Consider the following 72,089-nt stretch of genomic DNA (forward strand, 5'->3'; position numbering starts at 1 on the left):
AAGTATTTGTCTTACTTTAAATAATATTTATCTTCCTGACTTATGCAACTATAACCCCTCTGTATATTACCTTCATAATAACAATATAAAAAATAAAAAATATAGCTTGACATAGACAAGCAATTCTATATTTTAGATTCTGCGAAGTCTTTAGAACCAATCTCAGTTCCAATGCATATTTTATGTGTTTCTTTGATTAAACAAGGAACACCTTAGTTTGCCTTATGCTTTCCTTTTAAAAAATGAGTGTGATTATGTATTTTTTTCACTGGTAGGTCTGGTTTTTATTTTAAATAACACTTTGAAAATGCATTATGCACAACTAAAAACAAAATCAGAGGACTCTAACAAATGAGTCAAATGAGTGTTGGGTTTTAAAGACTTTGTTTTGGCACTCAGTTTGATTGCTTTTTTTTTTTTGTATTTTTAAAAACCTTCTGGTTTTAGATTCCTAAACAGCTGTATCCCTATGAAGTTCCCAAGTTCTCACCTACCAGATCTGTTCCTATCTATTTTGTTTTGTGTAGAAAAGTTCTGGAGTACGTAAATGCTCAGGTACAGATCTGTCTGTCTTTCTTTCTGTGCAGGTACATAAATGGGTATAATTAGCTCCAGTTCTGGGTATAAGTACTGTCATAGAAAATATCAGCCTTTCTATCTTTTCTAAAATATTTTAAAAATATATACATAGTATATTTTCCCTGCTAGTAATGCAGTCTTAACCCTGAAATTCATTTACTGATTTAATTTATTATTATTATATATTTTTTTGTTGGTCGTGGGGCTTGAGCTCTGGACTTGGGCACTATCCCTTAGCTCTTTAACTGAAAGCGAGTGCTCTACCGCTTGAGCCACAGCACCACTCCACTTTTCTAGTGGTTATCTTGGAGATAAGAGTCTCACGGACTTTCCTGCCTGGGCTGGCTTTGAACCATGGTCCTCAGATCTCAGCCTCCTGAGTAGCTAGGATTATAGGTGTGAGCCACTGGCACCCAGTTTGGAATTCATTTTTAATTCATATGTTAAACAAACATTGACTGATCATCTGTTATGCAACAAATACTATGTTTGGCATGGCATGAACAGACATGAAAAATTATGCTCATGTAGTTCAAGCTACTGTAGAACTCGATGGCTGATGAATTTTAGAGGTGATAGAGAGAAGATTTATTTCTATGTTTATGACTTTAGGAACCATTAGTGGTGGCATATGATAAGGCCAGAAGATAGGAGAAAAAGATCTGTGCACAAAGTTATGAATATACTGGAAATGAAGTTCTACAAAATCACTAGAGAGACATCGAGGAAGCAATTTCCAAAGAGATACAGGAGCTGGAAAAAGATGGGGTACCTCAGTAAAAGGAGATGCTTATGGTACCTGGAAGTACTAAGCGCAGTTGAGAGCAGTTGGACATTAGGTAACTTATGATTTACTAGTATGAAATGTTGGGAACCTATATGACTATTTTAACTCAAAATAATAAACAAATAAAAACTCTGACTGATATTTAAATTAATTCTCCCATTGTTCATTATGTCCATATACCCTTATTCTGTTTTATTTTGTTATCTTCTACAATAATGAGGTCAGCTATTATGCATTTTCTTAATAATAACAAAGCACTTATTACTGAATTAGCTTTATGGTCCTCCTCACAGTTAGTCAACATTTGCTTTTAAGAGCTACTTGTCTTTAGTGCTTATGACTGTCCCTTACATTTCCATTGTTTGGTATACATTTTTGACCCCTAATGAATATGAGCACTGTTCACATAGTTCATTACAACATATTCACTGTATTCAAGGCTTAAAGGCAACCAACAACAATCCATGTATAAATAAAGAAACTGTGCTACTCACACACACAGTAGAAAATTATTTGGCTTTGAAAAAGTTGTTCTATGTTGCAACTACATGGATGAACCTAGAGGACATTGTGCTACATTACTGAATCAAGAAAGACAAATACTTCTTCATGTTTTCTCTCACATATGAAACCTAAATTAGCTGAAGTCATAGGAGTAGTGAATAGAATAGCTTAGCATAGAGCAGATGAGTGAAGAAGGACACAATAGCTGATACTTGTTAAAGAGTATGATGTTTTAAGTGATGAATAAATTTTGCCCATCTATTGTACAGCACTGGTTACTTAATAATACTGCACCATTACTTGAAAACTGATAAATAGGTTTTAAGAATTCTTACCCTACATTCACACAGAAGAAAATGCAACGGTGTGATGTAGTGAGTATGTCCATCAGATTGATTATGGTGGTCATTTCACAATGTGCGCACAATGGACAGCTCAAGGCTTCCAGTTGTGCATCTTAAATATGTCCAATTTTTATTTGTCCTACTGTATCTCAATAAAGCTGCATATAATGTGATCTTATGATTACGTAAAGAGCCAGGTCAATGTCCAATGCTATTGATAACACTGTGCCAACCAACACACATATGTGCAGAGGCAGAGTCCAGAGATTTGATTTCTGGGACCTAGGGTTTTCATTTTCACACAGAGGCAGTAAAGAAAATGCTGTGACCTTCAGAGCTTGACACCAAAAGAACAGACTGTGAGAAACTAGGCTGTGGGCTGGAGGTGAGGAACAACTTGTGCATTCAGCCGAAGGTAAAGGAATCACACGGAATCTTTCTTACATTGTGCTTTCTTTGTTGCAGTTTTTCCTGGCTATCTGTACTTAAAAAAGTACTTGTGCTGGCCCCTTTCTGTGATAAGTGCCTTTTGTCTCTGTCTCTTACTGTTACTTGAATATTTTCCCAGGGGCCCGATTGGGTTTCCAGTGACCCATTTTCTCATCCTAGGGAAAGGGATTCCTTTAGCTCAAGCTGCAGGACACTCAAGCATTTGACCTCTCCAGGCAACCGTCTGCCTAAGTGCCACATGTGATTTGCTTCTTATGTGTGTCCACAAATGGAAGCTACAAGAGCCGAAGTAGCATTGATGTCCACCACGCTGGCTTTCATAAAAACGACTTATGGTGCTTCCTGCCTTATATGAAAATGATCCCTACAAAAGAAAAGGATCTGATGATCTTCCCTGTTTGTGATAGTATACACATGTAGCTCCATAGACTTGTATTGTTTTCTCTTGGGATTACAGGGGGGTTATCTTAATGATGGACAACTGAGTGTAGCAATCTAAGAGCTTGAGATGGAATCAAGCCAAATACTTCCTGTTGATGAATGCCCAAACTCACCACAATGCTTTGGGTGGATTTGGTTATTCTTTTCTATTCTTGATACCTTGCCACTGTTTGAGGGCAGAGAAGACTGGCTTACTCTTGTCCTCTTTTTTTTTTTTTTAAATTCTTCTTTAATCTTTAAGTAGTTGTACAAAGGAGTTGCCATTTAACAAAGCAGTTTATGAATATATCTTGATCAACGTCACTCTTTCAACATTCTCACCCATTCCCTCCCCTATCCACCCTTTCCCTCACTCATTAATTTTGTAGGATATGTATTGGTTTCTTGTCTGCATTTTCTCCCTCTTCTCTTCATTTATCTACTCCTTTCTCCTTGACCCCACCCCACTGTTTTTGAGGACTTGATTCCTGATGTTTTATTTTGCTGATCTTCGATTTTGGCTTTCAAAGGAATTATACTATTTGAGTTCTCCCTGGAATCTACTGTAGGTCAGTTAATATAATAATTAGTGTACACTTGCATACCACCCAATATATTTTCTTATGAGTTGCTAAGCTAAATCTAGATTCCATAGATGAGGGAAAACATGGATCCTTTGTCTCTCTAGGCCTGATTTACTTTACATGTAGTATTATTTTTTTCTAAGTCTTTCCATTTCTTTATAAATGATGTCGTATTATTCTTTATTGTACTATGAATAAAAGCAAAATTCAGCATAATAAGTAGAACATGTGCTATGTGTAAGCTACTGTGCTAAGTGCTAGAAGTAAACAGGTGGCTGTTTTACAGGAGCTTAAAGTTTCATGGAGGATATAGCTGTTTACATAAATAATGAGAGTTAGGCTTTTGAGCCTTTGCTTTGCTTTTGAAAATTGGATTTATTCTTTTTATTGGATCTCTACTCAGATTTAACCAGTGGAGAGGTCTGGCTCATTTCACATGTCATTGCAAGAAGGCTTCACCTGCCTACTCTTTCTAAGGATACAACCATCTGTGCATACACAATCTTCACTCTCTTTTCCTGCTAAAGCTATATTTGTCATCATCTAGCACATACATTGTACTAATTTTTCTTACCTATTATCAATCTTCTCTTATGCCTCAGAGTCAAGACTTAGCCATTTTGTTTTCACCAGGACTTCAGTAAATATTTGCTGAATACAACCATTCCTTCAAAAAAATACCTTCTATGTGGGCATGTAGTCATTCAAAGATGAATACAATTTTTTATTTAATAAATAAAGATGATTCTGCTTTCTCATAGCATTTTTTTGCAGGAAAGTTTGATGTTAATTGATTAGTACCTAAATACATAATGAAAAAAACTATTTGTAGTTTTGGTTCCCACAAGTAGCCAACAACCACCAGCAAATCACTGTTGTGCTATGAATTCTAAATTGTCTAAATCTTTTGTTTTTTATTTTTGGTATGGGGGTTTGACCTCATGGCTTTATAATTGTTAGGCAAGCAGTCTACCACTTGAGCTACATCTTGTGCTATAAATTGTCTAAATCCATTTCTTAATCCACACAGCAGATTTATTATTGGTGGATTTGTAATTCAATAAAATCAAACATGTTTTGGCAATGTTTAAGAATAATATAACACTGTCTTACTCTCTTTTAGTATCTGGAAATTAATTTGACAAAGAACATTAATACCTATATAAAAAATGGCATTTTCCTATCTGCCTAGAATACTTATCCAGAGGGATACTATCTAGATTAAAATGCTTAGAATGTTTATAACTGCAGATATATTCAAAATTAATTTGTTTTTCAGAAAGTCTTCATTTTAATAAATGAAGTTTGGGAACATTTATTGCTGCAACAAGGATATCGGATTTTCAACATTGCTTATGAATGAATATTCTATGTCCACTGAGTTTTATTAGCTTTTTAAGTAAAATACTACTTACGCTGAACATTGAGTTTCAAAACCCATATGTTTTCTTCCAGAACAGATTTCAGTGTTTTACTTCATTAAAATTGAGTTTTAGGCAGCTGTAGAAGTTTTGTGGGATTTTTTTTCAAAGTATGTCCATCAGCAATGGCTCACATTCCTTCTATATTTCTTTCATTTATGATTAAACTCACTGCTCTAACAATGCTTTTTTGTTCAATAAGCAGTTTTCCTAGAGATAGTTGGTAAGATAAAGTTGTCATGTCTATTGACAGTAATAACTAAGCTATCACTGCCCTTTCCCAAATTTTAGGATTGCAGAATTAACATAGCACACATTTTTTTTTTAGATCTAAATACATACCAGCTGCAGTCTTTTAAAGTCTCATATCATTTTGTTAGCACAATTGCTGCCTACGTGAGCAAAAACATGGGAACTCTAGCCTAATGCCGTTGACAAGATTTTTTATTTTCATGATTACTTCTCTGCCTTTTTTTTTTTATTTTGCCTGCAGGCAAAGGTTGGCATACATGTCAAGAGAATGTTCTCCAGCTGGGGCCTGCAGTACAGAGAATTGTATATACCAGAGGGCTCATGGGACTCTAGGCAGATTATTATGGTAATATTGGAGGCTGCTGTCCTCTCCCTCCCACAGCTGGGCCGCTTCTCTCATTGTAAGTATTGAAGCAATATGTTTTGCAAATTATACGTTGGGAACAACAGGGACCCAGTAAAGTGAGGAAAAAGAGAAACATTGCAAAATGTTGCCTTTAATATTATATTTTTTTCTTGTTCATCAAGCAAAATAAATTAAAGCTTTAATTTTTTTAAATTAAATGAGGATCATATATTGAAAAACAAGAGCTAGAAGAGTACAAACTTAATATTGATTTTATTGAGTGAGAGTTTTAAGCAAATACCGTTACAGAGAAATTAGACAGTAGCCTGATTCAAGAGAATCATGGTATGATTACATAATGGCCTTTATTATGGATTTCAAAAATCCTTTTGAGCCCAATGAAGCTGGGTTAGCAAAAACTGCACAAAAAATATCATTTTAATTAGTGCTAATGTGATCTCGTCATGGTCCAGCTGTTTCATGCAGGATGAAAATGCGTGTTACTTTATTAGTAATGCATCTTCGAGAAAAATGTCACTCCTGATTTCAAACATGCGTTATTATAGTCCATTTTAGTACAATAGTAGTCACCCCATGACTGACTTAGCCAAATGAGGTATTAGTGAAATTCTGGCCAAAAGACTTAAAAGCCTTCTTAATGGAGGAAGAAATATTTTCCTTCTGTCTTGTCTTCCCTTCTGGAAACATTAATAACAAACACGAGTATATTCATACTGTAGATTTCGAAGATGCAATGTAGAAGTGAGTTTCAAATGTCAATATTTCACCAATTAGCATTTTTTCCATTTGAGTTCATGAAGTTTCCCCATACACACAAAAATTTAAAGTTGTAGTCTAATTTTAACAAATGCTGTGCTGTTTCAGTGTTCAATAATGAATTTAAATTTATTCATCAGCAAACATCTCCATGTCTCTCTTGATGAAGAATCCACAACTCATTCTTTTGGGTTCAGATTTCATTATTTCAGCCTGCCTTAACTTCTTCATTCAGATATAAAATCCAGAATCTTCAGTAAAAACGCTACATTCTGAGTTAAAAACTTAGGAGTATTGCTCAAATCCTGAAATTCTTATTTGGTTTAGCAAGATCAAGGCTTCCTACATGAGATAATAATATTAAGTACAGTACATTTATTTGTAATACATCTTCTATTCCTCTGCCACAAACCTATAAAACAGCTCACCATGAGTGATCCTATGCCAGACTAATATATTTATCTACTCTATTTATTTGACATCATGCCAATATATTTTAGCTTGCTATTGATAGGGGTGTTCACATACAATTTACTCCCCTCAGCTAGATATTCATTTAGGAGGAATTTAGTAAATAAAAGGCTGGTAGGAAGTGATATTCAGCATAAATGCCAGCCTCTATGATATTCTACTGAATTATATCTGTCATTTGGAAGTCGTAGTAGAGAGGAGGAAAAGCTAGCAATTCCATATTGTTTTTCAGCCTTGTTTCTCATTATTCCAATCCTTGTCTCAGTGTTTAGTCAAAAAGAACAGAAGTATTCAATTTGATGGATGCGATCAGCAAACTTATTTGTCTTTTTCAAGACTCCACTATGTGATGTAAGACAGCTCTGTTTTATTGTACTACTAACTTTTTTTGTCACATAAATTCAAACAAGCTTAAAAATCTTAGAGGCTAAACAAAAGACAACTCTTGAATTTATAAACTAGGTACTTTTTTTGAATTTTGTTTTATCTTTAAATAGTTTAAGTAGGAGATGCCATTCAACAAAGACATTTATGAATAAGTGGATCTTGATCAATGTTGCCCTGTCAACATTCTCACCTACACTTCCCAACCTCCCCTCCCCGCACTTTTCTTAATTTCTAGGTTATATATTTATTTATTTTTCCATTTAACCAAGCTGTTTATGTATATAGAGCATCCTGATCTGTGTCATCCTGTCAAGAGCTTCACCTCCCTTCAACCCATACCTTCCCTTATTTTCCCAATTCTGTGGCATATACAATGCATCATTTCATGTGTGTTTCCCCTTTCCCCTTGACCTCACCCTCAAGTACCCATTTCCTGGAACTTCTTTGTTGACTTACTCCTTTATTTTGACTTAGTCATTCTAAAGAATTATAGTATTTGAGCTCTCCATTGAGTCTGTTATACTTTCTTGATGCAGGAAAACCTTCATTAGAAAATAATTTTCTATTAAATCTTTTCATTTGAAGAGGGGCTAAGGAAACTACCTGATTTTTCTGCCCATAATGTTACACTAGAATTATTTGTGGTAAGTATTATGGAATTGTCTTGTGATTTTTATCAGAACGAGGATGTAGGTATCAAAAATCTTTGCAAAGTGAGGCCTGCTCTCTTGTTTTCTTTGATCATTCTGATTCTCACAACGGAAAACTAGAATATACCCTACTAATTGTGAATTGTTAAAATAATATTCTCACTTCTACTTTGAATTTTTAATTGCATTAAAGCATTGTATGTGTGTGTGTGTATATGTGTGTGTGTGTCTGTGTGTTTGTGTATTAAAAATATAGGCATATATTTGCTGGCTAGTATATCTACTCTTTATTTACTAGAAACTAAATGAAAGAAAGCAAATACCGGTAATGGCTTCAGAATATTTTCTTTCATTCTTCCCCTAAGTAGTGGATATATCAGTAAAGATGAATCTAGATCCAAATTTGGATTTCTATTATGAAAAAAGACAGAAATAATCATGATTTTTCTTTTTTGTGTATGTGCTGGCACTGGGATTTGAACTCTGAGTTTTGAATCTTCTTTGGTGCCAGTCCTGGGGCTAGAACCCAATTGTGGGCATTGTCTCCGAGCATTTTTACTCAAGGCTACTGCTCTACCATTTGAGCCACAATTCTACTTCCTGCTTTTTTTGTGATTAATTGAAGATAAGAGTCTCACAGACTTTCCTACCCAGGCTGGCTTTGAATCAAGATCCTTGAGATCCTCAGGTCTAAGCCTCTTGTGTAGCTAGGATCAGATATTAGCCTCCTGTTCCAGGCTCTCCTTGGCTCTTTTCCTCAAGGGTGGTACTACTTGAGCCACACACTCACTTCTGGATTTTTGCTGGTAAATTGGAGATGAATCTTTCAGGTTTATCTGCTTGGGTGTCTTCAAACCAAGATCCTCAGATCTTAGTTTCCTTAGTAGCTAGAATTACAGAAATCTCATAATTCTAACATACTATGCAGAGCTTTGGTGATAATAAAGAGATTCATAATGGCTCTCAGTGCAAGTAAAAAGGGCTGGGAGCTCTTTGGCCTACTTAACAAACACCTGGTGGTTTTCAGGAATAACTTGACACTTCAAAGGACACTCATGAAACCCAGTGTGTTCAACTTTATCTTTATTGAACACCTGCTATGTGCAAGATGTGAGCTAGGTATTGTACTGATTTGGGTGAAATTGAAGACATAGTTTCTGTCCCAGGAAGAGCTTACAAATTTGATAGGGAGGCAAATATTCATTAAAGGATAAAATGTAGGTAAAATAGTGACAAGTTCAGAGTGAGTGCCACAGACAGGTGTTGAGTGTCAGACAGCAGAGTCATCACCAAGGACAGAGTTATCCAGCTCTTTCAAGAGCTACGTAGGAAGGCTGACTTCTGGAGGTAGGGGTGTGAATAAAGCCAGCTAAGTAGACAAATTGAGGTAAGAAGCATTTTCTATACACGCAGTAATTCTAGGGAGCAGCTTAGCAATTCATTTTAGTGGACACATCTCTGACAGCTTCTTTTCTACTGAAATATTGAACTATATACAGATGGACCAAAGGCTAATTTTCCTGGTGTGTGAAGTTAGCATCTCATTGTAGAGATTCACTTGTAGAGAGTGACAGGCAGCAGGAAAGGGAGGGACAGAGAGATAGAGAGAGAGATAGACATGATACACAGAGAGAAACAGAGAGATGGAGAGGGCTAAGAGGACAAGCACAATGCCTAGCATCCATTTCGCGGAGGCAGACTTATTCCAAGTGTAGGCTTGTGGTCCCCACCCAGCATTGCCTCGATGAGTAGAGCTTAGATAATCTTCATTTTTCATAAAACCCCTAGTGATATTTGTGTTCAGTAAAATTTGATATCTATCAGTAAGAAATTTTCCCAGTGCAAACAAATTTTCTCATTTAATTTATTAGACCACAGGCAACCAAATATAGAAATCACAGATTCACATCTACAAAATTCAGTCTAACAAAGGGCATCATTAGATGGCAGGTGTCCCGCTTGCCTCTTATTATCCATTTTAGTTTCTATAATGTTATTTTATTATATAGGTGAATAAACAAACTCACAGAGGTTTCTGACTATATGGAGATCACCTTGGAATTAAGGGACATAGTTAAGATTTAACCACTTTACCTCAAGAATATCCCATGCTGTTTGTTTGCTGTTCTCCAGTTATCTTCATGTGATTTCTACTAATAAGCTATATGACTTTTAGGAATTACATTTCTTTTTTTTACAAGTATCTAAGGTGTAGTTAATAGAGAGGAAAAGTCTGTCAGTATGAACACTAGAATCCCTTCCTTTAAATTGCTTCTACTGTACTTAGCATCTATATATGAAAGCTGAGAGGTTATGGGATGACAGGTGCACATAGAGAAAGAAAACTTTATATTAAAGGTATTGAAAGTGAACCCACTTATGAAGCTTGGAGAATCAGAGGACCAACGTGAAGGTTACAAAAAGGTATGTGTGAGTAATGATGTCAATACTCCCCATCCAGACTCTACCAATAAAAGTATTGGTTTGCAGTAGAGCATTATGGACAGTGACAAGGCTCTGGAGTTTGATTTCTTAAGTCTCAATCTGCCTTCTGTCATTAAGGGATAGGTGACATCAGATGAATTGCTTATATTTCCCAAATCTTAGTTTCCACATATGTAATAAAATAATGAGTCATTCTTACAGGATTATTGTGAAGACTAAATGAGATAGTTCATGATGAACTTTTAGGAAAACACCTGACATATATTAGTTAGTATGTTTCATACATGTTTGTATGTTAAACTAATGTCAAGGTCAGTGACTGGAAATAGAAGGCACTAAAAGTGTTGGTTGGATATATTCTTGTTTTTTTCACAGTCAAGGAAGGTTCTTTGATAGCTGACATTTTTTCCTCTATTTGTAGAAAGACTGGCTTGATATTAATCATTTTTACTAAGGAGAGATTCTTTTTGCTGCACATGGATAAATGCTAATGTTTGCGTAGAAACTGTGGTTCATTTGGAGAGGTGAGACTAGGTTAGGTGAAGGAACCAAAGAAAGAAGTCAGAGAATTCTTTCAGTCATAGTTTTAATGACTGAACATGGCTTGCTCAGTCTTACTGGTGTCATTCGCCTTCCTCTTCCCTATCAGTCTCTCTTGGTGTTTGCTTTTTTTGCTCTAAGACACCACAATTTTCTTGTCTTCCACTTTCTGCTTGTGTTTGCTCAGGATCTCTGGTTCAGTTGTCTAGCCCACACCTGCTGAATTCTGTTGGAAATGGTGAGGGTGGTAGGGTGTCCTTAACTTAGAATCTTTCAAAACCATAGTTTCAATAATTCACTCAACTAAAGTAATTCAATCAGCAGTAACTTGGAACTGAAATTCTTGTTTGCATAGCTGTTTTTTTTTCCCCTTTGAAAACTAGAAACTTGACATTCTAATTCTGTGTATGGGTGTTTATAAGAACCCGCTCAGGGTGCATTTTCAAGCCACAAATCTTTTGATGACATGATTCCCAACAATTCTTACATTCCCTCCTCTTCCTTATCCTTACCTCACCATCTGCTGAACAGCTAGCAATATAAGCATACATAGAAATAATCTGATGTGTATATATGTATGTGTTTTAAAAAATGAAAATGATGAGTTCAATCAAAATAAATCTGTGAATGAATTTAGCTTTGTATAAGTGGATTTTTCTGTATCAGATTTTTTTTGGAAGAATAATTAATAACAGACTATCTTAATGCTTATATTTGTATTTCAAAATTAATAACTTCCAGTGAGTACCACCTCTCATTTGTTAAAAAAACAAAATTAGTAACTCATGTTCAGCATAATTGGCATATTTTTATCTAGAGTAGGAGGAAAAATGAATTTAATGCTTTCACATTCTTGACAATTCTGAGCATAGCATAGGATTCCTAACTGCTCTAGAATTTCTATTTTTGTGCTGTACGAGAAGGTTTTTTGAGAGACATTTATTTGTTGATCTTTTAAAATCAATTTTATGGCTGGTGCTGGTGGCTTACACCTGTAATGCTAGCTACAAAGGAGGCTGAGATCCGAGATAGCAGTTCAAAGCCAGCCTTTGTAGGAAAGTCTGTGAGACTCTTATGTCCAATTAACCACCAGAAAAACAGAAATGGTGCTGTGGCTCAAGTGGTAGAGCTGAAGAACCCAGGAACAGTGTCAAGGCCCAGAGTTCAAGCCCCACAACCGACAAAATATCAATTTTATTTCTCTATGTATTATTTGATGCATTACTTCTATTATTATTGTTTATCTTTACATCACTATTGAAGACAGTATAGTGTTTTAATTTGGTAGATTTTCCTTTTTCCTTTTTTGTCTAGCATAAGAAGCATCAAAATTGAAATGTTTATGGTAGAAACATTTTAGGAGGTATTTTTCTTTTGCTTTCTAACCACTTCTAAGAGGAGACATGATAATAGAGTAATATGAGAAAGTTAAGATAATATTTGTCTCTATTGGTATTTTCATGCTGCTTTCTAGTTGATTTATCTCATTATTTAATGCCAAAATGTGAGACCTGATAAAATAATAATGCAAAATGCTGTATGCTTGCTTGGTTTTTATTGTACCAATTTGTACTGAAAACACATAAAATATTAAAAAAATAATAATGCAAAAATTAATTAGGTCTGATGAACACTAGGATGTTCATCTTGACAATCCCTGAATAATTGTATTATAGTTCTGAGGAAAGCATACCATTGATATGGAAGGAATGAAGACTTAGTTGAAGAAAAGCTAAAATATCAACTGTCAGCCCTACCCCCCCAAGTGTTTTCATTTTCTTTAAGAATCCCACAGAGGTTTTATGAGTTGTCAAAGTGGTTATTAGTAGGAGCGGTTAATCAACAGATATTTATTGCAGATAATTTGCCAAGTGCTTTTCACCTATAGTATACACTATAAGTCCCACCCTATCTCTGAATTTGAATCGGAACCTCATCATGAATCCATTAATCATTAACTCCATCTTTAATCATCAGGAAAGCTAAACCAGATTCCCAGTTCTAAGTGTCTCCTTCTACTGGGCAGTAGAGACTATATTGAGTTTGATGAGTATTATCCAGTTTTCACATCAGTTCTCTGTGGAGTAGCATTACTATGCTCATTTAGAGATGATCAAATCAAAGTTTAGTAAAATCAACCTTTCCAGGCACTTCACAGTTTGAGTTATCATGATTTTAATGGTCAGATATCGGATCCTAAGACCTACAATAAGACTCCTTGCTACCTGTGTCTTTTATTTTAAATAACCAATAAAACCATGTTTAATTTTTCTAATTAGCTATTATATAAGTTCTAAGATACAGCAACAAGAATTATTAAAGGCATGAGAGACACTGTGCCTATCTTTTCATATGGGTTAGAAAGTACTAGACATGGGATCCATGCACATTTATTTTTGCCTATTAATGCTGAAGAAGAATTTCTTTCAGGGTCTACATAGAAAGACATATTACTGAGCTTCGACTGTGGTATGTTTTCTCACCTCCATTGAATAAGGCAAAAGAAACAGACAAGCTGTGAAGGGAGAATGCAGATTAGTAATTACCACCATTTATCCTGCTTCTGCAGGGTACAAGCTAGGGACAATGGAAGGATAAATGAAGAACACAAGACAAAAATCTTGTCATTGCAGTATTTAGGATCCAGCTGAGTAGTCTAAATCTACACATGGGCTCACTGTATGTGTCTTTCACCACAAGAGAAACCCTGCTTTGATTTGGGCACTTTATACTTACTATCTCTGCAGTGCAAACCTAATCCTATGTTTGTAACCACCTCAAATTCAGAGAATTTTCATAACTAGGCAATACTTTTGCTTCTAGCCAGTATGGGTAACAGGCATCAGATTTACCCTCTAACCTGGATCCAAATAAATCAGATAAAAATATTTAAACAACAAAAGGTCAGTGAACCTGGAGAGACAGAAAACAAATGTGCTAAGCTCAGTAGCTTCCTGCTAACCATATGGGCAGGAATTCTTGGTCATAGCTCAGAAAAGAGGAAGCCAGGCTACAACTGACAAACTCCTGAAAAGAGGAAATAGACCCCTTAAGTCTGAGGAGATGAAGCTAGTTGGAGTTCACAGGATAGAGTTGATTTTTTTTCTTGGTCATGGGGCTTGAACTCTGGGCTTGGCTGTTGTCCCTGCACTCTTCAGCTGAAGGCAAGCGCTCTATCGCTTGAGCCATAACATCACTTCCAGTTTTTTAGTGGTTTATTGGAGATACGAGTCTCACGGACTTTCCTCCCCGGGGAAGGATTATAGGCATAAGCCACTGGCGTCCGGCCAGAGTTGAAATTTTGAGAAAGAATCTCAGAGCTCTGAAGAGTCCTCTTTGAGTACCTAGTTGAGTACTGGTAATTTTGGAGGAAGCCATCTACAATTGAGGAAAAGACAACAACAAAGAATGCCTTGGTTACACAGGCCTAAAAATAATGCCTGTTCCTACTAGCATGATGGGAAAACACAATAATTTATAGTGGTGGGAAATAACTATCCCCAAGTTAAACAAACCTCTGATCTTAGCTGAAAAATATATTAAATATGCTTTTGTAGATTAGACTATTTTCAGGTGTCTTAACTGTATCCCAGAATGAAGCTCAAGAATATGTAATATTCTAAATGAAGTTCATAGTATCTGGCATCCAATCAAAGGATATGAAGCATGCAAAGCAGCAGAAAAATAAGACCATTAACCAGGAGAAAGATCAACCAGCCTAGAGTTCACATGAAGATCAGAAAAGGTACAAGGATGATAAAATAATTTTATAATATTATTTTGTGTATTCAAAAAGTTAAATAAAGATGTAGATTGTGTCTTAAAAAAACTCAAACTTTTGGAGATGAAAACTACATGTGTGAGATGAAAATAACTGTTATTGTATTAATAGCAGATTGCATACTGAAAAGAAGACTGGCAGGGTCATAATAGGAGAAATTTTAGAAAAAGAAACTCACAAGACAATAAGTTGAGAATGAGCTTTACAACTTGGGGGCAGTGGGGGAGGGAAAGTAGGAGAAAACAAGGGGGGGGAGGAACAAGTTCTACAGGAAATGTACTCACTGCCTTATGTATGTTACTGTAACCTCTGTGTATATCACCTTGACAATAAAATTGAATTAACAAAAGAAACCCAAAGCAAAAATGAATTAAAAAATGAAATCAAGTGGCCCAGTATATAAGTAACTAGAAGTCTCAAATAGAAAAGAGTGGATCAGAATAAATAATAATTAAAGAAATAATGGCCAAACTTTTCCAAATATTTTTAATAAAGTATAGATGCAAGTTCAATAGGCTCAGAAAATGTGAAGCATAGAAAACATGAAGAAAATTTCACCAAAATGCATTATAATCAAACTTCTTAAAACACAGAAGAGAGTATTAAAGAAAAAAATCTTTACCAAGACTAATACCGTAGCTCATACTTGTAACTGACTTGGAAAACAGAGAAAGGGGAATCATGGTTCAAGGCTAGCCCAAGCAAGAAGTTAGCAAAACATCATCTCAATGAACAAGCCAGGTATGTTGAGAAACAGATAAAATCCCAGCTATGTTAAAGGCCAGAGATGGGAGGATCCTGATTTGGTGCTAGCCTGGGCAAATAGATGAGACTCCCTACCCTGTATATAGAACGAATATAAAAAATATTAGTAGTGTTTCCTTGAGAAAGAATGCAAATAAGGAAAACAGTGGAGCCACATTCAAAAAATTTGGAATGTTTAGGAAAAGCACTCCTTTTTCAGAGATATTAATGAAAGAAATCATCATTAAGAGACTTCTACTACAAGAAATGTTAGCAAAGATCCTTCTTATTGAAGAAAAATAACACTGAATGAATTTTTATAATAGAAAGAAAAGATTGGAAATTACCTTGTGCTTTGCACCTGTAGTATAAAAATAATGCTCATACAGATTGTATGAAGTACAGATAAATCTCACAATGAAATGATTAGCCAACCATTGGCCACCTCACTACATTTAACAGATCAATTAGGAAACAAATTAGGAATCAGAAAAGGCAATGAAGAAATAAACTAAACTAAACTAAAATCTCAATTTTGAAAAGATGGGTAAACCTGTAGCCAAAACTGATTATGCAAAAAGAAATTAATAATATAAATAATAAGTGATAAGAAAAACAAATGGTAGATCATAAGTGAATATTCAGAATAATTTTATTCCAATAAAACCCTACAACTTGGAAAAATAGTTATTCTTTTTAAAATTATGATATTCTACTTTATTTATAACTCCTTGTAAAAGCGTAAAAGCATAAACTCAAATGTATTCAGAAGTACAAGTTGAAAATAGTTATTCTTTAAATACATAAACTATCAAATATTACTTATAAATACACAGTTAACTAGAGTAATCCTATAACTATTCAAGAAATTGAATTTACAGTTACAAAATATCCTATAAAGTAAACTTAAAACTCAGCTAGGTTTACTGGTAAATTCTACCAAACATTTAAAGTTGGTATAAGTACAATTCTACATAAACTTTTATAGATAATTTAAGAGAGGGAATGCTTTCCAAATGATTCTATAATGTAAACAAAACCTTGATTCTAAAACTAGCCAACAACATTATGAGAAAAGAACCAAGAAATATTCCTGATGAACAAGAATCAGATTCAAACTGATCTATGGATTTAATATAATCTTCAACAAATTCCTAGAACTTTTTGAAAATTGAGAATCTTATTCCAAAGTTTATATAGACATGCAAAGGACCTACGATATCTAGAATAGCATTGAAACTAGAAACAAGTTTGGAGATTTGTAGAGCTAACATTTTATGTTTCAAGACAGCTTGTAAAACTGCAGAAACAAAAACAATACTTTGTTTAGGGGATCAAGATGACTGAGGGAGTAGCCCAAGTAGTAGAGAACTTGCCTGAGTTCAAGAACACCTCTCCCCTTGCAAAAAAAGAAAAAAAATCCCCAGTGACTAATCACACCAATGAGACAATAATTTGAACTAGACCCACACTAATTTTCATAATGGTCTAGAAATTTAGCATAAAAATGTAATTTTTTGCACTTACTGCTGGAGCAACTGCATATGCTCATACAAATTTTCAAGGGAAGGAAGGAAGGAAGATGTAGGTTCATACTTTGTACCATTTCAAAAATTAAATTATAAACCAATGTATTAAGCTTAAATCTACACAGCATACAATTTTTGGACTGACCTATGTTCTGGCTCCCTATACATTTTCTAACCTCTGCCCTGGCTTCATGTTAGTTTCCTAACCTTATTTATTTTTTTCTCCCCAATTTCCTGAACTTTTTTTCTTATCACATTGTAAAGTATATGTTAACTCCTATTTGATACATGAAATGTAAATAAGTAAAAAATGCCATATTTTTAGCAAAAATGTTCCTGAACAGTGAAAAAGAAATAACTAAATGACTTCTCACAAGATTGAGCCATTCATCTGCCATCTATTTACCCAAAATTTAAAAATATGTGTCTATCCAAAGACTTGTATGCAAATAGTCATGTCAGCTTTATAGGTAATAGTAAAAACCTGGAAAGAAGCCAAATGTTCCCAGAAGGCAAATGGATACATTAGTTAAAGGATAATCACTCCACCATATCTGCCATGCAGAATTGATTCTAGTGCCTTCTATGGATGCCCAAATCTGAAGATGCTCAAACCCTGTACAGAAAATATGGTGCCATTTCTTGCATATTTTAAGCAATCTCTAGATTACCTTTAATATCTAATGCAATGTAAATTTTATGTAAAGGAGTTATTATCCTGTGCTGTCCAGGGAATGATGACAAGAAAAACTCTACATATGCAGTGCAATTTTTTTTCAGGTTGGATCTGGTGATGGTTGAATTGGAGGCTGCAAAACAAGTGGTATGCAACTGTATTTTATACAATGGATGGCTAGGAACAAACTATTGACACATGCAAGCAAATAACAAATAAACTTTGATACACGCAAGACAACGGCTAGACCTCAATAATAATAATATAGAAGGTATGGTTCCAAATAGCATGTATATACTGTATTATTCAATTTTTTTTCAACTTTAGATATTGTGAACTGATACATAGTAACAGAAAGTTAGGCTCAGAGCAAAAAAGGATGCACGTTTTCTTTCAATTGTAGAAAGTAGATCTAAATGATAAATTTAGATGCAAACATATATAAGGTTGTATGCATTGTATACACAAATATTAACTGAAGTATGGCAGATTCAGGGGAAGATTCCAAAGGTGCAACTCCTTCGAACAAGTTATAGTTTAACAAAATGAAACCCAAGCAGCTAGAACATGTGAACAAGGGGAGGGATATAGGGAGAGAGGAAACATGGATGAATATAGTTATAAATATATTATCACATATATTATATGTGAAAATGGATCTAGGAAAATTGAGGGGCTGAGGCAGAATAATGGAAGTTGAGAGAGAGGGGCCAGAATTACTGGGATGACATTGAACAAGATAGATACATTGTGCTCAGAAACTGACATATTGAATTACAATCCCTTTGTACAACTAAAGCTAATAATAATGATTATAGTAATAAAATCAGGTCAGTGGTGGTCCTCCAGGTATGTAATATTTACCTTTTAAAATGTTTCTCTTTGGGGGCTTCTTATTGATAATGTTCTCTTTTTTCTCACTTCCAAAAATTACTGAAACCTCACTCAGGCCACTCTTTTCCTCTTTTAGATTTATATGTTGTTGAAAAATATTACCTGAGAAATATTTATGTCGTAAGCTTCTAAATTTTAAGTCCTCTCTAATGTTTGAGAGTATTCATTATATAGGATATATTCAATATATGCTCATTATTAAAGTCATGGATCATATTAATTAGCAGATGGAGGTCAAGAACTCTACACATATTCTCTTAAAGGAAAGAAAAAAAATTCAGTGGGAAAGCATGTTGAACCTTAGATTGTTTTTAGAAACTCTTAAAGCTGGAAAGGAAAGTAAACGTTACAGAGTTTTTTAACTGCTAAGAATAATATGAAGTAATAATTTCAAAATCTGGCTACATTTTTCTATGGATTGTGAAGGCCCATGGTTGGAACCCAAGCTCTACTTATAGATTCAGAATCTTTGGGGATGAAACTCTGTTGGTATTAATTTTTCCCCCCAGTTCTTCTAGTTGCTGACCAAGTTTTAGGAACTGTGGAGATAGTTGTAAAGATCTTAGGTATTGCCATCAAAAGACCGTCCCCAGCAGCTTGTTACCCGAGTGGCTTGGGACGAGATGTTCAAAAGTGGTGCTCAACTTTGACTGAACATTGCAGTTATCTGTCACCAGGCTGGATTTCACATGCAGATTCTGATTTCAGTGGTCTCTGGAGCTGTCTGGGGGTAGGAATTGTGTTTATTCTAGCCACAACTATGAGCTGCTGTTTTGAGATGAGCTTCATTATCTCAGACACGGGGACAATACTTCATGCTTTGTTTTTGATGACACTTTAATGAAATAGTGTGCACATGGAGCGCTTATACAACGACAAGGTTTATTGTGAGCAGTTGATTAAATGCAATCATTATTTTTGTGTTTTCTGAAACCCTTCAATTCCATCTGGAAAAGTGGGATAAAAGACATACAAAACCCAATCTATGTTTTAAAAAGTCAACCTAAAAAGGATTATATGAAGGGTTATTAATTTAAATAGAACAGGGCCAAGTCATCATGAGGCTTTGCTAAAGGTTCAGAATAAATTCTAATTCCCTTTGAAGATGAAATTTCTCTTTTGAGAAAAGTGTTAACTTGAGAAGTTGTGAAGATATAGGCAGAAGGGCTCCCCTGGTTTAGCATTCAGGAGCTAGTAGAAGTTGATGGAAAAAAAACTTGATTATTTATTTGGTTTTGAAAGTAGGCCTTCCTGTTGGTAAATTAGTTTATCCTGGCTGTTAAAATGTGATGTTTTTCTATTGTCAAATAAAGGTCAGTAAAAGCTCAGAAGATAAACTGCGCCTCATAAACTCTCAAACTTGAGCCCATACATAAAAGCTTGTGCCAAGTCTCCCTGGGTCTGGCTTAGGTTGGCCACACTAAAGCATTGCAATATAAATAGGCATATGCTATTAGTCACAGACTATTATCATCATCATTTATGAAGCAGAGCTTTGCCACCACCGAATCAGTCCCTTTATCTCCAGGCTTTGTAGGCAACAGTCATAGTATTGCTATTATGACGCTCCTGAGATCACACATTAGCTGTAAATCTAATCAAGTAAACTTTCCATTTTGGGAGGCAAAACCAGATTCTAATTCCTTCATCTAATTTTCCTGTTTCCAAAGACAATAATCCAACCAGATGTACTTACTTGTTATCAATCACCTATGTGAACATTTTCTTCTCTTACCTCTGATTGCACCTCCCTTATCTTTCTTGAGCCTGTGCTCTGTTTAGCCACAGTGTCTCTTCTTATCTTATTAGTTTTGGATACTGTAACAAGTTATCATAGATTGACTGGCTCAAACAACAGAAATGTCTTTCTCGTGGTTCTGGAGACTTGCAAGACCAAGATGAAAGTGTAGAGGGTTGAGTTCTTGGTGAGGGCTATCTTCCTGGCTTTCAAAGAGCAGTCTTCTTTCTGTGCCCTTGAGTGATGGACACAGAGGAGGGGCTTCTTTCATTTGTAGTTATTAGAGCACTGATCTCCTCATGAGGACTTTGCCGTAAACCAATCACATTTGGACCATCACAGTGGGGTTCAGGATTTCAACATACGATTTGTGTGTGTGTGTGTGTGTGTGTGTGTGTGTGTGTGTGTGTGTGTGCGCTGGTTCTAGGCCTTGAATGCAGGGCCTGGGTGCTGCCCTGAGATTTTTTGCTCAAGGCTAGTACTGTACTATTCGAGCCACAGCTTTGCTACTGGATTTTTGATGGTTACTTGGAGACACGAGTCTCATAGACTTTCTTGTCCAAACTGACTTTGAACTGCGACCCTTAGATCCCAGACTCCTTAAGTAGCTTAAGGATTACAGGAATGAGCCACTGGTGACGGTCTTCAACATATGAATTGTGAGGGAATGTAAACATTCAATCCATAGCAAGCATGATAACATTATCTCCATGTGAGTAATAAGAAAATTTAGGGTCAAAGTATTAAATAATTTGGTCTAGAGCACACAACTAGTAAGTAATAGGTCTGTACATTATTCTGTATGATTTACTCCCAAAGCCCATGTTTCTTTCATTATATATCACACACTATAAAGTTATAGTATATATCACAACCAAGTAACCAAGCAATATGACTTCCTGGTAAAATCACCTTCATGTCTACTCTGACTAGTATAGTTAAATAGTCTCTTGTATTCTACTTTTCTAATTACTCAAATATATTGATTACAATTTATCAAAGTATTAGTTTTTGTGGCTTCAGGATAAGTTCTGTGTTACTATTATTTCTACTTAAGGTTTATATATGAGTCTGTTTCAAGCAGAAGGATGGTTTGCCTTTCATATAGGATGTTAAAGATTTAGTAGCAAAAATGAGTCAGTTATTTTAAGAGACTTCTGTTGTCAGCAAACATCAGGCAACTTCCCAAATCTAAAATCAAAATCAAAATGCAATTGTTACCTATGTGTTCCAAGGACTCACAGTGTCTAAATGATCTCTGCCTTCAACAAATTTATAGTCTCTTGTTGGCAAGAAGTTGTTGAAAATGAGAGCAATGGCACTTTTCTTTAAGTCTTTTGGAAAGCTGATTTGTTCCATCTATTTCGGCATACATCAAGAGAAAGTATTTTAATTTGAATTTTCAACTGGGAAACTTGAGCCATAAAAGAGGTAAGTGGTTTCTCTGGTGGGAGCAGGCAGGACCTGCTGCTGCCGAGGCCTCCTTCGATCTGGCAAGCTGTGCATTGAGGCCATCCTGTGTGCCTGACCACATCCCCTTTGTGCCTGAGAGTCAGGAGACAACTAAAAAGAAAGAAAGAACAACCAATTGATTCCTATGAGTATTTATTGAGGACTGATGGACTCCTTGGGAATTTTCCCAAGTTTGATACTAAGAACAAAAGAGCAGACTCAATTAGGTAAAGGTTTAAACCTACTACAGACAGTTACAATTAGGTGACCAGAATCAGTTGTGATGATTTGGGCTTCTTCTCTGAGTGAAATAGAGAGTATTTATAGATTATTGGTGGAATCTCTGTCTCTTGAGTTGAGAATAGACAATATAATATGAAGGATAACAAGGATATAGTTTTTGTCATTTAGGAGACTACCAAATTATTTGTCAGAGAGAGAGAGAGAGAGAGAGAGAGAGAGAGAGGGAGGAGAGGAGAGATTTTACTGGTTTACTGTTCCATGCTGTCTGCATTGATACATCCTTAGGGTTTGGATATGTCATAATAATATCTTGACTTGAGGGAAAGATAAGCATCCATGAGGATGCCAGGGTTTCTTGCTTGAGCATTTGGAAGTTTAGTGTTGTCTTTCACTGACATTGGGATGGCTACAGTTGAAAGGGAGATCCAGGAGTTCAATTTGGGGCATGCAAAGGAAGAGGTGTAAAGTAGTAATGGAAGGCAAACGATTTAGCATATAGTATGGAGTTTGGGGAGAGTTCTGCCACAACGTGGTGTCTGGCTCTTCAGGGGATGTAATCCCTAAGTCCAAATTTTGCTTAGGCCTCCACATATGCGGGAGATTCGTTAAAAGTTTGAATTCTTCTTTTCATTAAAAGATAATGTGCTTTCTAGAACTGGTGAAGACATGATTATTTCTGGTTTTCCTCTAAAATCATAGGGTAAAGAGAAATACAAATTAAACCTAAGAGGTTTAGTTCTCACTCAAGAAAATTAGGAAATGCCTGCTTTTTTCTTGGAACATTTACTTTAGGAAATGTGTGGTTGTATACTTTGTTTTCTTTTGGAAATGCATACATATCCTTTTGAAGACTAGATCGACCTTTTGTCAGCTTTATGACTCAGGAACTAGGAGCCATCTTTCTGGAATCACTTTCTACAGCCAAGTAGAAGGTAAACTTGTAGTGGCTGCCATTCTCCCATGATAGAGACGAGTTTATTTTTTCTCTGGATAAAGCCAATTAGCTTACACAGCTGGTCACCCCTTGCCAACTGAAGTTAAAATGGGCAGTATGTGACTAATGGGGCTGCCATTTGTTTCCATATTTGTGGATTAGTTGTTGTTTACCTGAAGACCTGTAAGGAATGGGATGCAGTTCTTTGGTTATAGAAACGAATGAGATTTCTCTCTGTCTTTATGACCTCTTACCAGAATGCCTGGGATGCCCACTACATTCAATACTAAAACTATTTTTTTTGTCTAGTCTCTTAATGAAGAGGATTTCTGGACTGGGAGAAGATTTTATTCTAAGTTAATGTTCCTTGAATACTGCTGATCACTCAAAGGAAATGCCAAATTACTGATACATGTTGATTCTTTAAAACTCCCCTTCCAAACATTCATGGGTAATTGAGATTCATTTCTCTTGGATATTTTTCTCTCAAAGGTAGAATTGATCATTGAAGACTAGATTCTTCCTGGGTTGGAGGCATGGCTCAGTTGGTAGAATGCTAGCCAGATGAGCAAATATATCAGGTACTGAGTCCTAGTTCTTGTCTCAGACCAAAAAATAAACAAACTACTGACAAGACCCTTCCTACCTTAAGGAAAAGGATGATGTATCACTGCATTCAAGAATGGAACTTTTAAAATGTTATGCTTACTTTTAAAGATAATCTCCCTAAGACATTTAGGGTTCTATAACTATCTTATTTTATTGGTGGTTTTTTTTTTTTTGCTTACTAGAATAAGGCCTGCTACATATTGGATGATTTAAATAACAGAAGATTATTTTCTCCTGTTTGTGAAGGCTAACATGCAAGATCAAGGTGCCATGGGGTCTAGTGCTTTGGAGCACTCTCTCCTTGGTTTGTTGATGGCACTGTCCCCCTGTGCACGTCTGTGTCTTAATCCCCTCTTCTTACAAAGACTTAAGTTATATTGGATCAAGGTCTAGCCTCACATCTCATTTTAACTTAATTACCTCTTTAACGACCCTATATCCAAACAGAGTTCCATGCTGACCTACTGGGGATTAGGATTTCAGCCTATGAATTTTGGCAAATACAGTTCAGCTCATGACAATGTACATATTCAAGTTGCTATTCAAATATGTGCAAAGATAGTTTTATCAAAACGCCCTGGAGAGCAGATGTGACTGTCATTTAACACAGTTTTCATGGGATTAGCATTCTGCACTATACTTGTCTTAGGCATTAGAACCAGGATCTCTGAAATGATGCCCTGTATATATATTCCTTCCTTCCTTCCTTCCTTCCTTCCTTCCTTCCTTCCTTCCTTCCTTCCTTCCTTCCTTTCTTCCTTCCTTCCTTCCTCCCTTCCCCCTCCCTCTCCCTCCCTTCTTCTTTTCTCCCTCCCTCCTTCTTTCCTTCCTCCTTCCTTCTTCCTTCCTTCCTCTCTCCCTCCCTTTTCCCCTCCCTCTTCCTCCCTTCTTCTTTCTTCCCTCCCTCCTCCTTGTCTTCCTCCTTCCACCTTCCTTTTTCTTTCTTCTTTCTTTCTCCTATTGTTTTTGAATAACAATATGTTGTTCATGTGTTCCTTCTAAGTGTTTTATGAGAATTGTATTCTGTATCTAAAATGCACTCAGATAATCTGAAGATTCAAGACTTTTTTTGCAGCTTCAAGTAGGCAGAGTAAGCTTTCTCTTAAATATGGCAGCATAAAATGTCTTTATTTTAAGCTCTAACCTAAATCACATGAATGTGAAGCCCCCAAATGGCACTTATGGCTACTAATTAAAACTCAGTTCTCTGGATGTTCACTGTCATATGTAGGGGGGAAAAGATAACAGATGTACACATTTCTAGACCTTTGCATACACTTGCATTAAGAAATCAGTACTTTCCCTAAGCACATTTTGGTGGCCCACAAAGTGAATTGCAACTGGGCCTGAGCCTGGGAGACAAGGAGAGAAGGATAAAGAAATGGTAAAAGGAAGGCATATTTTCTCCTTAGACATTGTCTCCTTCTATTAGATTTATTTTTGGCACGTACAAGAGCACGTCCATATGGGGACCATTTTAAAATTGCTTGTGAAGAGCAGGCATATTTCCAAGAGGAAATGTAACCTTGCCTTCATCTGGCATATCAGATCAATGCGCTGTAAAAGATCATGTTCAGTTACCTCATTTTTTTTGAATTAGAATTAATGGCTCATTAGTCTTGATCATATCAATATTATAACACCACTTACATTTGATAGAAAAGGGAAAGAGGCTGATGGAGTGCACTTATTCCCTTTTACGCTTAGTGAATAGATGCTTTGCCAGCCTCAGGGAAAACCAGCAAGATCATGTAGGTGGCCCTTTTCAAACAGACACCATTTAGGGCAAATGTAGACCCTTTTCTATGAAGCTCTTGGAAGAGGAGTTAAAAGGTTCTAAAGGGCGAGTCACTTGGGACATAGATCAGTGTTTCCCTACTTCAGGCAGATGCCCAGAGTGGAGGAACCAGAAACCCTAAGCATGTCTTTGGCCACATGTTGAACCATATGTTGAAGACTGAAAAAAAAATACAAAACCAACCGGACATTAAGTACATCTCTTCCACAAGAAATTTCACACAGAGAGGCATATATTTATGCAAGGTTCAGAGAAGACATAAGTTGAAGCTTTCTAAATAAAAAAAAGAAATATTGTCAAGTATATCATGATATATATCATGATATTATATCCCTTTCCCACTTTCTAAACTGTGTCAAAAAGAAACAGCAACCAAATGGATTCTAACATTAAAGCAAAGCAAAGCAGAAAATTAATTTTTTTTTTTGGGTCCGCTCATGGGGCCTGAACTCTGGGTCTGGGTGCTGTCCCTCAGCTCTTCAGCTTAAGGCTAGCGCTCTACCACTTGAGCCACAGCACCACTTCCGGCTTTTTTTCTTTTTGCTTATGTGGTGATGAGGAATCGAACCCAGGGTCTCATGGAGTGAGGAACTCTAGCTGCATTTGGTTTCACTGCACCACTGGGCAGTTGCGAATTGGCATCCACACTTTTTTGTCGTTGAGAGTTAACTCCCCCCCCTCCAACCCCACCTGACTGGTTTGCAAAACATAGTTCAAGAGTTCGTATTTTATCTCCTTGGGCATAGCATTCGGCTTAAGGACGAGCAATCTTCATAGTGATTAGACCAATGAGTGCCTTCCATAGGATTGTATTGTAACTGCCAGGAGGCACGTACTCTGTTTTTACTAGAATGATGAGTTGAAATAGAAGTGTAAACTGGTGGCAGCTAGTCTCTCTTTGCCTCATAAAAACTGACCCAGAAAAAGGAAGGTCTGAGAAGCATTCAGAGAGAAGTGGAGCTGGGTGACAAGTTGGTTGCCCTATACTTTATATACTTAAACTTATCTCTGTAAGTTTCTCCTTTCTCAGACATGAAAGAGTCATCTGTTTAGTAGATTTCTAAATCTTTTAGTAAGTCTGAGCTTTCTGAGACTCTAAATCTGAACTTTAGGACACATTTTATGAGGTATTTGTTGTTATCTTTAGACAATAAGACTCAGCTCTCTCCAAAATTTCTCTCAACAATTTCCTCCAAGAATTTGCAATTTTATGATTATATGTGAGGTTAAGTCTATTTTTATGTTAACAATAAATGAGGTACATGATAAGAAAATTAATAGTATAAACAGGATCAGAGAGTAGCCCTTAAAACCCTTTAAATAATAAAACATTTTTAGAAGAAAAAGAAAGGCATTTTGAAATTCTAACATCTACTCATTAAAGTATGTCTTTAATTAAAATATGTCTAAGTGTTAAACAGCATTATAGCAACTTGAAAGCAATAAAATTGCATAAATTTTTTCTAAAAACTTAATAATTAAGGGGCCGGGAAGGTGGCTCAGTGGTAGAGCGCTCGCCTTGCATGCATGAGGCCCTGGGTTCAATTCCTCAGCACCACATAAGCAGAAAAAAAAAGCCGGAAGTGGTGCTGTGGCTCAAGTGGTAGATCGCTAGCCTTGAGCTGAAGAGCTGAGGGACAGCACCCAGGCCCAGAGTTCAGGCCCCATGACTGGACCCCAAAAAAACTTAATAATTAAGACTAAGCAACTCCTCCAGTTATTTAACTCTCTGCACCAATCAATACTTAGAGTCAAAATTTCATTGCATAAATGCCATCAACAAATTCTCCTTTTACTTTTATCGTCAATGTATTAGCAAAAAAATAGAATTTCAATAGAGAACAAATACTTTACCTTGAGCTGGAGGTATTAGTAAAGATTAAGCAGTGTAGTGGGCTGGGAAGGTGGCTCAGTGGTAGAGCGCTTGCCTTGCATGCCAGAGGCCTGAGTTCGATTCCTCAGCACCACATAAGCAAAAAGAAAAAAGCCGGAAGTGGTGCTGTGGCTCAAGTGGTAGAGCGCTAGCCTTGAGCTGAAGAGCTGAGGGACAGCATCCAGGCCCAGAGTTCAGGCCCCACAACTGGACCCCCCCCCAAAAAAAAAGATTAAGCAGTGTAATTAAAAACATAAAATGTCCAGAGCTAACACTTCTTTACTTGGCACTTGCCTAGCTTTCTTAAACTAATGCTGGGAGAGGACTGAATTAAAAGTCTATTATACAGTTAAGCACTGGTGGCTCACACCTGTAATCCTAGCTATCCAGGAGGCTGAAATTTGGTTATTATGGTTCAAAGCCAGTTGAGGAGTCAAAAAGTCAAAGGATAGAGTGCAGTCCCTGAGTTAAAGTCCCAGTATTGGGTGCACGTACGTGCGTGCGCACACACGCACGCACCCACCCACCCAACCACACACACACAATCTATTCTTTCTTATCACTCCTTGAGGATGCCTACCAAATTTTCTTAAGCTAATTTTTCAATGAAATTTAATGTTGAATTAAATGAATTGAGATTAAACAAATTTTAATTTACTTATTAAGTGAAAATTTAGTGGAAATAGGAATAATACTTTGCCAGTTCTGAATTACACCGTCTCTGCCAAAACAGGCTCAAAAGAATAGCAGCTCTTAGCATTTATAGTGCTTGAAAGCTATTTACTAGCACACTTAGCATTCCTTCCTGATATGGGAATATGAATTATAAACTTGAAATAACAATCATGAGAGGGGAGAAATGATTCTGGAGTAAGCTGCATCAGTTTTAACCTCAGAGCTTTTGATGATGCTCTTGCAGCTGCCTCATCCCTTTATGATTGGACAACCAGCTCTCTGTGAGGAGTGTCTTGTCCTTCATTTCTTCCTTGTTCCCTGGAGTGATGACTTCCACATCCACTGTGTTGGAGACTTATTGTTGTGTGGTACCCTGTGAGTGCTTTGTCTGAGGTTTTGGAGGAATGGCCTTACTTTCGTGGTAGAGTCTCTAATGTATTGTCAGGACCTAGGGCTGGGGAGGAGGAGGGGAGGGGGATAATCTATTTTCTAATGTAGGCATGACTTAGGAAATCCCTGATGGGAAAGTTCATCTCTGACTATTTTTGAAAGTGTTTTCCAGTGCTAATTGATAAGAGTAGCTTCTGCGGTTTGCATGCCTCTGCAGATGACATCAGAGATGAAGGAGGAGAGATTGGATCTTGGTGCATTATCAGCTTGGTGTGGCTCTTTGCTGGTAGACAACAAATAAAGATGACCACATTCAATTCCTAACAACCTCGCTGGCGGGCTGTCTTTTCAAAGCCCAGAATAAATTTACCTAACAAGTAGTTGCGAACTCTCTGGGGATATATAGCTCTGTCTAGGCTAGTAGTTGGTGTCTGTGAACTAAACTATCAATTTCTAGGTGCTATCTCCAGAAATACGGATCCAGAAAATGGAGAGCTGATCTAAGAATCTCCATTTGAGTGGCTTAACACATACCCCTCATTCCCCAACACTACAATTTTAAAGGTGGAGCATTGTTCATTTCTCAGGGAGAATTGCCTACTCACAATGCCCAAAGAATTAAAACATACAGTGGTGAACCCCACAGAATTCCCAGCTATGCTGTTGCACATAGCCAAGAGAATTTTTCTTTTTCTTTTTCTTTGGTGGGTCGTGGGGCTTGAACCCTGGGCCTGGACGCTGTCCCTGAGCACTTCAGCTCAAGGCTAGCACTCTACCACTTGAGCCACAGCACCACTTCCAGTTTTCTGGTGGTTTATTGGAGATAAGAGTCTCACGGACTTTCCTGTCAGGGCTGACTTTGAACCGTGATCCTCAGATCTCAGCCTCCTGAGTAGCTAGGATTACAGGCATGAGCCACTGGTGCCTGGCGAGAGTTTTTCTTTGTGCCAGCATGGGGCTTGAAATTAGGGCCTGGGTACTGCCCCTCAGCTTTCTTTGCTTAAGCTGACACTCTACCACTTCAGCCATAGCTCCACTTTTGGCTTTTTAATGGTTGAGGAGAAGAGTCTCATGACTTTCCTGACTGGGTTGACTTTGAACCATGATCCTCAGATCTCAGCCTCTTGAGTACTTATGATTAAAAGTGTCAGGCTTCCCAGGAACTCTGTCTACCTGTCTGTCTGTCATTGTTTGTGACTGTCTCTTTATCCGTGTTGATATTGGTACTTGCAATTGCTAGGTAAACTCTCTATCACTAGAGTCATGCCTTTAGAATCTCCATCTCCTATTTTTTTTTTCAGGTAGATTCTGGTGTTTTGCCCAAGGCAGATCTGTAGACCATGATCTTTTACATGTTCCTCTCATGTAGCTGGGATCATTGACTTTTCTCCTCTGGGGTAGCCTCAGACTGTGATCCTCCATTTTCCCAACTCTTGAGTGTCTTGGATATCTAGCATAAGCCACTGTGCATAGTTATATTGCTCATTCTTTATGATTGATTAACCCATTCATTCAGATGACATTAATACTCTCGGAAAGTTCTTCAAGCATTGGTTTCTATGCTTTCTCTTCCTTCACATCTTAGTCATCCTCCTTTACTTCCTTCTCTTCCTTCTCCTCTTCCTTCACTTTTGTCTGAGGGGACTCGGTATCTGGCACTTTCTTTCACTGGATGATGCTCTATTACCTGAATCATGTCTCCAACTCCTCCCCTTTTCTTTGTTAGACAAATGCCAGATTCCAAATGTGTGTAGAAGTGAATACTTCAGATTTAACATCATGGAATTGTCATTCTGAACTATTTCAGATACAGGAGGCCCCATGTTTGGCAACAGATGTTTGATGGAGACAAAAGAAAGTTTTCAAGGCAGACACAAGACTTAGAATAGGGAAAAAAGCATCCTAAATGAAAGGGAAGCCCCAAGGAAAAGAGGTAAAATTATAATATGAAAAAGAGTAAGGACATTAAAAGATTGGTTGGGATATATAGAGGTAGCAGATAGAGGATGTCAGTGAGTGATTGACCTTGTCAACCACATAGCTATAGGGCTTAGAGCAAGTCAAACTGTCTAGCTCTCTGGACATTTGCCTAGAAAACAGAAGCAATAATTTACTACTGAACATGAAGAAGCAAGAAAAGACAACCTGGGAAAGTGAAGGGTAAACTTAAAAGACACACATTTAATTATCATAATAATGTCTTTGTTCTTTCTCATGATTGTGAATCTTTCACTCATGAGACAAATGCTCCAAGCCACATCATACCAGTTAACACTCTGTGCTATTGTCCAGTCAGTGTGTTCTGCTCTTTATGTAGATATTTACTAGATGGAAAATCCTCTGGAGTTAATCACCAAACCAGCCAGAGTTCAAGGGGCACAGTTGCCTGTGCTTAAGGGAACAGGGATTGGACAAAGTAGCTAGAGATTTCTTTAGTAGCTAGAGATTTTTCTGAAGCAAAAGACCCAAGAAAGGAAACTAACAGTATTTGGAGTAGAATTTATATGAAGTCCTGTTGTGAACAGTGATATATGGTTGTTGTATTTAAAAAAATAAACTAGCCACATTTGAATTCTAAATCACTACAGGTACAGCAGAGCCTTTGATATAAAACTAAGCTTATTTCTCAATGAACAAAATAATAGCTCAATATCGGAGGGTTGGTGAGAAAGAGGGAGGGGTAGAGTCTACTTTTTGAGGAACTATACCTGCTACCTAGATTATAGTCCCAGTATGGGACAGTGCAAAATAATGGGATTGATAAAATGAATAAATCCGATCCTGGCCATTTTATGTCAAATTGGTAGAAGACAAATTTTTATGCAAGTATGCAGAAAAGTAATAAACCTGCTGAAGGAACAAATTTAATGGTTTCTCCGACTATATATTTCTAATAATTGTTTATACTTTTAATTTAATACTATTATTACTAGCTGCAAGCTTGTTCCAAATGGTGCAAAAATTGGAATAAAGCTGAAGATTCTGAATTTTCCAAAAGACAGTTTCCAAAGGAATTCAACACAATTAGATACAGTTTCTATCATGTTCAGTTCTTTGTCTCAAAGAATTTCTATGTAATTAATCTTGAGTAGCTTCAGTAACACTCTTTCATTCTCCCTCAGGCAAATGGGAAGTAAGAGGGAGAAAGTTTAGGTCTTAGAGAATTTATCTACAAGTTGTTTTTCGGTTTATTGCTAACGGCATTTCCACAATTTATATCTAGCATTTTACTCCTAGTTTAAGAAGTGAAAACCATCCAACTTTAACTTGATGGTATTTAAAAAAAAAATCAAATGAGTGCTTAGAGGCAGTTAGCCCAAAGTTGCTAGGGAGTAATTCAATGAAACACTAAGCAATCAGGATAATAACTTCTGCCTGATACCAGTGGCTTATACATATAATCTTAGGTACTCAGAAGGCTGAGATCTGAAGATCACAGTTCAAAGCCAGCCTGGGCAGGAAAGTCTTATCACCACTAAACTACAAAAAACAAAACAAAACAAAACAAAAAAAACCTCTTGAAAGTAAAGCTGTGACTCAAGTAGTAGAGCACTAACTTGAGCAAAAGAAGCTCAGGGACAGCACTCAGACTCTGAGTTCAAGCTCCAGACTAGCACATATGCACAAAAAGATAGTAACTTCTGGGTGTTTTTTTGATTCGTGAGAAATTAATTTGGGGCCTGTCTAGCTGTGCCATCACACCTTCTAATTCAAATAATCTATTCCTGAGACTAAAAGGCAAGAATTCAGCTTTCTAAAGCAAGTTTGAAATCTGTTGGCAAGCTCACTGGAAATTCTTGTGGTCATTGCCTAGGTTCCACCTCTTCTGGGGATATATAAAGCCCTCTGTCTCCTGGGTGGCCAAGTCAGCACTTTTCAGAAGCACTTAGAAACGATGGCATCCCCACCTCTCCATCAACGACAAGCCAAAAGCCCTCACTACTAGTAATGGCATAATGGGGAGCAAGAGGGAACTTTAGAAAGGGTCTCAGGAAATACTTTCCCAGCGCAAGTCAATATGAATGGGAGGTTGTCTTCCAGAGTGAGCGGTGAAGTCCTGTCACTGGGATCCTGCCCACTTGTGCTATTAATACTGCTGCTGCTCTCAGGGCTCTGCACGTTGCTTAAGCCCCCGTGCGCGCGTGCATTAGGCTCTTTGTGGAACAGACTTAGACAGAGTGTCTGCAAGACGAAGCACTCCAAAATGTTCTGCAGGAAACAAGCCCGTGCTGACAGGGAGAGAAGAATGGATGGTCTCCTTCCCAAGTCTCTTGTTTCTATTATAAATTAGATGCCTACTTAAAAAATGAGCAAAGCATAAATAATTTAAAAGAAATCAAAGGCCTTTATTACCACCATCGTACCCAAGCTTTTGGAGATAACTCGTCTGCCCTGGCACATTTATGGATGCTTCCTCTACTTTGCTCTCTTATTTCTCCCATAAGAATCTGTATGCTAAGAAAAACAAAAAGGGGGGGAAAAACCACATTGCATGGTTTCCAATCTAATGTCATTTGCAAGCCGCAGGCCCCAAGGTAGCTAGAGTTTATTCTTGAGATAACATGCTATGTCCTTAGTCTTGCATGAGCCCATCTTCCCTTTCCTCCCAGAAGGGTAATATGTACTTTAAAACCAGAGTGGAAGATTCCAGGAAAAAAACATGAGAGATATCCTAAGGAGCATTTAGAAGCAAATATTCACTGGCTCACCTCTTCTTAGCTGTCATTGTCACTTCTAACTCTGGTAGAGCTGCAACTTAATTTGTCCCCTTTCACTTTTGGTAGAACAGATATCAAATGACAACAGCCCTGATTATCCTGTTGTTGATGAATTTTTGTTACTCAACTGTGAATGAATTTAAATAATGTCTGTTTTGTGGCAAAAAAAGATCCGATACTCTTAGAAACAAAATGCAAAGATAGTCTCTCTATTGAGAAGTGTAGGTGTGAATGGGAAAGCTTTATAAATTGGGAATATGCACACACATATAATGAAAGTATTGCAAAAACTAAAATGATAAAGTAGGAATGAAAAGCTGGAAGTGAGACTATGTTTGGGTTATGAAAAAACTGTAGAATACTGTTTCATAAGAGGGATACAAAAGATGAATTAGGGTAGGTAAACTTAAGAGTTCTCAAACTCAGCTACACAGTGTAACACACACAGAGTATCTTGGGGTCATTTTTATTTAAAAAAATTCAGGCTTGCTGCATTCTTACTGGGTGATTTTACAATAGGAAATCTGGGAGGGGACACAGAAACAGACTACTGAAAAACATTGCCTGAAGAACCAACTGAAGTTTAGATTGGTAGCTAACATTTGTACTCTAGTTGCTTAAAAACTTGAAATAAACTAGACCATATAGACTGGATGAGCTACGTAGCTGAAAATAGTTGTAACAGTCATTAGAAGTTGAGATTCATGGTTGTTTCTATGAATATGTTTTTGTTATTTCTTCACCAAAGTTTTAAGGAGAACAGCATTGAATGTATTTGCCCAAAAGTCTATCAGGTTGGTACCTGGTCTGCCAGAAGAAATACTGTCCATCCTTCCTGGAAGGGCAGGTATCTATAACTTAGATTAAATATAGACTCTTACCCTATTAGTCAAGATGAACTTATACCCAACATGGGAAACAAAACAGTAGCCTTTTACAATAGCAGATCTTACACTTTTTGAGGCTCCCTTTCCTCTCATTGAGAATTATTGAGGCCTCTAAAGAATATTTGTTTTGATTTTTAATGAGGTATTTCTATTGATATTAAATATATTTTTAATTACAGTGGAGGATTTTAAGGTAGACCACTTCACTTAAATATGATCACATTAGATTTGTTAATATTATTTTGAAAGTAACCTTATTTGCCAAAACAAAAAAATTGTGACTATCATTTTCTTACATCATCTTGCAAATATTTTGAGGTATTTGGCATTGTAAAAGACAGTTGGAAATCTCACATCTGTTACTAAAGTCAATGTGTTGCAAGATGTCCTTTTCATTTTTTTTAAATTTAATTTTATTGTCAAGGTGATGTACAAAGGGGTTACAGTTGCATACATAGGGTAATGAGTACATTTCTTTTCAAGCATTGTTAACCCTACCTAGATTTTGTCCTTTTCATTTTAAGTTGTGTAATTTCTTTTTATTGGTATATATTAAATTGCACGTAACCTCTTTTGCAAGATAGCCTTTTGATTCAAGTATATAAAGAAAATCTGACTTAGTGTTATATTATATTTGGAAAATGAAAGACTTAGGGATCCTAGAAATGTGACTCAGGGACCTGGGCTTATTGGGCTATACTTTGAGAATAACTCTTCTAGAATGCTCTAAATATCCTCCATGATGGTAAACCTGAGTTGCTGGCACACAGCCCTGATATTTGCAATGGTTGATGGAAATCATAAGGACTTCATAGAGAAAGACAAAGCGTGTTTATGTAGCTCAGAGTATTCACAAGAAAACTATCAAGAGTAAAGAAGTTTAGGCCTAGAGTGTGCAGCAGCCCAGGTTTGGTGGAGGAGTCTGAAGTTACATTTCTACTGCTTTATAATCTTAAGTTCACTGTTTGACTCATCAAAATATAAACTTCTGCGTTTTCTCTCCAGGGCCTCCAGGCATCTAAGTCAGCCTTACTCAACATCTCTGAAGTACCTTTCTGAGATGACCTACAGGAAGTAACTGGTTACATCATCCAGCTTTTTCTTTAAGAAGATTTCTTCCCTATGTTTTCTTTTTAAGGGAGATTCATAATCTCTTCTCCACCTCTTTTGAGCCAGTTTACCTTGTTCTCTGCAGGTCAGCATACATCAGCAAACTTAGCAGTCCGAGAAATTGTTAGTAGGTTTGGATTTTTTTTTAGCCAGTCTGGGTGCTTGACCTCAGGGCCTAGAACACTGTCCCTGAGGGTTTTTTTGCTCAAGGATGGCATTCTACCACTTGAGCCTCTGCTCCACTTCTGGCTTGTTCTGGTGGTTTGAAGATAAAATGTCATGGAATTTCCTACCTGGGCTGGCTTCGAACTGCAATCCTCATATCTCAGCCTCCTAAGTAGCTAGGATTATAGGTGTGAACCAACAGTACCTGGTAGATCTTTTGTTGTCTCATTTCCCTGGCAATCCAAATGTACAATTGCCTTAATCCTGTGTCAGCTTGTGAATGCAGTAAGTAAAATGATCAGTGGTTCAGCAGCAAAGCCTGCGAGGAAAAGATTCTTCCTTATGGGCTGAGGCTCCAGAGCTTCTCTTTAAAGTCTTTAAAATCCAACAGCTGTTTTCTCAGATTTTCCCTTATATACTAAATGAATTATGAGGTCACATTGTGGTAATCAGCTAAAGACTCCTCCCAGTGATCGCCTAATTATTTGTAAGGAACTTTGCACATAGGCACTCTCTGTTTATTTAGGATGCCCTCAGATTGAGCCCTAGTATCAGAAAACTTCACTTTCTCTCAAACTTTCTTCCTTTCTTGTGTGTAGATGAGGATTGAAGATTGCTTGGAACCAACTCCAACCCTACTTGCCCCTTTCACCTTTCCTTTCTTACAAGGTCTCTGAGGGGGTTCTAAAAACAGGGCAACTTCCATCCAAGGAGGGCAGCTCCCTGTCCTTCCTCTCATCCTTGCTCACTGACCTTTTTGTCCTGATCAGAAAGACAGCTCTGTGGATTATGACAAAGATAGTATTTGAAGGAATAAGGAATTAGTCTCATTTCATGAAGGAAAAAAGAGATCTCACATGTAGCCAACTTTGTCTTTGTGAAGAGCACAGTTCAGGGAATTCCTGGCTTAAGGCAGCATGGCTCAGCACATAGCAATCCAAGAGTCATCCAAGCAACCCCGTGTCATCCAAGCGGATGAAAAGATCTCTGCTTTTGTATATAGGTAATATTGCCCATGCTCACCACAGGTCTGTCCGATGACACATATTCTTGGATCACTGTGTCCCCCTGGCCTGCTTATTCTACTCTCACCTTCTGGAGAATTTGAGCTTAGTGAGTGGTCAAAAGCCTGAGTGTGTACAAGCAGACTCCCTGGGTTTGAATTCTGCCTCTGCCAATTCCTGACAAGTATATGCTCCTGAGAAATTGATATGATTTCTCTCTGTGTTAGATTCCCCATCTGTAACCTGGTAGCAGTAACAGTATTCACATTCTGAGGGTATGATGGAGCCCCAAGTAAAGCCAGGTGATGGAGTTCCAGTGGTGGTAGGCCTCCTTCCCAGGAGTGTTGGTGGGCAGCTTACTTTTCGGCTTCACAGCTCAGATCAGCTTAGTCCTCAGTAAAGCAAATGGCAGTGACTCTCCACTGAATACCAAACACCAAAATCTTAAGCTTGGCCTTCAGTAAGCTCGACTGTCCTCTCCAGCCTGCTTTCCAAACAATTTTCCATTAGCTTTGCTACCTATACTTCCCAACAACCAGCAGCTCTAGCTATGCGTGCCTCACATTCTTGCTTTCATATTTTTATCCCTTGGCATAGTCAATTCTCTGAACATTAAAATGTCATTCATTCTTCAAAACTCAAAAACCAATAGCATCCTTTTCAAGAGGGCTTCCCTCATCTTGACAGCAGGAAATAATCCATTTACCTTATGGACTCAGTTGTCTAGTATACTCTATTCTGGCACCTTGCCATGGGTTATTATCTTCTCATATAGCTGTGTAGATCCCTCTACCGAACTGGAATGCAAACCCCTCTGAAGCGGGGAATATGCTGTGCTCTCGTTTGCATTCTTCTAAATCTTTACTTAGTGTCTTGCCTGTGAACATCGAATAACACTTTTGTTTGAAGGCCGGGAATATGAGTGTTATTTAATAGTAACAACTACTGTTTATTGAGCACTTTCTCAAGGTCAAGTAGCGTGCAGATGATGAGGACTGTCTCCTTCAATCTTCACAAGTCTGTGAAGCACTTATTACACTTCCCATTTTTCAGATAGAGACATTCAGTTATTGTTAGGTAATTTTTCTCAATGCCATCAGTTGGTAGGTAACATAATCTATACTAGATCAGAGTGTTGATCAGCTCTCTCTCTCTCTGTCTGTGTCGGTCTCTCTGTCTGTCTGTCTCTCTCTGTGTCTCTTTCTCTCTCTCTCTCTCTCTCTCACACACACACACACATACACACATACATACACACACACACACACACACACACACACACACACACACACACACACACACGTACTAATTAGCCATTGGGCTTTCTGCTATAGCAGCATTCACATCCTGAGCCCACATAGTTTTTATCTTAACCCAAAAGACAGTGAGTTGTCCATTTGAAAAGACAGTGAGTTTGGAGAGCAGCAGCATGGAGGTCTCTTGTGGGCCTCTGCTCTTTGGGACAAGCATTGAACCCCAGTAGGTAGACTGACTACTGTGAACTCTCAAAAGCACATGTCAGCATTTATGCCAGGCTGATTAAAATGCAGCATATGAATCTTTCAATGCCTAATGTGCAATGAATTGAGGCTCATTTGATAGCGCATTTATGCATACATCTTCAGAAACAATATTCTTGTAAATCTTGTATCAAATCCTTGGGGAGATATTGGTAGTTAGCAGGAAATCAGCAAACACATTGATCCTACATGCTCTATGATGTTAGCAGTAGTCATGAAATTGAATTTCATCTTAACATATTAAAATCAATATACAGTGTTCAGTTTAATTTAGAATGTAAATACCATCAAGGGTTTTCAAGACAGAGGAAGTAATAGTTTCTAACTCAGATATGCATGTATCATTACATAGACCACTTTGTATTATTTAGACCAAGTATGATCCTGGAATTAAAAAAAAAAGTCTTGCTCAGCTTGTCAAGAGAACTCAAGTTCCTTTTTTTTTTTTTTTTTTTTTTTAGTCATGGGGCATGAACTCTGGGCCTGGGCTCTGTCCCTGAACTCTTCAGCTCAAGGCCACAGTGTAACTTCCAGTTTTCTGATCTTTAATTGGAGATAAGAATCTCACGGACATCCCTGCCCAGGCTGGCTTTGAACCACGATCCTCAGATCTCAGCCTCCTGAATAGCTAGGATTACAGATGTGAGCCACAGTACCTGGCAAGTTCCTCTTTTATTTTAAGCAAACATGGGCAATTGAGCTATTTCTCAGCATGATTTTGTTTCAAAATTAAAATTTCCTTAAAGTCATCTATGTTACTTCAAAGTTTTTCATCCACTTAGTAGAGAACATTACTTTGTGTAATAAAGCAGAAATAAAATAAAACAAATCACTGCACAGCAAAACAAAACAGAAATCAGAACAAGACTCTTTCATTGTGAAGAACATGGCCAGGTTCAAGTATACTTCTTGGTTGTAAATATGGAGCTAAGAAACTCAGCAGTGGAGAACTAAGTTCTCTCACAATATCCTGCTGCATTCTCCTTACATTCTTTCCTGATATCGTGGATAAATCATCAGTGGTGATAATTTTGGTCACTGCTGCATGATGATGGTATGCTCCTAACAGATGTAACAGAGAGGATGCAAACTTCTTTACATACATACTGTATGTATGTATATTAATACTCTCCCTAACCCCTGATGTGGTTATCATTGTTATTTCTACATTATAGATGACCAGTGAGGTCATCTGGTCACACAGCTTGTGAGGAACTATGGAATTTTGAACCTGGTCCTGTTGGATGCCTGCTCTTTTCCATGACTGGCCTCGAGGAGGCAGCGTAAGCTCTCTTGGAAATAATTATTCTGTCTTCAATCCAATAAAGCCTTACCCCCTAGAGAGCCTTGAAAAGAAACCAGGAGATGAAAGGATGGTCTTATGACCTCAACGTGAAAGTGTGTATCTCCCCAGGCACTGGAATAAGAAAAAGAGTAGACATGGTTGCCGATGAGTAGTGAAGGATTTTGTGGCTAATATAGTCTTCCATTTCCATCATTGCCAAGGGCCCTCGTGAGTGTGCTGCTACTGTAGGAGCTTTTTCAAATACCTCACAGGCCAAATAGGAAGTATGTAATGGGCTGGTGGGTAGTTTTCTGAAGTGCGTGGTGGTACGAATCAAGCTTACTGAGCACATCCATCTTTTATCTCCACACAGGCATCTACAATGCCCAAAGAGTGTGTAATTGTCCAGTCAAAAATGCTTATTGCCTGTATTACCTAAGCACTCTGGGAAGGAGGGAGAAAAAACCCCTTAGTGGTATTTAAGTAGCCCCATGTTTATCCTTAAAGGAATATATATTACCCACTGGTTTCTAGATTTCTTGTGGTGATTGAGTAGGGCCATGCTTTCAGGAGCCACTTCTCAGGTTAGAATCGCGAGGATGCTGTGAGGTAATGTCTGGAAAGCACTCTGAGCTCCTTGGAGAAAGGTGCTACATCAATACCGTGGATTATTATTTATTATCAGCCTGAGAGAAAGGCAGGGGCAAGAGAGGCCTTTTGTTTCCTTTTCTGGATACAACAGTGCTATGGCTTACTTAGATTTAGGAGGAGTGTTCCAGCACCTGCAGTATTGGACTGGAAAGATACATGCTGCAGGAGGAGCACCCTAGAAACAGAGGATCTGTTTTCATGCCACAGAGAAGAAGGGGCTGATTCTGAGTTCATTCTGGATAATCACACTCTCTCCCTAAATGAGCAAGGAGCTGTGCTCTCTTTATGTTAAAGACTGAAATTCCAGTGAGTGAGTGAGTGAGTGTGTGTGTGTGTGTGTGTGTGTGTGTGTGTGTGTGTGTTGGAGGAAGTAGATCTTGCTTATCTGGTAATAATGAAGCATTCTTTAAATAAACAAATCAATGTACTCAAAATGTATCATCTGAGCAGTGCATTCTATTTATGAAAGGTGTATACTCCCAAGTTGACCAGCCTGGACACAAATCCTTGGCTGACAAAATACAATTCGTCATGTAAAGTTTCAGCTCAATTCTCCTAATTTGCTGTTGAAGCATTCCATAATAGCTAGTACAGGCTATATATTGGTATCTCAAAATTTGTATTCCAACTTCTAATCCAGTACTTTTTTTTTTTAATGCAGCTACTGGGACTTAAACTCATGAGTGCAGTCCCCTAGTCTTTTTTTTGGCTCAAGGATAGGGCTCTACCACTTGAACCACAGCTCCACTTCTGGCTTTTTTTTGGCAAACTGGAGATGAGTTTCATGGACTTTCCTGCCCAGCTGGCTTTGAACATGATCCTGAGATCTCAGCCTCCTAAGTAGTTAGGATTTCAATAACCAAGCCACTGGTGCTCAGATTAACCCAGTATTTCTGTAAGTGGCTATATTCTGAAGAAAGGGCTTTAAAGAGATAATTAAGGCTAAATGGAGTTTTGTGGGGGAGGAGTGGGCCTTAGTCTAGTATATTGAGGTACATATGAGAGCACATTAGGACCCTGGTACACACAAGTAAGAACCCAAGCATAACCTTGCAATCTACAAACCAGGAGACTGAGCTCAGCAGGCACTCCATCCCTCCATACACTCATGGAAAACTGAATCAGTAGAAAATAATTGTGAGGAAAATGAGTGCTTAAGCCACCCAGTGTGTAGTGCTTTCTACCAAATTAATATAATAGCCAAAAAAGTAAATGGTGAAAAAGACCATGATTATAAGCCAAAATAAGGTCCGAATGGCATGATGTAGCTGAATGGAAGAATACTTGCCTGTGGTTCATTGGTACCAGACTGGATCTCATAAAACTGGACCCTCATGGTTGCTTTATTTCCCAACACATTCTCAGATTTAAAGTTCCCAGGTGATCTATATTCATATAAAGGTGTGAGAAGAAGACTTCCATGGAAAGAGTCAATTTGCCTCAGATAATAATTCACCTCTAAACTTTGAATTAAAATCGCAGAGAGTTTTGTTCATTCCCATCATGCTGTGAGTTGGCTCTGTGACTACTGACATCTGATCTCTGTCATGTTGTACTTGCGCAGTCTGAGTCTTTGCAAAGCAACCTTCTCTGTGAGACTTTTTTTTTTTTTCCAGTTGTAGGGCTTGAACTTGGAGCTTGGGCTCTGTCCTTGAGTTGCTTTGTGCTCAAGTCTAGTGCCTTACCACTTGAGCCACAGTGCCACTTCTGGATTTTGAGTCATTAATTGGGAATAAAAGGGGCTTCTTTGCCTGGACTGGCTTCAAACCATGATCCTCAGATCTCAGCCTCCAGAGTAGCTAGGATTGCAGGCGTGAGCCACCGGCACCCGGCTCTTTGTGATTTTTATGGCTTTTTGTTTTATTTTCATTGTATATAATAAGTCTGCCTTATATTTCTTAATAGGAGTATGATTTTTTTAACCTATGCTGAGAATAGCAAATTTCACTTTTTAATCAACACTCGTTTTTAATACAAGGGAGTTGATATAAAGAACACTGCTAAATAAATTATGTTATAGGAAAAAGCAAGGAGTTAGTATATGAAGTCCCTACGTTGAAGAAATATTTCTCTTTTTTTTTTTGGAAGAAATATTTCTGTTTAAAAGTTTCAAAATTTCAAATGGGTAAAAGGCCACCAACTCCTTTGAATGCACGTGGAGGTCTCGGAGCGTGAGGTGGAGGTGGGCAAGCAGCTCCTAACTTCCATGATTCCTGTGTTTCTGTTCACTGAGGATTATTATGGTAATATCAGCACCTGACATTTATGTGCGATTTTATGGCCTGAAAAGCTCTCACACATGCTTGAAGTCATTTGATCTGTAAAGCATTTGATCTGTATGGCATTTTATCCCATATAGAAAATGGTTGCCTGTCTTTGAAGGAGAGGCAGGTCTGGCTATTGTAGGAATCTTTCTCCAGGTGGAGTCAGAGATTCCTCTATATGCAAAGTTTTCTATCAGGCTGACCCTATTTGTTGGAAGCCAACTTTGCCTTTGGTCTTCTAAGACTCACTGGGTGAAGGAAGCGAAGTCAACATTAACTGCATGTTTCCCGGAAAAAAAGATCAATGGGCTGAACAGTATGGTGGCCCAGAATCTTGGACCAGCCTTTTTTTTTTTTTTTGCCTACATCAAGTTCCTTCCAGTCTTGCTGAATGGTCCTCCTGGTAGAGGTACTTAGTCATCAACAGTATTGTGCATGTTTTTGTGCCAAATAATATCTTTCCCGGCCTTCCTGCCCTAATGTGAATCATGATTTTTTGATCAGGTCTCGTGAGATGGAATTTCTCTTGTTCTTTTGTGAAATGTCATAGAAATTTGTTAGGGATTTCTATTGTAACGTTCCTCTGGAGTGATTTCTTTAGAGTTGTTGGTGTTTGGTGTTGGGGACTTCATCTAATGTTGAAGAGTGGGACTCTAAAAGCAGAAACAATGTCTTGTCCACAGCCTCTGTTACCACCTGCATATGGCAGGTGCTGAAAGAGGCTTTGGGGGTTTGAGATGAAATCATAACTTCAAGAGAGCACAAATCCTGTATCTCTAGAAGGTAAAGATAGCTTTGAAGCTCAAGGCCAACCCAGGCAAAAATAGCTAGCAAGACCCTATCTCAAAGAACAAGCTGGATGTGATGGTACATGAGTGCAATTCTAGGTACTTGAGAGATAGAAGTAGGAGGAGAGGGGTCCATGGGTAACCAAGCAAAAACAAAAGACCTGATCTGAAGAATAAATAATGCAAAAATGTCTGGGGGCATGGATTAAGTAGGAGAGTGTTTGCCTAACAAGTGTGGAGTCTGAGTTGAAACTCCAGTATCTCCAAAACAACAAAACAAAACCAAAATATACACTATCTATTGCCAAAAAGGGAATAATTCTAAGCATGTTGAGAGGTTAATATTGTGTGCATGTTTTAAAATTTTTAGATGTGAGAGTTGCAGTCTACCTAGGGGTTAGTGCTGAAAGAATTACAGCTATCCTGTGGTTTTTCTAGGCAAATTTCTGTCTTTAATCTACCACTTGAACCGCAGCGCCACTTCCCGCTTTTTTCTTTTTGCTTATGTGGTGCTGAGGAATCGAACCCAGGGCCTCATGCATGAAAGGCAAGCACTCTACCACTAAGTCACCTTCCCAGCATCTCTTGCAAGATTTTTAACTTACACGAAATTAATAGTTTACAAAAAGATTATGACAGTTTTAACCTTCAAAATGAAGGCTTTTAAGTAGTTGCTTTTTAGCAGTTGCTTTTAAAATTTTAATATAACCTTTAACTAAAATTATTACCGCTGGATATCCTTTAGTAGCCTCAGCGATTAAGAATTTGAATTTGTTCAAAAAGTCACCACCTCTAATATTGAAAGATGAACTGGCTCATTTCATTCCACGTCCTGAATTTTACTAAGACACTGTTAAACATTATTCAGAGGCTAAACAGTGTTTCTTATCATGTGCTAAGCCCTGGCTATATTTTGTTTATTTGTGTAATTACTCCTCTTAGCTGTGAAAATTTGGAAGTGCAAGTAAATAAAATCTACGTGTCTCTCTATTTGTTCTATCTTTCATTTTTTAAACACTTGCTTATGTTCTGTGGTCAGATATTGATGAACCCTGGTTTCTTAATTTCCCATAAAAATGCCCACAATCAGCTCACCATCTTTAAGAAAAGATAGACTCTTTGAAACTTCCAAAATGTCTCATAAGGGATGAAAAATGTCCCGAGGAAAGAAAAATTAAAGAAGAAAATACTGATTGACTCTAAAATGTGAGGCAAAGTGAGTTCAAATGCCTATATTTTAAAATTAAGGTAATAGTAAAAGTATTCTTATTCAAAAGAATATAAAAAACTATGAATATTTGAGTATTTCAGACAATTTAAGTGAATACTTAATGGTATGGCAAAGTTCACCATGTGAACTGATTTGCCATTGATGGTTTGGAAGCAAGAGATTAAATAACTCTTTTGTTGATGACACATTTGAACCTGACCAGCACAGCTGGTAAAAAGGATGGAGATCAGGCTGACTCTTTACTTACTCTTAGAGGAAAAAAAGTAGGGAAGATAACAGGGACATTATCAGCTACTGTTTCAGATATGTCTTTTCCAGTGGCCAAAAGAGAGGCAGCTTCTGTCTATACATACCAGCATCTAGTTTTCCTAGACTTTGAGAACATAGTTAGTTACTAGGTAAGGATTAACTCCTCCCCCTCTAGCTATACTTACCTATCTATATGCATACATTTGCACAGGAGTCCTTAGTAAAATTTTAGAGAATTTAGAAACTATGATTTGTAAGATTTTACAAGCCAACTTCTTTTATCATAATATAATGAAGAATATATTTTTTTTCTTTGAAAAATTTAAATAGAGGGCTAGGCAGGAAGCTCAATGATAACAAATATGCTTAGTATGTAGAAATTTCTGGGTTCGATCCCAGCATGACAAAATTAATTTAACCAAATAGAAAGGTTCAACCATTAAAAGATAGACAGTGCTCGCCTACAATCTGGTTAACATAGAAATCAGCAATGCAGTTATTGATTACCTCAGACTCAAATATGAGAATATTATACATTTAAATGTATGTTATATCTGAAAGGATACTAATAAACATAGTTATAAAAAAGAAAGCATAAACTAATTATTGAATCGAACAAAAAGAGTACCTCACACATAAAAAGATGAAAATGAGAAAAAGAAAATTGTAGAAACTAATGAATTACAAAGTCCAGTGTGACGAGAAAATGAATCTTAGTAGTTTACTTTAAGAAGTTCAAAAAAGGGACGAACGCCTAACAAACACAGACGTATAAATTTAGAAATGAAACTTCTAATAACTACTTCCATGCATATATTATGTGTCATGTAATTTTATATTGATTTGAATATAAATGAAATTGGAACTGGGAGCTGGTGGCTAGTTACTCAGGAGGGTGAGATTTGAGGTTCCTGGTTTTGAAGCCAACTGGGACAGAAAAGTCTATGGGTCTCTTATATCCAATTAAGCAGCAAAAAGCCAGACAGAGAAGTGTTGGCTTCAATGGTAGAGTGCTAGCCTTGAACAAAAAGGCCAAGTGAGAGTGTGAAGTCCTTATTTCAAGCCATAGTATCAGCACAAAGTAAAAAAAGAAACCCATAAACAAAAGGGGAAGATATTATCAGGGCGAGAAGTATACATGCTTAAAACAGCGTAAAACCCCAGAAACCCATATAGATAATCTTTAGAACATCACAAGAAAAAAATAATTTTTCAAGGTATTTTTTACCACCATCTTATATGTATTTTTTAATGTGTAAAATCGAACAAAAATATTACAGAGTAGGAGTGATATCCATGTATAGACTAATAAAGCTTCCCTGATCCTAGAAGCATAGGTAATACAGGCCTTGAGCCAACCTAGGCTTATAAATCACTAGAGTGAATAGAGCCCCCTACTGACTCACAGTGAACTTCTAACTTGGTAAGAATTATGCTTGTGATGGAATTCTATGGCTTCATCAGAAAGAATGACATTGCCCCATTTGTTAGGAAATGGAAAAAAAAATTATATTAAGTGAAATAAGCCAGGCCCAAAGAAACATAGGTCCCATGGTTTCCCTTATTTGTAATAACTAGTATATGTTAGAGACAAGCAGAAAAGGTCAGATAAGTTGATGTTAGAAGAAATGAACTCCAAGATAAGGATTCAAATGTTTTTTCTTCCTTGTGAGTGTTTTCTAACATATTTATAAGATGATTTCTTTGTTGCTTTGTGTGTCCCTCCCCCATGGTATAACCCCTGTTTTCAATGCATTTGATGTTGGTATAATTGGTGGAGAGGAAGGGAAAAAGCAAGTTGTTTAAATAGGGATATAGGTGGACCCATTGCAACAATGAGATGTACAAGACGTTATGTCGAAAAACGAACTTTACAACTTTGGTGGGTGGGGGGCATTGGGTTGAGGGAGATGGGGGGAAGATGGGAAGGGATGGGAAGGGGAAACAAAGGAGGTGACAACAATATTTGATAAGAAATGTACTCATTATCTTACCTATGTAATTGTAACCCCTCTGTACGGTATTTTCACATACACACACACACACACACACACACACACACACACAGAATTATGCTTGTGGACTATTAACCCTCTGTCATCTTGAGGCTGTTCTTTGCTAGTTCTTGACTGATTTTTAGCAGTGATATAAATTAAACACCATACAGAAAATAACTAGAAAACAGAGTCACTCTCTGAAAAAGTATTATGTGTGATTAAGATTCTGTACAGATAAATGGGAAGTGACAAAAATAGTCAAGTGGAAAAGCAGCAATTTTGAGTCTCACGTTATACCAAAGATGAAATAAACTTCAATATGAGAAGTTGAAAAGTTAAATATGAGAATTCAAGTGGAAAAAGTCTAGTCAGCTCCCACTCAACTCATTTCATATATACAAATTTAAGTCTCAAGGATAAAAATCAAATAAATAAGTTGCTTTTAGCAAAACTCATGGTTTAGCCTCTAAGATCTTATAAGAACATAGAAATTATTTCTAGTTATGAAAAGTATCATTGGTCAATCAGAAGCCAAGATTCTCATCAAGGGCAGAATGTAAAGTGAGCCTTGTTGGACACATTACCTGTTAGAGATGGTTTCTTTTGGAGTGATTAGAGGTGTTAAACCATATGCTCTTACGTTTTTTCCAGTTATCAATATTATGATAGTATATCTATCCATATCAATCGAAAAACTAATATAAATATGTTTAATTTTTTAGTGTGCGTGCCAGTCCTGAGGCTTGAACTCAGGGTCTGGTGCAATTCCTAAGCTATGTTGCTCAATGCTAGTGCTCTATCACTTCCAGCTATTTCGGTAGTTAATTAAAAATAAAAGTGTCATGGACTTTCCTGCCCAGGCTGGCTATGAGCTGAATCTTTGGATTCTCAGATCTCAGCCTCCTTGCTAGAGTTACAGGTTTGAGCCAACAGTGCCCAGCACTAAAAATGTTTCTATAGGGTGATATTATGTGGTAGACAAACTTTTGTGTGTGTGTGACGGTCCTGGGGCTTGAACTCTAGGTTTGGGCACAGTCCCTCAGCTATTCAGCTCAAGGTGAGCACTCTACCACTTGAACCACAGTGCCACATCTGGTTTTCTGAGTGGTTTATTGGAGATAAGAGTCTTGTGGACTTTCCTGCCTGGGCTGGCTTTGAACCGCGATCCTCAGATCTCAGCCTCCTAAGTAGCTAAGATTACAGACATGAGCACTGGCTCCCGGCTGACAAACTTTTTTTTTTTAAGAAGGCATTTTTATTAAAATGTAAATTAAACAAGGTTGGCATATTTTTCTCTTGGGATCTGAGAATTTGATCCTTGTGAACACTTAGGTAAGACTTAGAGAAGACATGTCAATTTCTTTTTTTTTTTTTTTAAATTTTATTTTATTTTATTTGAGAACATACTGTACAGAGGGGTTACAATTACATGGGCAGGATAATGCATACATTTCTTACCAAGCATTGCAGCCTCCTCCTTTGTTTACCCTTCACCTCCCTTCCCAGCCTCCCCCCTCCCCCCCCACCCAATCATACCCCCCCTCCCCCACACACACCGACATTGTAAAGCTGGTTTTGACATGACATTTTGTACTTCTCATTGTTGCAACAGGTCCACCTGAATCCTTAAACGACTTGTTTGTCCCCATCTCCTCCACATGTTATACTGACAGACATGTCAATTTCTTATGCAAACAGTTTCCCAGAATTCCACAATCAAAAATGTACTCATGTGACCCAGTGACACATTTTTGAAGAATAATTTCTGCTTTGCAAATTATCTAGTAAGCAAATCCACCCACGAACTAAGAGGATAATGTATCATGAAAAGTATTTAGGTCATTTGTTTTGATGTTTGAGGTTTGATTTTAATTATTTATACAATTTCATAGTACAGTAGTAAGTGTCTGGTGGTATTTTTCTAAAAAAATAATGAGGGTGTCTAAATATAAGCTCTAGCCAGATTTTTTGCTGTAATTTTTTAGAGAAATATTTATTTAATGAAACTTATTAAATTTAGTATTAAATTATACTGAGATAAGTGAGGTTATAGTAAGCTAACTGTGTTTTTAACTTACAAATTAAAAGAAAGTATAAATGTGCTTAAGAGTAGGCAATGAAGTAACTAAGAAAAGCATCTCATGAGGATTGGTTTGGGAAGGGGAAGGGAAAAAGAGAGAGACAGGGAGGGGGGTAGGTCTGATCTGAATGTGTGGAATGCAGATAGAGACATGAAAATGAAATCTCCTTGTCATAAAAAAATGTGTGGACAAAAGAAACTACGTTAGATCTTTGTCTCATCTGACTTCGCCAGTCTCTTCTCCAGTCTTCTAGAGATACTTGAAACTTGAGAATGAGATCCTAGGCTTTCCTACCACATCTGAGGAGGAGAATAGGTGTCCATTATGGTGCCTGACATCTCCAGTGTAGAGATAAGCATACGTACCACTGAACACAAATTCAATGGTGTACCATAACGTAAGTTTACTTCTCAATAGTGAATGGGCTTCTGCGTTATCATTTATAGATTTGAGTGCTCACACTGTTTGCTTGGGCTGTAGGGTCCTCTATTGGATTCTTATATCTGATTAGAAAATACAATATGGAGGAACTGATGAGTTTGGGCAAGATAGTATTGCCTATGATTTATTGCTTTGAATTTACTTGTTCCCATGGTCATACTTGGCTGCCAGAAAAACTAGGGACAAGGACAAATTTTGTAGCCTGGAGGTGTCAGAAACGTGTATTAAAGTCTTCTAAGCATGTGAATAGATTGAAAATAATGTACCAATATTATAACAGATCAGCTAAATGAAGGAAGGACTGATCCCCAACTGGAGGAATTTCACACAGCGTAGGAAATTGTTTATTGGAAATACCTAGCTGCAATTGCAATTATGCACTGTCTTAGTCCATTTTCTGCTGCTACACCAAAATGCTGGAGGATAGGTACTTTACAAACCAAAACAAAAGAAACCTTTTTTCTCTCTAAGTTTTAGAGGCAATAGGGTGAGTGGTCTCCTGGGTTGTCATTCATAGTTTGTTCAAGATCAGGAAGTCCCTGTAGGTCTGGCCCTATAGGGAGGGGCTCACAGTGGAGAAGAAGAAAGGGTAATGGCCACTTGCAGAAGGGGCCAAAGGCATGAGATAACCTAGCTTTAGAAAAATTTGCCCTTGGGAGGACTCCTTCACTTAATAATATTAGCATTAATCCCTCCTGAGGGAAGGGCCTCACTGATCCAATTACCTCCTCCTGTCCCCACTTCTTAAAGGTGCCACCACTTCCCAGCATGATTCTTTCAGCATACGAACTTTGGAGACACTTTCAAACTCCATCCAAATCAGTATGCACTCAGAAATCCTTACAGAATAAAAAGAATGAAAAATTTACCAAATTGTTAAAAAAAAAACAAACTTCAAATATTTCATAATACAGATTCATAGTAGTTTCTTAGGTGAAATTGTAATAATTGGTGAGTTGTATGTGGCAAAAATAGTACACTTCAGTCAATTTCAAAACTTTTTTTTATATTGTATGCTGGCACTGGTGCTTGAACTCATGGCTGTGTACAATAGTGTCATTTAGCTTTTTAAAGCTCAAGACTGGTGTCACTTGAGCCACACTTCTACTTACAACTTTATTGTAGAGTATCACAACCCAGGTCCCAACAAGGACACAATCTACTGATTTTATTTGGATTTTCCCAACTTTATCTTTGTACATATGTATGCTTATTTCTATCAATTTTGATCATTTATGCATGTTTGCATATTACCCACTATCAGGTATTATCTACTACAAAAATGTACACATTTCATCACCACCACTCCTAATCACTAATTTTTTGCAATCTCTGATCTTTCCCCCAGGTTTTAAGGTCTAGTCATTTAAAAATATTACATAAACAGAATCACACAATATATATAGTCTTTGAGACTGGCATATTTTCATTCATCATGATTTTCTGCAGTTACCTAAGTTGCTGTATTTACCAATGGTGTACAGTACTTTTTACTGCTGAGTAGCATTTCCCATATCATAGTTTAACTGTTTGTTCTTAGAAGGATATGGAGTAATGTCACTTTTGGTTATTTATTATAAGTAAGGCTGCTTATGAGCATATGTTTACAAAGTTTCCATTTATCAGAAATGTTTGAGACAGTGCAATTCTCTGGCTTATAGTATGTTGAAATTACATGTTTAATTTTTATTAGAAACTGCTAAGCTGTTCCTCAGAGTGGCTGTACTATTTCATATTATATACATAGATAATATTCATATTATAATCAGTAACTCAGGAGAGATCTGTGTTGGCTCTGTCATAGCCAGTATTGGTTGTTATCACTATTTTTTGAGTAATTTGGATAGATGTAGTTTTAATTTGTATTGTTATGCTTATTTTTCTTTGGTAAGTCAGAACTCAGTGGTTTTGATTTCAGGTAGATTGTAGAAACTTTCACTTCTTCAAAGTAATTTCTTTTATTTCTAGCTATAAAAGGTCTAATCCCTATTCATCACCCCCAACTACAAGTCCTGTTTCTTTTGAAGCCTCTGAAGTGTCCAGGCATGAGCTAATTAAACTTTCTGTGGTTCCTAAAGGCAAAATGAGTTCTACTTCATTTTTCCTTCTATTGCAGCAGTTATTAAATTGTCTCTTCTGATGATGATTATCTATCTGAGCTTCTACTAAACTGTGTCCTGAGAACTGGAATTGTCTTATTCATTTTGTCTCACTAGCAGCTCGTTGGACATGAAGATCCTTACTTAACAAACATTGTCGATGAACTGGGATATTTCCTCATGTTATGCCTTTTTCCCAAAAGGATTTGAACTAGTTTTTGTTTTTTGGTCAGGCAATATGCTGGACCTGTTCTTAAATGTTGTCTCACAAATGCTAGCTCTCACAACCATCCAGAAGAATCAGGATCTTACTCACTTGGCAGTAGATAATGAAGGCAGAAACTCAGTAATTTAGTTTGAAAGTGATAGTATCTCAATAAGAGGCCCCAAGGATTGACTGTGAAATCTGGTGGTTGCTGTGCCAAAATTGCCCAGAGAGGGCGCAGCTGAGCTGTCTTCTCTCCTAGGTACTATATTAATAACCCTCACTGTCCATCACTTGTTGTCCATCATCAAGACAAGATTATACCCCATATTGCTCCATTTTCCCCCTATAATGTTAAATTCAGATAGGGAAAACTTTTCCCCTGTGGAGGAAGCATTGGTGAAATTAAAGAGTCTAGGTAGGAGAAATCCATCACATTAATTTATACATTTAATGGGAAAATTTCTCACCCTGTGAAATAGAAAATAACTATAAATAACAAGTTATCACTTGAGGTGATGATGTATCCTCCTTGGTCTACAATGGAATTTGTTGGTGCGTAGTCTGTGCCTCTCTGGTCCATGCCCACCTCAGAATGAATAGACACTGACCATTGCTTTCCTTCCCATTCTTTCCTACTTTCATTCTATCAGCCCTAAGGTTTAAACATTTCTTAGCTTTATCTAACAACTTGGACAATTTCTCGATGATTCTCTGCTCACCTCAATGACTCCTTTGTGGTTTTTCTTTCCACTTCATCTCTACGTTTCCCCCGTTGCACCTTCTAGTTTTATGTTATCCATTTCTCAAAGGAATTAGAATCTAATTAGTTGGGTGCTTTTATAGGTCTATTAGCTACCACATGGTACAATGGTCTGTAAGAAGAATACAAGGATGGAAGCATCTGCTCTACCTCTTAGATTATTATCTTATCTTAGAAATAAGGAAACTAAACAATAAAGCTCCTCTTCTTATTATAGACACCATTTAAGGTGAAGATAATCTTCTGTCATTAATTCTTCTCTCCAAAGCCTCAACAGTTATGAAAATTAAAAGCCAAAGTAGACAGTGTTCTGGTAGCCTGAAATGTATCACCAGAAAAGATTATACCCCACAATGCTCCTCTTTTCCATAATATCAAGTTTAGATACTTAGAGCTTAGTTTTTGTTAATGTTAATGAAATACTGATTAATAAAGTACTCTGGGTGGAAGAAATTGATCACATTTGCTTATAAAATTAATATAAATAATGTTTCCCTTTATCAAAATAGAGAAAACACTGGAATGTGATAAAAAAAAGTGTACTCCAAAGTGCTAGAACTTGGACAATTTAAAGTATTCTACCTCTGTTGACAGCTACATTCCATCCTTTACTCTTTTTTTCTTTTAAATTATTTATTGCTATTGTAATGGTGATGTACAAAGGGGTTATGATTACATAAGTCAGAGAAAGAGTTCATTTCTTTTTGAAAAATTCATCCTTTACTCTTTCTGACAGCAAACTAGTATATATTAGACATCGTGGGACAGTTGATGGTGTGGTTTAACTGTCATCATATCTTCCTTTTCAGTGGTTTGAGAACTATCAATCTTACAATTGTTCCTAGACTTAAAGAAAAGCAATATTCATTGTTTGCTAGCTACTAGAGGAAATGAGGATGATCCTCACCCTCCCAGATCTTCCATACAGTTCTCAAGGTGAAGCAAGCCAGAGTGTAAAGAGATAAGTGATTAGGTAAAGGCATAAAGGCATACACATTGCTGCACGTGCAAGGGAAGTAATGATGCCATCCCACTCAGAACAATTGCTTGCTGCTTTCTTTCAGGGAACAAAGAGTCTTAGAGGTGAGGAGATTAGTTTGCATGTTTTAGACTTACAGACCAAGAGAAGCTGGTACAAACTGTGTTTTTGTTTTGTTTTGTTTTGTTTTTTCATCTGTCCTTATTGGACAACTTGTCTCTAGTTTTTTTTTTTTGTTTTTTTTTTTGCCAGTCATGGGGCCTGAACTCTGGGCCTGGGCGCTGTCCCTCAGCTCTTCAGCTCAAGGCTAGCCCTCTACCACTGAAGCCACAGCGCCACTTCTGGCTTTTTCTGTTTATGTGGTGCTAAGGAATTGAACCCAGGGCCTCATGCTTGCAAGGCATGCATTCTACCGCTGAGCTACCTTCCCAGCCCTTGTCTCTAGCTTTTAAATATTCATTCATTCATTTTTAGCCAGGAATCAAATATATATTTAAAACCATGGCTGGCAGACTCTAACTTCATTATTGTTCCTCCCTTCTATGCAACGATTGGCTCATAGAAGGAGCTTCCCTTTAACCCGAGGATAGAACTAAATGTTAGTTAATGAGCAGATATTATGTATAAATACTGAACAGGAAAGGCAATGGAGTCATCCAGTTCCCTTTAGAAAGTTTGGCTGAGATCTTCTCCCAATCCGTGGGCTTTCTATTGATCTTGCTAGCTATGTCTTTTGCCATACAGAACCTCTGAAGCTTCATGCAATCCCATTTGTCCAGCCTTTCTTTGATTTGTATGTTTCTGGGTCTCTATTAAGAAAATTTCAGCCTGTGCCAAGGAGACTTAGGGTTTCTCCTTTTCCATCCTGTAATGTTTTCAGGGTGTTTGCGTTGACTCCAAGGTCCATTTGGAGTTGATTCTGGTGCAGGGTGATATATAAGGATCTAGCTTTAGTTTTCTACAGGTGATTACCAATTTTGTCAGCACCATTTACTGGAGAGGCTGTCTTTCTTCCATGCTATTTTTTTTTAAGCTCCCTTATCGAAGATTAGTGGCTATAGGTCTTTGGGTTCATTTCTGAGTTTTCAATTCCATTCCATTGTTCCTAAGGTCTGTTCTTGTTCTAGTACCAAGCTGTTTTGATTACTATGGAACAAGCAGAAAAGGCCAGATAAGATGATATTAAGCAAAATGAACCCCAAGATAGGGACACAAGTGGTTTTTTTCTTTCTTGCTATTGTTTCTAACATATTTATAAGGTACCATGTGATTTTTTTTGTTGCTTTGGATGTCCCTCCCCCATGGTATAACCCCTGTTTTCACTGTATTTGATGTTGGTATAATTTGGGGAGGGGAAGGGAAAAAACAAATTGTTTAAATAGGGATACAGGTGGACCCATTTCAACAATGAGATGTACAAGATGTTATGTCAAAAAACGAACTTTACAATTTAGGTGGTGGGGGGGATGGAGGGGGGTGGGGGGGTAATGTAGTTGAGGACATGGGAGGGAAGGGATGGTAGGGGAAAAACAAAGGAGGAGGCAACAATGTTGATAAGAAATGTACTCATTACCTTGCTTTTGTAACTGTAACCTTCTGTACAGTATTTTCACAATAAAAAACTTATAAAAAAAAAAAAAGAAAGTTAAGCTGAGGCTTCCACTTGTGATTCCGTCCCAGCCAATGAAATGTGGAGAGAAGTCTGAGGTTGTTTTTCTGTAAAAGTTGATTAAAAAAAATGTTTACTAATATTTAGCAATTGCTTTTTCTTCCTTTTCAAGTTGTTTCATAGTGTCCACATGTGATGCCAGAACCTGGGCCTGTCATAACTGTGTATATGAGGTCGAACTACAGGACTAAACCTCAAGTGATGAACTGGTATAGGAGGCAGGCAAGTGTCTTTGATCTTGGAAGATGTTACTAAGATGCTGGGTTAAGCTATTGGAGAGTAAGTTTTTCTTATTACTAAAGCCCTTTTGAGTGGCATTCTGTTTTCTTTTTTTAAAATAAGGTTTTTATTGTGAAAATACTGTACAGAAGGTTACAGTTACATGAGCAAGGTAATGAGTACATTTCTTATCAAGCATTGTTGCCTCCTCCTTTGTTTTTCCCCTACCATCCCTTCCCTCCCACCTCCACAACTACACTCCCTGCCCCCACCCCATTGTAAGGTTCGTTTTTTGACATAACATCTTGTACATTTTATTGTTACAATGGTCAACCTCTATCCCTATTTAAACAATTTGTTTTTTCCCTTCCCCTCCCCAAATTATACCGACATCAATACAGTGAAAACAGGGGTTATACCATGGGGGAGGGACATACAAAACAACCAAAAAAAATCACATGGTACCTTATAAATATGTTAGAAACAAGAAAGATAAAACCTCTTGTATCCCTGTCTTGGGGTTCATTTTACTTAGCATCATCTTATCTGGTCATGTGTACATAGCTTTTGACCTTTTCTACTTGTCCCAGACATATAGTATTTATTGCAAATACAGGAAACCATGGGACCTATGTTTTTTTGGCCTGGCTTACTTCACTCAATATAATTTTTTCCAAGTCTTTCCATTTCCTAACAAATGGGGCCATGTCATTCTTTTTGATGGAGGCATAGAATGCCATTGTGTGTGTGTGTGTGTGTGTGTGTGTGTGTGTGTGTGTGTGTGTGTGTGTATGTATGTATGTATATATATATATCACATTTTCTTGATACATTCATCTACTGAGGGGCATCTGGGTTGGTTCCATATCTTAGCTAAATAATGGCATATCTTAACTGTGATTGTGGCTAATTCTGCTTAATATCCTAATGAGATTGTGGCTAATTCCACCTAGAAGCCTTATGGAAACACTGTTTAAAACTGATCAAATTTGATTTGGGTCTTGCAGAATAAGTTCAGAACATGCATGCCAAGGCAAGAGGATGGTACTTGCAAAGGCATGGCATGAATGACCTGGAAATGATGTCACAATAAGAAATTTTATTTTGCTGTTGAATAGAGATAGGTCTAGAGATGCTGCAAAGCACATTTCCTTTATTGTAATTAGTGTTGTTGTTATTACTAATATCACTACTACTATGCTATTTTTATTATCTGGTATCATGGTGTAGAGTCTACATTTTTCTCCACTGGCTACCTGGAGCCTTCACACAAGTGAACACCATGAAAAGATTTATAAATATATCAAAGTTTGGTGTCAAATTGATACTACTTGTGTGTAGACACTAACAGCAAAACACAAAACAAAATAAGAGATTATGACTTTTTTGTGTTGTTTGAAAAATGGTGAAAAATTCTTCACGTAGTTTTAAGTTAAAAAAGCAAAACGTTGGCATATGTAATCAAATAGCTCAAGCAGAGTTTGCTGCAGAGCTGGCTGAATTCAGGTGTTTACCCTGTGCCTGTGCTGCCAGGAATCTGTCTGTCTCCCTGTTGCTCTTTGCATCTCATGGCTTTGCTTCTCTCTGGGTTGGCTTTGTGCATAGCCAGATTCCTGGTAGTGTTAATTTTTCATCATCGTCAGAAAATCATTCCAGTAAAAGAAAATACCAGTTTTCTAACATCTCTAGCAAAAGCTCTGGGATGGATTTTGTTGGCTTGTTTTGGGCTCTGTGTCTTCATCTCCAAACCAATTACTGTGGCCAGAAAGATAGAGTATTCTAATAGATCAAGCCTAATCATAAACCTACACCTGGACTCAGGGGGAAGAATCACTGAATGATTTAGACTGAAAAAGGGAGTGGCTGCCCCATGGCAGGGAAATACGGAGACACAAATCAGATTTAGCTGTTCAAAAGACAAAGTGAGGGAGGGAGAAGGAGAGATAATACTATTATGTGTTAATTTTACAGATGAGGGAATGGAAGCTTAAGTGAGAAAAATTATTTGCTTATGGTCCATCACTTATAAATGGCTAAGCTAGAAATCAAACCAGATCTCTATGACTCCAGACTCCATGGCCTTCTTAGAAGGCCTCCAAGTAGACATTTACAGAAAAGGAATGGGACTAGAATTCGGTTTACCTGTTTGCGCCTTCCAGATGCCTACAGAGAAAACAATGAAGAAAAAAATTCTGCTAACTTTCTTGGCAAGACAGAGAGAAATTGGAAAGGAAAAGTATCCAGAGAGGCCTTACCTTGAACTACCATTCCTACAGTCTTGATCTTGTTGACACATTGGGCTGGAAAATTTTTTATTGGGGGAAGGGGTACCCTGAGCATTAGGTGTTTAGCAACACCTGGAACCTGTATCTATTAGCTGGCTATTGCACCTTCTTCCGGTTATGCCAGTATAATGATGTTTCAAGAAACGGCATGTTTTAGCCGGGTGCTGGTGGCTCACGCCTGTAATCCTAGTTACTCAGGAGGCTGAGATCTGAGGATCGCGGTTCAAAGCCAGCCCGGGCAGGAGAGACCGTGAGACTCTTATCTCCAATAAACCACCAGAAAACCGGAAGTGGCGCTGTGGCTCAAGTGTTAGAGTGCTAGCCTTGAGCTGAAGAGCTGAGGGACAGCGCCCAGGCCCAGAGTTCAAGCCCCACGGCCGACCAAAAAAAAAAAAAAAGAATCGGCATGTTTTCCTGGGGAACAAATCCCTCCACAATTAACGCCTAGTCTCTTTTTCCTCTACTCACTCCTATGCAAACCTCCACTTCTGTAAGAGACTTGAGATGGTGGTCTGCTCTGTTACCCTGTAGCTCTGTTACCTCTGTTAGCCCGTTTCGTTAGTGACCGCCCTAATAATGAAGCCCCAGGCCTACAGGGAGGCTCCAGGACTTCAGATAGTCTCACTTTCTCTGCAGAGGAGCCTCAGACAAAGGTGCCCTTCTATCCACAAGCCCTGTAGCCCAGCAAAACAACTTCCCTGCCTCATTTGTGTACAATATGGAGCTGATAAGATGTACTTATTTTTGAGGCTAGAATCTTACAGAGCAGAAGTTCTGAACAATCATAAATGTTGCTCTACCTCATTAAGGGCAAGTACTGTATATATATATATATATATATATATAATTTCAGAATATATATATATATATATACCATTTCAGATTAAGAAAAGTGTTTACAACTGTACTCCTTAAAAAGTACACATGTGCACACACACGCATGTGCACATACACACACACACAAAACTGCATTATGATCAAAAGGGGAAAAGTCAACAGTCCCACTTTTGGGCATTTAACCAAACGATCACAAACAAGGTCATACCAGCACAACCACGTTTATCGCAAGATATGGAACCAACCCCAATGTCCCGCACTGGATGAATGGATCAAGAAAATGTGATATATATATATAGACATATCTATATATATATGTATACACACACACACACACGCACACACACAATGGAATTCTATACCTCTGTCAGAAAGAATGACATTGCCCCATTTGTTAGGAAATAGAAAGACTTGGAAAAAATTATATTAAGTGAAGTAAGCCAGGCCCAAAGAAACATAGGTCCCATGGTTTCCCTTGTTTGCAATGATTAGTACATGTCTAGGACAAGCAGAGAAGGTCAAAGGCTATGTACATATGACCATATGAGATAATGTTAAGCAAAATATACCCCAAGACAGGGACACAAGTGGTTTTTTCTTAATTGCTAGTGTTATTAATGTACTTACAATGCACTATGTGATTCTTTTGTTTCTTTTGTATGTTCTTTCCCCATTGTGTAACCCCTAGATTAGATGCCGGTGTACTGCACCTTGTATATACATTTTTGTAATTTGGGGAGAGGAAGGGATATTGGGGAATGCTTAAGTGGGGATGCAGCCTGACCCATTGTGATGATGAGATGTACAGGACACTATGTTGAAAATGAACTTTACAATGTCGGGGTGAGGAGGGGGCGGGAGCAGTTAGGGAGTTGGGGAGGGAAGTGATGGTAGGAGGAAAACAAAGGAGGAGGTAACAATGCTCGCTAGGAAATGTACTCATTACTCGTGTAACTGTAACCCCTCGGCACACCATTTTTATAATAAATATATATACATAAAAAGATTGACATAAAGCATTTTGATACTATTCTGAAGAAATTCACTTCTGTAGAATATTTACCTGTATTCATAGGACAGTTAGTTCATAATCTAAATGATACTAAATCTACACTTGGGTATTAATTCTCATGAAGGAAAATCAGTGAGAAAAACAATCTTTTTTTTTGTAACAATAACTATGTTTTAATTTTTATGGATCCTCCCTTAATCTCCAAGGGGAGAGAAGAGGAAATTCTCAAACTCAGCTGTAAAATAGATGGACTAGCTGAAGTTGCAAAGAACAGAAGCAAAAGGACAGAATTTTAATATTTTCTTATGCCTAAGTAATCACATAAATATTGTCATGTTCTAAACTATTCTTCTAAGTGTCCATGCTCTTGGAAAATAAAATTTTAGATTTTGAACGACTCCGATATCAAATAATAGACTAGAATCCCAGCCTGAACTTTGCTGATCTGTCCTTGTGGAAGAAGAGAGCAGCTGTTCTTGCACGGCCCACCAGGCTCAGCTCTCGAGCGGCCCCTGGCTATTGTTTCCCCTGCACTGATCGAATTATAGCTTTCTTAATTGTCCTGTAATTCTTGGTGTCTTTGTCTCTTTTCTCTCTCCTCATTTAATTCTGTGAAGACAATGGTGTTTTGCAATTAGACTGTTTATTTGAAATCAGCAATAAGTGAATTCTTCCTGATAAGGGAATTTCAAGACCACTTTAACTTTCCAAACCTATGACTTACCACAACCTATGCAAAACATACTACGAATGTCTGTGCCCTAGTTAACAATTTGTTATCCAAATTTAATCTTTCTTACAAAATATCAGGGTAGAAATATAATGTGAAATCTTATGAGATCAACTTAATTGTTATTTCAAGAGATTTATGGACTAATTAAAGTATATTCACTTTTCTGTGTCCTTACATTTAATTCTTCTTGATTGCTATGGTATTGTGATTACATAGAATTTCTGATATATAAAAACAAGACACTTTTTTTCCTTTGAAAAAATTTTTCAGAGAGCAAGAAACATAAAATAAAAAATCGACCAAGCTCACTAAAATTTAATATATTTATATGAGGTCTATTTGAGTCACTTGATTTAGATTTCTCAGTTCTAGAAACTTTCTTTTATCTTCATATGCAGAATCAAACACATACATTAAGCAGAGAGAAGTGAACATTTATCTGAGTTGATAAAATTGTTGTATTCAAGATCAGAATTTTATACTAATGAGAAGAAAGGAGCAATACAGGCTTTTTTTAAGAATAGACTATACCTGTTAAAAATATAAACACTGATGGACTCTGTTTACATTGCTCAAAAGAGGGATAAGCAGGAAACACCCAAAAGGCCATGCCTGAAATCCAAAGAGCAAGTGGGGGAATGACATGATCAGATTTGCATTTGGAAATGATGATAGCAGTAGGTCAGCAAGACATTGGTGTGCTTAGAAGCAGAACATTTAAAAAGAAACTAACAGTGATAGCTCAAACAAGGATTCTGGCTTTGTGAATGGAGTGATGTAGTCAGGTACAGAGACATTTGGCAGGTCAAAGAATTCCAACTTGATGATTGATTGGATATTGGTGAAAAATTTGAGAGGTGTTTCAAAGACATTACTTGCTGTTTCCTTGCATAAGCAGTTAAATGGTAATGCTACCCATAGGGATGGGACAGTAAAAGTACAGACTTAGGGAAGAAATAGATGAAGCCCAATCTTGTTCACAATTAAGAGCATGTCTTGGTTCTGTTCCTAAGTTTGGAGCTCCCTAGCAGAGAGATTTAGGCTGATGGTAAATATGCAACAGAAACAGAATTTGAAATGCATTTTATAATTGAAGTTGCAACCCACCATCCATGTTTGTTACCTTCTTAATATTACTTCTTTTATGAAACTATACAGGAAATACGTACAATTCTAGGCTCCATCTCTGCAGTTCAGTTGGATAAGTGTTAATATGGAATATTGTTTGGTATTTTTGACTTGTAGGGCTACTTCTTATCTGGAACCTTAACAAGCAAAACTGACAAAACTGACAAATTGATGGAGAATGTAGAAATTGAACTCTCAGATTTAAATTTAACTGTGTTTTAATTATTTTTTACCTAACAGTCTGTTAGGGTTGATATTTTGCATGTTCAGAATATGTTATTTTGAGAGACTAAGAATTTCTCAAATCTTTTTTTTAAACCTTTTTGTTAGTCCAGAAATAGGTTGCCAGTGGCTAGAGCCTCCATAATGGAGTTCCCAAATAAATAATTTGATGGGATTAATTAATTAAAAGTGCTTAATGTTCTCTTGACAATTGTACGTTGCCAGGGTGCAAAGTGTTAGTCTGTTAACTTATTAAATTATTGTTTTATGAGTCTTCTACAAGAGTACATCCAAATTGAATGTTTTGCCAATATCAATCCCTTACTGGTGGTTCTAACAAAGAATTCTCTTTCAGGGACAGGTCTTTTTCCTTGGGGAAGTAAATAGAGTCAGTGATTTACTGATAAATCCACCCACTGTATACATCATCTCTGGCCCATATATCAATGTCATGGGCAACAGCTTGCTTTACTAAGTGATTCTGCAGTGTCTTCTCAAAGACTATTTTGTTTAGTAATCAGATCAAAGTGCCAACATGAATAGTGCTTAACATCACATGAGTTGTTTTTTATCTTTAATAACACAATTAGTTCAGAGACACTTTTATGGAATAGTTTCCACTGCTGAAATCTTCTCCCATCATATTGGTCGACTAAAAAAAAAAAAGCCAGTTTGTGTATCACTAATGTACACAAGCACAGATTGTTTGCTACCTCACTGAATGGGATTCTTGCAACCAATTAGGATAAGTCTGTGGTTGTAGCTCTTCCTATCTGACCAAGTCTTAATGCAATATAATATTTTAATGTATTCAAATATTATTTTAATTATCTAAATTGTTTGGGAGACTCGAGAAAGAGTTTCTCTTTCATACTATTCTATGACATTAAACACTGTTTTCCAAACGCTTGAAAATGGGTAGTGAAAGTAATGGGCAATCTTTTCGTGAAAATTTACATGGGGGTGAGCAAGAAATTGTAATTGAAAAGGATCCCTTTGATGATGACTGACAGATAATGACAGAGCATTCCATCTTGGTTTAAAAAAGAAGGTTTTCCTGAGTTCAATTTCACATCTTTGTAAGTTTATCCTGGAAAGGACTTTAGGCGGACAATCGGAAGGACACCAAATTTCCTTTTAATAAAACATTAAGATAAAGAAAAGTTCTTAAAAATCAGATTTAAAAAAAAAAACCCAGTTATTGATTTTTCTTCTTGTACCTGCGATGCAGGCATGTTAGTGACTTCCATTGCAAACGGTATCTCTGTAGGAGTCTGTTGTGCTATGTACATAATCTTCAGTAAGGAATTCTACTTGCAGCATCTTTTTCTTCAAAGGCTTTGCATTTCTGCATAAAAAGCTTATTAATTATTTGTAGCTGCTTGTCATCGTGTTCTGATAATAGAAGGCTGGTCAAGGATAATAATTACCACTTCACCTTTTTGGATCATATATATCCACTCTTCCTATGCTATCTTACCCAAAGCATCCTTCCTCTCCCTGTACACAGGACCAAAAGTGCAGGCACATCATTTATTGATAAGACAAAAAGAATGTAATGAAATTATCAATGTTCTTGAATTAATTATGAACATGATTAAGAAAGCTAAAATCTCAGGAGCCAGGATCTCATTACCCATTCAGTCTTAGGGATTGCTTTCATTCAGCTAGGCAAAAAGGCTTTGAGCAGCCCCACAATTGCCTTTCTCTCATTTATTTGTGCTAGAATTAAGGTTTATTTGTTTTCTGTTTTCTTCTTCTTCAGATTGTTTCTCTGTCTCCATCCATTTAACAAACTGTTTCCTCCTGTATCTGAGAAGGAAGCATCTGTAGGGCCTACATCTCTGTCTGCAGTCTGCCTACTACCTTCTTTTGAGTGCATTTCTCTCAACTCATTTTGCTGGAGCTCCTAAATATCTCTCAAGGTAAGTCTGAGAATGTAGCCAAAAAGTTCTTTCAGATTTATGTCTGCAGCTATACAACAGTTCTGTCTGAATCCCATTCAGCCAGGAGTCTTAATGACATCATTATTACGCTGCCGGTATTGGGCTTGATTTTACATGGAGCTTTCACTGTATTATTACTTACTTTCCATTCTGAGCGAATGTACGAATAATACTTGTTTAGGGTTGGGAAAAATAATATGAAACTAAGAGGAAAATACATATTTTATTCAAACCAGATTTCCAACGGAGTATAAATAATAAGCAAAAAGGAAATTCTTTAAAAATTTATTTTTGGTATACAGGTATTCAGAGAGCTCTGTCTAATAGCCTTGATATTACAACTGAATTGAGGACAAGCAAAGTGTGATACTGTATTTGGGCTTTATAAAAATTTTCCAAATTGTCTTTTTTTTAAAGGCCTTCTGAATTTCTGGGCTAATACTTATTTAGTGCAGAAGTATATTAAGTTAGTATCTGTTTTTAAAATGCTTTGGAGTTGTCCTATTGGCACCTGACTAGACTGTTTTATTTCTTTTTTCTTCTTTTTTTTCCCTTCAATTTTTCTTCTTCTTTTTTTTTTTCTTGGTAAAATTAATCAGTGATAGTTTGACCAAACACTTTCTGAAATGTGATGCTAGGTCATTTATAAACAAGGAAAATGCTGTCAGTGTGCGTTTTACAATCATATACAGAGTGATTACAAAGATTGCATAGTCAGATGCTACTTTGGCTTAAATATATTCTTACCAGGTTTATATTCTATAAGAGAATTAAGGATTGCAAAATAATAAGACAGGAGTGAAGAATGGTGGTTTGGGGCCCCTGAATAAATACTCCATGTTTGGCACTACATTCGCTGATCCTCATTCTCTTTAAAGTGGTAGTTTGATAAGTTGGCTAAAACATCTAGGAATTTAAATGCATAAAATCACTGAAGAGCCAAGGAATTCTGGGGCACTTGGGACAAAGTGATTTGATGATAGCATATAAGACATAGAACTGTCTCTCCATCAAATCTTAGGAATGACCTCAACATTTGAAAATTTTTTAGAAAGTGTGAAAAATAGAGAGCTGCTGACACCTTCTACAGACTTGCAGCCTGTGGAAACATACTTAGATAATTATGCATGGTGCATTAAAATGTTCATTTTTTTCATGCTAACTATCTATCTAAGACAGCAAATATACTCCTACAGTGTTACATTGTTCATGAAACTAGTGTGTCTTAATTTGGAGACACAATACAGATATTTGCCCTTGTATATTGCTGTTGCCTTTTTAAAAATCCTATTAATTTGTCAGCCAAGAAATTACTGAAACTATAATTTCTAGATGGTGTTCTTCCATTAACTAAGTAACTGAGCTAGGGAATTTAGTCTGAAAGTGTTAAAACTGCAAGAGGACCTCATCTTATTTTTAGGTATCAAACAGGAAGAGCAGTAAAAATAATTTCCTTACTTTGTGAACCCAGAATGTCAGGGAAAAAAAATTGCATGTTTCACGAATAGAAGCTCCTACACTTCATCTCATTCTGAGAAAATGGAAATATCTGTGAATTTCTTTTGATATCTCTTTCATATCTTATCAAAAAGAAAAAAATGAATCACAAAATATCCTACATGCCATTTCTACATGAAAGGAATGAACAGAAGTCCCACGTGCTCTCCCCAGGGAGGCCGACGTTGTAGTTGTCTAGGTGGTCGCTGCTCTTCTGCATTTGGACATGAGTGGGGGAAACAGCCTAGGAGCTAAAGGAGAAACAAATAGCAGAGGCAAAGGAGAAGGAGAAAGTGCATTTCTGGCAGAATAGTTGGGGAAGAGCACTTTTCTTTTTGGCTTATGGGTGTCTACATTTCCAGACAATACAATTTAAAAAAATCATTTCTTCATCACATAAGGGGTTGAATGCAACTAACTGATAGAGCTTTTTATCAACTTCAGAAAAAGAATTTGCATTAAAGTGTTTACATGTTGAAATAGAATAATTAAAAAGGGCACATCCTTGTTTTACAAAGTAAGAGAAGCATTGTGGTTCATATATTGTCATTAACTTTATTGCATGAAAGTGAAATGATAATTCTGAGTGTTCTCACTAACTTTGGTGAGGTCACACAATATGAGAACTAACAATAGTATCAGTGGAAATGAATGAATAGTTATCCTACTTTCTGAAAGCAAGCAACATATGAGGAAAAGAGAAAAAGAGAGAAAAAAAAGAGAGAGAGAAAGAGATGGTTTACAAATTCCTGAGTAGCTGGACCAGATTTTTCTTTCTTTCTGCATTTGTCTGACTTTGATACTTTACACTCTTGATACAGAGTGAAAAGATGAATATATTAAAACCTAATTGATATGGAGATAAAACTTCCACTCAAAGTCAACATAACTAATCTTAAATATTTAATACATGAGCACTGTTTTTTGCTCATATAGTTTGAATTAGTTCTGATAACCAGAAAGCATGAAAAGCTCATATGTATGTGGAGTTTTACATATTTACAAAGACTTCTGTTTAAAAGCAGCAAAGGATAGTAGAAAACATATTAGCAGATGTTAGGAGAGTTCAAGTCTATCAATATCTCAACCTGTGACCTTGGATAAGTTATTGAACTTCTCAAGCCTCGGTTTTCACTTTGTAAAGTCTGTGAAATAAAATATAATATTTTAGGACCCTCCACACACCAAAAATGTATTATTTTGTATCTCTATTCATATGAAGGTATATAAAATACATGTAAACCTGAAGTCTATCTTTAGCATTTATCTATCCAAGTACTAAGATATTTTTACATATTTTGAACATATAAATCCTTAATGTTATAAATGGTTCATACTCTGATATCTGATGCCCCTACTATCTTACTTCCTGAAATGCTGGGTTTAATTTGTTTATAAACACTTCTTCGTTTGCATTTATGCTGATCTGTGCCCATAAACAGTAGGACTTACTTCCCGGCAAGTATGTCTTAAACAAAATCCCCCAAGTGTTTAGAAATAGAGTTGTCTCATGTTCCCATTCCTTACAGCAAGTTGTTGAGTCTTTGCAAATTGCTAATAGCTTCATTAAGCGCCTGCCTGTATCTCTACTGTGTGAACATGGAACTGAGAATGAGAACTAAAACTGTATTTCAATTTTTGCTCAGTTATCTCTAGTCTACAGTCTTCACAGAACAGCAAGGTTTTTTGTTTTTGTTTTTTTCTAAGATGCTTTGAAGAGGGCCTAGCAAGTGGGTTTTATGTCAGTTAGATTCTTGCCTAGAACTTTTGGGAAAAGGAGAGTTTCAGGGGTGGGTGTGGGGGTCAGGTCTGCTCAGAAAGGGTTAAGAACTACCTGCTTTGAGATTGATTTAAATCAGTAATGGATCATCTCATAAAGCTGCTGTTAGTAGATATTAGCCAGCTATCTCTGTCCTCTGATAGCTCAGATAAGAAGTGCTTACCGCAGAGAAGGTTCCTAGAGGACAGATATTGTTTCCTCGTACCTCAGGGAGTAAGAAGGCATACTGCTAGATCAGTGACTTTTCCTAACAGCAAGTAAATTCAGGCCTTATCAAGTTACAGCACAAACTGCACTCATGTTTTATTATTCTCATTAGAGATTTAAGGACTAATTCCAGTTGTTAGCGCTTAGCAGTTTAATGTTTTCCATAGATAAGAATTAAGATTCTTCTGGGGGATTTTTTTATTTGCTAAAGCTTGCAAAATATAATGTGGTGGTGCGGCATTTACTGTGATGTAATGTAGTAGATTTTCTAAATGTCCTGAATGGGTGTTAAGGCATACATTTTTAAAAATTTAAATCTAACGACTAAATTTCTCTGAGTTGGACAGGCACGCATTTCACTGAAACATGACTTTCTTTGTCTGAGCTTCCAATTCAGCTCTCCTCTTGGAATTAAGACCAAAGAAGCTGGACCTGGTGCTTGCATGGTTTGGAATTCCTGCTGTGTGTTTTCTAACAGTAAATGCCCTTCATCATGACTAAATGCGGGGGTCTCATTCCAAAGAAAACCTTGAGCAAGACCTGTTTTGTAAGTAGGCTTGGCTTTGAATTACTTCCTTGAAGTGAAACTGATTTTTCTTCCTCGCCAGGTAGAGAGAAGCTGTCCCTTGCCTTCATTCTATTTCATTTCCAAAGAGGAGACAGAGTTTTGATTTTGAAAATAAAATCCAGCTTTACTATCTGCTGAGATTCTATTGAGTTAATATTTTAATGACATTCAAGTAATGTGAGATCCTCTCCCCACAACTGTCCAGATACTCTCCCTAATATTCTTATAGGGAAAAGAAGAATCATTTTTTAACCAAGTTTACTAGCACGTGATAACATTACCAATAGATTTTTGAGCTCAATAATTAAAAGCCATATATGAACCCTAAGTGGAAAATCCTATTTCCCCACCTTGTTAATCTTGGGTTTATCTTCAGATCTTTCAAGACCTGTGGTATGTGGCTGCATGGTAATTTCAGAGGTGGTGAAATTCCAATAATGTAAGTCACAAATCCTGTAGTGGTCAAGTATTAGGTTTGAGTAATTCAGGAGGAAATATGTTGCATATAAATGCAACTTGTCCTTATGACATTTGTTGGTTGTTACTCTGATATCCATTCTTGGAGAAATGTTTTCCTGAGATCAGACTATCTTAATAGCAAGGAGAGAAAAATGGTCCAAGTTGAGAATATAATTCCATTGTAGAGTTGCCTGCCTAGTAAGTGCAAGGTCCTGAGTTCAGTCCCCCTTGTGGGGCAGGGAGGATGGTCTACTTCGTGACAGGTCAGGAACTCTGAATATACTAACTAGATAGACATAATAACAACAACAACAATGACAACAATAATAATAACTCTCATTTACTATGTGCTAGGCACAATGATAGATGTCTTATATGCCAGATCTTTTATATCAATTGGCTTAAAAAAAACCCTTTCACTGTATCAAATAAAACTTAAAAAAATTTAAGACAGGGAGACTTATTTGAGTTCATGCTTTTATTATTCCTGACTTTGCAGGCTTTGTGCCTATTTATACTCCAGATTTTTTTTTCCTGTGTAGCCAATGATATTACATCTGCCAGAAAAATTTAACATGCTTGTTCCAGTTACGTTACTGGGTGCAATACTCCCTTATATAGGAAATAAATTTATTATGAAGAACTCCCAGTAGAAGCCTTGGAAAACTTACACAGAGTTGTGCTGTGTCCAAAATGCTGTTCAGTAGGTTTTCCAAAGCGCCCAGGTAACAGCTGGTGTAGGCCATGTGCCAGCCCTGACAGCCCATATGCTCTCTTTAGTGCAGTAATTATCTCAACACAAAACTCTGATAGCCTAGTCTACTGGGTCCAGTTTCCCTAGGTTAAATTGACTCAGTGGCTTTGTTAGTAAGTTCCTTTGGCACAGTAAGAACTTCATCAAGAGTGTAAGTATTGGGATAGGCTTCAAAGATAAATATGACTGCTACTTTCAAGACAGGTGGATTATTAACCCTGAGAGATTCTAGGTGGCAGTTCATTAGGCGACCACCCAGCCGCAGCCATCTCTGTGAAAACTCTTTCAACGTTTCTATCAGGCACTCGGCTTAAGAGTGGTGGTTAATTTACTCATTTTTGTAGTAGGTTAACAGTCATTTTGTATTATAGTTGTTAGGCACAAGGATTTCTTCTTTCAGTGGTGGTAGTGTTGGGCTGGGGTGGGAGGGCGGGGAGGCATTGGAGTAAAGAGCTATAGGGTTAGGAGGAAAGAAAAATGAAAAGTGAGATGTATCAACATGGGTGTAGGCTTTCTTTAGGAAATTAGAGACAAATTTTCTCTTGTATATTCCCTGTGGCCTTTGAGATGTTAAAGCACCCCCTGTCTATGGGCACAATTCACACAGTAAAGATTTATAGTATATATTTCTCCTACGTTCCCTTGCTCTCTTCCTCCCTCCTTTCTTTCCTTCCTTTCATCTCTTTTTCCTTCCTTCTTTTTTTCCCTGAGAAATAGAAATATCCAAAAGTTCAGAGGCAATAGAAACATAGATGTAATCCTGCAGCTGCAGTACAGATAAAGCTTCCCATAAACTTAGCAACAATCCTGATGGATAGTTTCACATGTACTTGGGAAGAAGTGTGTCATTCTGTACTGTTGTAATCACTAATAGCATAAAATAATCAGTTTATTGCAATTATTCTTTAAAGAAGGACCTAAGAAAGTGCTGTTTTCTTTGTTAGGATATTTTAGTGTCTTGTATTGAAATGGAATTCTGAGGTAGGGAGGAAGGCACTGGAACAGAAGTTGGAAGAGTCCTTGCTACCTATCCGTGTGAAGGGGTGCCAGGCACAGGGCTGTCATTCAATAAATGCTTGCAAAATGATTAAGTAGATGGAAATGGACTTTTTCTCCCTGCCTCCAGTGGAAATGACTCCAGATTTAAGGGCAAAAGGAAGGGTTGTAGGGGAGGGAGCAACATGCACAGAGCATTGGGCCATCTTGGCAGATGAGGAGAGCTGCCTTTCACATTGATCACTTCTATTTAAAAAGACCTTAGGAGGGACAAAGGTGCTCAAAGTGCGTTTCAGTGATCAAAATAAAGTGGGTAGGAACACAACAGGATTGACTTATTTAAGGAAGGATTCTAGGCTGAATCTGTTTCCTAGTAATATAATGCCATTGTATTATTTTGTTTTCAATTTAATGAAGCAGATTTTAACTCTGAAGAGCTTCTATAGGAAGAAAATTGGTCAGCTAGCTAGTTCATAACAACCCAAACGTGAACCTTTGTTATTTAGTTTCAACTACAGGTAGTTATACTTCTAAAGTCATTATTTATATGTTGTCAGGAGAACTCACCAAATTTATTGACTTGTACATTATTCTTTGCAAATAAGTTCTGGCTGCTCTCTGCATATTATAATTAAAACGACAGGGACTTTAATCATTTATGAAATTTTAAACTACATACTGAATATAAATGTATCATTCAATGTGATAGAATGAATTAAATTCATCACTGTCAAATAACTGTATGAAAGATGAAATATCTCTCATCCCACATCATTAACATATATATATATATATATATATATATATATATATATATATATATATATATATATATGTCCAGATTTGCAGGCATTGTAATAATGCTTTTATGGTCTTTTAAGGACACTTTGAAAACTAAAATATTTGGCATATAAAAGAAAAAAATGCTTTTGGCCATAAAGTTGATTTTGATTTTATTTGTAGAAGTCCTAATTTGAATTTTGTGATACAGAATACATTTTGTCTAGATAATCAATCAAACAATAATTGAACTCTTTTATGTGAACATTTTTATCAGTAGGTGTAACTAGGGGTATTTAGATATGATAGAATTTTAGCAATCCAAGTAATTAAGGCAAAAATTCTTGCTTTAGGTTGAAGACTAATGTAGTACATGAAGGTATTTGAAATATTTATATGGAACAGCTAAGTGTACATGGATCTGTTATCAACCTTTTGTTCATGTCTACTACCATGTCAACATCCATGTTGGAAAGAGAAACAAGACAGATTTGAGTAACTATGTTTCTAATAGTTATTTTCTTTTACTAATTTCTAATATCCAAATCATAATTTTTAGCTGGTGTCTGTACTATAAAATGTTTCTGGTGCTGGGCATTAGTGGCTCATGCCTGTGATCTTAGTACTCAGGAGGCTGAGATGTGAGGGCTGCAGTTCAAAGCCAGCCCATGCAAGAAAATCCATGTGACTCTTTTCTCCAATTAACCAGCACAAAGAGCCAGAAGTAGGGCTGTGGCTGTGGCTAAAGTGGTTAGGGTACTAGCTTTGAGTGAAAAAGCTAAGGAACAGTGGTACCTTAACCCTGAGTTCACGCCATAATACAGACACCACTCCCAGACACACATAAATTACTGAAAATCTTTATACCAAAACATTCTAAAGTGGGAAAATCTGTATTTATCATTAATTATTTTAGGGAAACATTAGTCTCCTTTAAGTCTTCTGAGTCTTTCTAAATTTCAATAATTTTTTCTCTGTCTTGATTTCCATCCCTTCTTGGGCAAAAGACATTCATCAATGATATGACTCAGTTCACTGAATAAACTTTTATTAAGCCAAGCAAAAGGTTTGTATTTGGGGATGGTTGGTCTAGGAGCTATGCTAATTATTGAAAATAATTATAAGTTAAGAAACTTAAAGTTGGGGTTGGTATGTAGCTCAGTGGCAAAGCACTTGCCTAGCAAGTGCAATGTCCTGGGTTCGATCTGCAGTACCAAAAAAAAAAAAAAAAAAAAAAAAAAAGAAAAGAAAAGAAAAGAAACTTAAAGTTATGTTTTCTTTTGTTTCTGTCTTTTTATTTGTGACAGTCCTGGGGCTTTAAGTCAGGCCTTAGGCCCTGTCCATAAGCTTTTTGTTTCCAAGGCTAGCACTCTACCACTTTGAGCCACAGCTCCATTTCCAGCTTTTTGATGTTTAATTGGAGATAAGAGTCTCACTGACTTTCCTGCCTGGGCTGGCTTTGAACCTGAGTTCTCAGATCTCTACATCTCCAGTAGATAACATTAAATGTGTGAGCCATCATTACCAGCTTAAAACTATTTTATATGTCAATTTGTTTTTACCAGTTTATTGCCCTATAATTGTATAAAATTTTCTTCTACCAAATGTAATATGGTGTTCCAAGATATATGTTACATCCTTAAATTTTCATTAGCTTATATTAATCATACAAAGGACTTGAATTGTAATGTTTCCATACATACATATGATGTATTTTTATGTAAACCAACTAGGAGGAGAATCTCAAGCACAGACAAGACATGCTACTGTGGAAACCAAATCTGAGTTTAAATCATGATCAACATTTTCACTAGTGACATTATTTTATCTTATCAAGAATTTTAGATTGCTTATTTGGGCAGTGTACTTAATAACATTAAGTTTTTTGTAATTCTCTGTCCTATTGGGTTCTTGTCATATAGCATCAAAACCCAAGAAAATCAATGCAACTTAGAAATTTATATTTTGTTACATTAGCTACATGATATCTAAATGACCTGTGGTGACTTGAAAAATATTTCTTTTAAAGTAAGCATCATTTGGGAGGTTGAAGAACAGAAGGAGCAAGTATATATAAGATTCAGATATGTATAGTAAAAACACATTTTGCTGCTGATTAATTCTGTCTTGATATAGGTTCTTTTTTTTAAAATACGTTTTTAATTGTGAAAATACTGTACAGAAGGGCTACAATCGCATGAGCAAGGTAATGAATACATTTCTTACCAAGCATTGTTGCCTCCTCCTTTGTTTTACCCCTACCATCA

This window comes from Dipodomys spectabilis, unplaced genomic scaffold (assembly GCF_019054845.1).
Source record: "Dipodomys spectabilis isolate Male_0828 unplaced genomic scaffold, ASM1905484v1 ptg000075l, whole genome shotgun sequence".
Lineage (NCBI taxonomy): Eukaryota > Metazoa > Chordata > Mammalia > Rodentia > Heteromyidae > Dipodomys > Dipodomys spectabilis.